Source organism: Pollicipes pollicipes, unplaced genomic scaffold, assembly GCF_011947565.3.
Source record: "Pollicipes pollicipes isolate AB1234 unplaced genomic scaffold, Ppol_2.1 Scaffold_2555;HRSCAF=2994_pilon_pilon_pilon, whole genome shotgun sequence".
Lineage (NCBI taxonomy): Eukaryota > Metazoa > Arthropoda > Thecostraca > Pollicipedomorpha > Pollicipedidae > Pollicipes > Pollicipes pollicipes.
In genome coordinates, this window is record NW_023596136.1 from 24,849,711 (window position 1) to 24,910,658 (window position 60,948).

The following is a 60,948-nucleotide window of genomic DNA, read 5'->3' on the forward strand; positions in this document are numbered from 1 at the left end:
GTCCCCGATGAAAAGGCACCTGAAAAAATCCCCACACTTTGCCCATTTTATTTCGAGGGCCGCAGCTTTTTCACTTGCCTCATCACGTCAATGAACGCGTTCGTTGAGAAGCCCAGTGAAATGAAAACTGGGGAATTCCCTCACCTTTCGGGGCCAAGGAGCTCGTAGGCAGAACACTAGGGAGCCCCATTGCCTTTCCCGGTCAGCAGTTGAAGGGGATTTCCGCTTTAGCCCAGCACCCTGGATATTCGCAGGATATTTTTCTGGAGACAGCCTGGCCGGTGCCTTTGGTCGATCAGCAAGGCTGCAGAGGGATGCATCATGTATCCCCCCCCCCCGCCCTGACGCGGGAGGCCCTCAGGACGGAGCTGTTGAACCCGGATCGACGCAGTGGGCCTCAATGACCCTAAGGGGTCGCTTACTGGCACAGGGGGGGGGGGGGGTTCCAATAATTGGGGTCCCTTGGGATCTACGATAAAGTGCCCGATTTGAGGGCCCGAAGGATCCGTAACGCTGACCTGCGGTCGTATTCAGGGACCCGGCCCGCAGGGCCTGACAGTCCAATTCCACGCAGAGGGCCCTGCGCGCTGATCAGGGGCACTGAGTCGATAAGGACCTATGTGTCGGTCAGACACCACCAGTAACGCAGATTCATTTCCATGGCAGTATGGGCCTGAGGGCCTAGTTCCCAAGCAGCGACAAACTCGGAGCCAGCTTTTTGCATTGGTCGGGGCCCCACAGCGCCTAACCGGCAAAGGGCCCCAAGTCGGCAAGTGTGGGGCGTACATCATGGAGGGAATATGTAAATGGTTTAAATCGTCACACCCCACTGAGCGCAGTGTGGCAGCGAGTTAGTCGCATTTCCGGTAGGAGCGCCTCCACTGCAGTTCCGGTGTTGAAAGTGGCGGGAATCACGATATTGAACACACAGGAAGTTTCCAACAAAAGAGGTCTCGCAATTGCAGAAAGGTGCCGACATGGAACAGACGACCCACGCTTTATTCGTTACAAGGAACAAAGTGAGAAGACGGCAATCAATTTTAGAATTCCTGACTCAGAGATTTATGAGTACAACCAACCATTCACTGTCATGGAGCTCTGCACTGCTCTTAAGAGAGCTAAGAGTGTGTCGCCTGGATTGGATAAAGTCCACAATGATATGCTGAACCACCTAAAGAAGGTGTCCCTCCATGCCTTACTCCACTTTTCAACTACATCTGATTGCAAAATGACTTCCCGGGGTCGTGGCGGGAGGCCATTATAGTCCCGATACAGAAGCCCGGAAAGGATGGTTCCGACCCACTGCACTACCGCCCAATTTCGCTGACTTCATCCCCATGCAAAGTGCTGGATAGGATGGCGAATGATCGTCTCATGTGGTACCTTGAAACTCACAGCTGTCTTTCCAAAGCGCAATGCGGGTTTCGGAAAAACCGATGCACTGTTGATCACTGAACGATCTTAGACACATCTATACGACATTCTTTTAAACAAAGACGTCACACGATAGCAGTCTTCTTTGACATTGAGCGGGCTTATGATACCACCTGGCGCTATGGCATTCTAAGCAAAGTACACAAGTGTGGACTCCGAGGTCACATGGCACTCTTCATTAAAAACTTTTTACGTCGTCGATTTTTCCGCGTCCGAGTGGGTGGCATACTATCCGATCGCTATGAACAAGATAACGGTGTTCCTCAAGGGAGCGTCCTTAGCGTAACCCTGTTTGCGCTGATGATCGATGATATCGCCGACCGTCTGCCACCCACCATTAGTCGGTCACTGTTTGTGGACGACTTTGCCGTCTGGTGTGCAGCATCCACAACGGCGCCTGCTGATAGGCAGCTTCAGTTATGCCTGATTCGACTAACTGAGTGGAGCCTAAAGAATGGCTTCAAATTTTCGACCACCAAGACTAAGTGTATGCACTTCTGCTCACGGATTAGGTGCTGTAGAGACCCGGAGTTGCGACTCTATAATGCCGCTATCCCAGTTTGTAACGACATTTGTTTCCTGGGCCTCACGTTTGACCGTCGGCTCACGTTTAAGCAGCACTTTAAGATGGTTAAGACTAATTGTCTCAAGCGCATGAACCTCATGAAAGTAATGTGTCGCATGACCTTTGGAGCCGATAGAAGCACCCTGTTGAACTTGTATAGGGCCTTAAATCGATCAGTCATCGATTATGCTAGCCCTGTCTACGATAGTGCCCCTACATCTTCAAAGCAGGTTTTGGACACAATCCATCATGCATCTGTTCGGATAGCCACTGGGGCGTTTCGTACGACCCGAACGAGAAACTTGCTGGTGGAAGCGAATGAACCGCCCTTGCCTCTTAGAAGACAACGACTTACTTTGAATTACGCTATAAAGGTTTCACAATTTCCGGATCACCCAGCCTTTAATTTCATCTTCTCCCAGACGTTAATCCGCTCTTTCTTGAGGCGGCGGCCCACGTCAGCGCGGCCGATGTGCCTGCGCGTCCGGGACTGGCTGGACGAGGCGGATATTACGCTGGATGACATTGCTCCGCACACTCTTCAGGACCGAGCTCCGTGGAGACATCTGAGCTTAAGTATGATTTGGAATTTGTCAGCATCTTAAAAATGGCTCTTCACCACGAGAGTTTCTCACGTATTCGTTGGAACAGATCTCACAATACGCGAACCCATTACAAATATTTACCGATGGGTCCAAGGGCTCAACAGGAACGGGTTGCGCATTTGTTTGCGGTGACCATACCGTAGATCTATGCCTCCCGCAGTACCTGTCAGTTTTTTCCTCAGAACTGTTCGCTATTTTAGCAGCGCTTCAGTACGTTGCTTGTCGTCCTGAAAGGGATGTAATCATTTTGACCGACTCGCGTAGTGCACTTTTATCATTAGACCCGACGGCGATGTCACGTGACCACTCATTTTTGACGCGCTCAATTTAGGAGGAACTGGAATGGCTGGACAACACTTCCTGCCGTATCACATTTATGTGGATCCCCAGCTACATAGGAATAATGGGAAATGAAAAAGCCGACGCCGCAGCGAAAGCTGCGGCGTGTGAGAGAAACCCAATACCAATTTATGTACCCGCTCGAGATCTGAAGTCAGTCATTCCCAAATACGTCCGCAATACGTGGCGGCACATGTTCGACCAACATCTTCACGCTTTCAGGGAAATCAAGCCCCATCTGGGTGATTGGGAATCCTCCCATCGCCGAATCCGCTTCCAGGAAGCCGCCCTTTGTAGGCTTCGGTTGGGTCATACATATGCAACACACTCGTTTTACTTGACGCTTAGGGATGTGCCACGGTGTGATAGATGCGGGGACCGGTTGTCTGTAGAGCATGTCCTCGTCTCGTGCCGGCGCCTTGAGACGGAGAGGCGACGATTTTTCCCTCCAGCGCCCCTTCATCGGTTACTCGGTCGAGACCCATGTGGTGAACTTGGGGATATACTCGCACTTTTATCACACATTGACTTTTACATTATTTTCACTCACCCTTCAGTGTAAGTGCGCCAGTGATGCTACCTGTTATTAGGTTGACAACATACTTATCACGTCGTCGCAGAGGTAGATAACCGTCATCGAGTGGGCGCAAAATGGCCCCGATGCCGACGGCCCTTTAAAACCAAATCACCACCACCACCAGGAGGGCATAAGGGCCCGAAGGACTGGCTATAGGTCACATTAAGAATCGTGGCCCGTAGGGTCATGACCTTAAATATGAGTCAGAGGTCCTCCTGTACCGTTTGAGGACCTCCTCAGACGGCGCGGGTATCTAACTCCGCTAGAGATAAGAACACCGAACAGTTGGCTCCCTGTCGGTCCGAAGCCTGGGGGCTCATTTTCCAAGCAGGAAAAAGGCCGGAGGCTACAATTTGCATTGTTTTGGGTCCCTGAAACGGTGGGTGGGTACCCTTTGTCGATCAGGGGTCCACAGTGCATAGCAGTGAGTCATGTCTCGGCTAGTGGCCCCAAGTCGGTCACGGAATTTGTTTGCGGAGGTCCAAAGAGGGGCCGGAAGGTTTTTCGCGACTAAAGATCAGGGGCTCGATTGGACACGGACCCGGCCCCCCACTCGTAGTGCCATGACCTGAAATGACGGTCAGAGGCCTTCTGTTAGGGCCGTATTATTAGGGTTCTCTATCCCTTCTCTATAGGGCCTCGTCACGGAGCCATGCAGTCGGCTCCATGCCTCTCTGAGTCCTTAAGACCCATTTTTCGAGTCGGGCAGGAGTGGTGTTTGAGGGGACCCGAAAAGGGGCCGAAGGGCCTCTTGAGACCAAAAATCAGGGGCCCGATTGGAAGGCTAAGCGGCCCAAGGAGCTTGCTGTAGGTCACATTAATGACCCCCGCCTGTAGGGCAGTGATTTCAAACGTCAATTAGAGGACCTCTTGCACCGATTGGGAACTCTTGAGGCGTTCCTCTATTTCAGCCAGAGATCACCAACACCGGACAGCCGGCTCACTGTCAGTTTGAGCTCTGAGGGGCCATTTCCCAAGCAGGAACAAGGCCAGACCCGCGATTTACATTGGCTGGGGCCTCTGTAACAATGCAGGGCTCCTGTATCGCTCAGGGGCCCACGGCGCCGAACAAGACGTGCTGTGTCAACAAGGGGCTTCGAGTCGGTCAGCTGAAGACGTGCTCAACAGGGAGGGGGACGGGACCCCGAATGACAGAGGCCTCTTGCGTTGGTCGGGGCCCTCTGACAATGAAAGGAAACATGACAGCTTAGGATGACTGTTCACATTGAGACAATGGAGTGGTGCTGTGTCAGTAAAGGCCCAATACCGAACGGTGGGCCCCCCAGCTCAACTCCAGCACGGGCACCTTAAGGCGGGCTGGAGTCTACTGGTTGTGCCCACTGGTTGACCATCTGCGGCGATCAAGAATGCTCTTGCGTCAATGAGGGTTCCTGCTCCGATCCGGGGCCAACTGCGCGGATCAGAAGGCCGCCCGGGTCGGGGGGGGGGGGGGGACCAATGTGATATGATGTTTCCCTCTAAGGGCCTCCGGATGGTCCAGGAGACCCCACGCCGTGCCGCCAGAATGCCAGTCGGAAGACAGCCCGCAGCGATACGGAATGGTCCTTCAGCCCTTGACTGGGAACAATGATGTTAGTAAGTAATTATACATATATGTATACATATATATATATATATATATATATATATATATATGTGTGTGTGTGTGTGTGTCATTTATGATATATAATAAATAAAGTAAATAGAAATTCTACCCTTGCTCCTCCAGTTCTGTCACCAGATTCCATCACCACTTTGTGGTGCTGTAAAGGCTAAACCATTCAGTTCACCAAACTAAAATCGCACAGATGAAAGGTACGCCCGGCTGCCATCTAAATGTACGGTTTGATGTTCTGAAGCGTTGAGAGGTACTTCTGTAAAATTTATCATCATTTTTGTTCACTCGTTGGTCACGGCTCACTGTTAGCCGTGGGGCCGGCGCTGCGCTACCTACAGAGAATGCAATGTCTAGTGTCGAGGTTTCCGTAGCTAAGATTTGCAAGTGCACATGTTGAAAACTACGTTACATAATCTGCATCACTTATCAATTTTGACTGAATGTTGAACATTTCCAGACAAATATGGCTTGGCCATGCTTATGCAAATTGTTAATCTGTTTTGATCTACGTTCGCGAGGCTCTTAATATTCCCGTACAGCCCAGATAAAGATTCTAACAAGGCTTCTGTGTTTTATTGGTTCAGAAGGAAACCACTGGAACATTGCAGAACAAAGGGCGCTGATTATTTATTTCATGCAGTAGTTTAACGCATGATTTCGTCAGCTGATTATGTATAAGATTCGGACAAGATTGAACTTGCGGTAGCGTCTGGCTTCTATTCCAGCTATGCAAGGTAAAAAATGAAAAGATAAAACAAACCTTAATTACAAATTAACCATATTCGGTAACTTTATTTTGGGGAGCATTTTTGCCACCAGCGGGCCTTTTGCCAACCCTGTGCCCCTCCCTTGCCAAAGCTCTGCCTGCGCGCCTGTTCTGAAATATAGGGACTCTCAATTTCGGGAGCCTCCGTTAAGTCTTTGCCTCCCCCCCCCCCCAAATGCGGGCGCGCCACCCCTGGCGCGACACAATCCATGTCGCACGATGCGACTTCCAACTTGCCCTGGGACACCACTCTAGATCCCTAACGTGATTGTGATGAAATTCATAGATACGAATTGAGGTTCACAGTTAACTCTAGTTCCAACTTTGATAAAAAAAAACTCGTGGTTTGAGGGTATACTCACTGGGTCGATCTCACAGAGAATCGTCAACAACCAACAACCAACCGATGTTGATCGGTTGGCGAATGGCCAACAAGCGTCGGCTGCTGCTCAGTTCGGCGATGTGAGATGTAAAGAACGGCGCCGTGGAGCCGTCCTTCCGTGATTCAGGTGCAGTTTGTTCGTCGGCGATTGCGATGCGCCAATTAAATATGAATCCTACGCGGATCTGTCTGTGGATGCTATCCCGTGCTGCCCTCTTTAGCACTGATTTACACTTCGCACACCGCGTGGCATCACGTACGACCTTTCGAGAGGCAACAAAGTGACTGTCATACTCATCCGCCTTGCTGAAATCATAGCTGTCCTTTTCAGTTAATTCGTTGATCAATCCTTAAAATGCTTTGAACGCGAGCTGCCGAATGAATTTAAATGTCTCACAAGCTTATATGAGTTTTTCGAGCGGGAGTTCGTGTGTCACAGCATGCGTGATGTGTCATGTTTGTAATAATTTGCGTGTTCATTTGAACCTCACAATCTTTCGGCTTTCGATTTTTTTATCATAGTTATCTAACATATACATACTTAATGTCATTCTCGTATAGAATTTGCAATCTTTTTAATAACTTCAAACCTGCACAATATGGATGTAAGCATGCAAGGCGTGGCAACATGCCGTGAAGCACAGAGCAGACGTCGTCAACCTAGAAACCCGCTGGCCTGTGGCACGCGGCAGGGGCCGCCATATGGGACAAATTTCCGCCGTAAGTTGTTCAGTGCGTTAGCGAGGAACTTTATTCACAGATAAGACAGTAGCATTAGCCTTATCACTCGGAAAAACCTGGAGAATGGAGATATAGTTTGGTTGATATTTCGGCAACATGCCTTTATCGAAACAATAGCAGAAGTCCCAACTCCCCCTTATGTCCCAAGGGCCCAAAGTGCCTCCGGCATCTACGATTAAGGGCCTGGTTTGAGGGCCCGAATGGCCCGAATGGCCGACCAGCGGTCGCATTCAGGGGCTCTAATCCGCAGGAAATGCCAGTGCCAATCAAATATCAGTCGGAGGGCTCTTTGCACTGACCGGGGTCCCCGAGGGTAATAAGGGCTTCTATGTCGGTCAGGCGCCGCTGCATAGTCGACTCCGTATCGCTCTGGGTCTGAGGGTCTGGTTCCCAAGCAGGGACACAGTCGGGAGCAGAGATTTGCATGGGTCGGTGTCCCTGTGTTTTTCAGGGGCACGTGGCGCGTAACAGTGCTTCCTGTGTTGGCAAGGAGCCCCGAGTAAGCTAGGGTTAGTGTTTAATGAGGCCCAAATAAGGGCCTGCAGATTCCCTCGGGACTGACGATCAAGAACCCGATTTGAAGGCCTCAGTGCCCGAAGAGCTTACTATACGCCATATCTAATACCCTGACCCGTGGACTGGGCCCGTAAATGTCATTCAGAGGGCCTCCTGCAACGACCGAGAGCCCCTCGGGCAATGTGGGCCTCTATTTTGTTCAGAGGCCCTGAACACCGAACAGTCGGCCCCATATCCGTCTAAGCCCTGGAGACCATATCTCAAGCAGAGACAAGGTCAGGGACCGCGATTCGCATTGATCGGGACCCCAGAAACACTGAAGGCCTCTGTATTGGTCAGGAGCCCACAATGCCTATCACGGGATCCTGTGTCGGCGAGGGGGTGAAGTGAGTCGGACGGGGGCGTATTGCGTTGGCCAGGACCTTTTGACAGTGAAAGGAGATATGAGAACCTTATGATGAACTAAGAGTCCACAATGCGACATTGGGTGGGGCCTGTGTCAGTCAGAGGCTGCCGTACCGATCGAGGCCCTCCACCCCGCTCCAACAAAGGGCTCGTTATGTGTCACCCTCACGACGATAACGGATCTTTTTGCATCAACGAGCGCCTCGGCGTGGATTCGGGGCCAACCGCCCGCGTTAACGTCAGAGGGACTCACGCGTCAGGGAGGTGATCAATGTACAATGTATCCCTCTAAGGGCCTCTGGATCGGCCAGGGGACCCCATGCCGTGACGACAGAATTGCATACGGATGACATCCTCGCGCTGGGGCGGAATGGCCCTCCAGCCTCCGACCAGGAACGATAAAGTGCCACTTCGTGTTCTCTCTAGCTTGCCTAGAAATAAGGCAAGAAGTCTCGATAGCGTGCACTAGATTGCACTAGTGTGCAACAATTATACGCCTATAATTATATATACTGTGTGGCAAGCGTGGTTAAGTTAAAATGTGTTTCGTGATGTACGGATAGTTCCTTGATGCATTTGTTTTGAAATCATTTTACTAAACTGTACTGAACTAAAAACTGTATTAACTGAACTGAACTGAACAAAACAAAAACATGCACAGAAATATTGGACTTGCACGACGTTGACTGCTAGACCAAGCTCTTCAAAACAGCGTGTAAGGGATGACTCTTCATTTTTCTCTTCAAAGTGCGTTGACCCTGTGCCCCTGCGACGCAGGGGGACCCAAACCTGGTTTTGGCCCGTGCTCCTTAGATTGCTCACAACCTGCAAATGCACGCCTTTGTTGATGAAATGACCGTGTGAACTGGTGGCCACGTTGCAATGCTGCAGAAAAACCCGCCTGATCGAACGTTTCCCAAGCAGTTACACTGAAAACATCTAAGTACAGCTGTAAGAGAACTGGCTGCTTGTTGCTGAGACTGAATCGCTGCGAGGTCGGGGGATGGGCTGACGCAATCCGTCGAAAAATCTGGCTGGTTGTGCCATGTGGGCCGCTGAAGCCAAACGTCCGATTATTCGCCCGCTTGGCCATTAGTCTCGTTCCCAGCAACAAAGCACTGTCAACATTTTTTCTTTTTGACGTCAAAAACGTATGGCTGTAAAAAATTGTGTCGCTTTGTAAAAAGAACGAAGGTTTTATTTTCCGATGTATTTTCTATATGCATAAAACGCATAGCGCTCAAGTCATCATAAGCTGAGAGTATGCACATGCCGCGCCACGCACTTCCCGCACCTGTGATGGTTGAGTGTGAACCGCACCCAATTGAAATCGCAGTCCATCCCGTATGAACGAAGCTCAGTAATCGATAGCACGGCAGCCGGTTGTCGGCAGGCTCGTCGCCGGTTTCCGAACATTCTGGGGTGTCACGACGTTGCCCGAAGTGAAGAAGTGCCTCTTACTTCTTGCCCTGGTGGTTGGGGTTGTTGGGGTTCATCTGGTTGGAGCGGTTGTTAGCGGCCGCCTTGCCGAAGGAGTCGGCGTTTCCTGTGTGCCGGTTGGTGCCACCCTGGTATGTGGGGTGGTTGGGGTTCAGCTGGTTGGCGCGGTTGTCAGCGGCTTTCTTCCCCATATCCTTTCCTCTTGGCATGGTCTGGGGAAATAATACAACAGCAATGGGTGCGGGTACGATATCGGGAAATATTGTCAGATTATAACATCCGCGGCGACTTTTTAGCAAATACCCTGGATCAAACGACATCGAAATGACACAAGGGATGTTTTTAAACAACGGTTCAGGGCAGGAAAAGGCGCAACGTGATTTTACATCAGCGGAGATGCATGATATGATCACTTTGAACAATGCATCGTCCCCACACAGCTAGAGACATAAACAGCACGGTATCCAAGGCGAGCAAATGGATGACGCCAATACCTGCGATTCTAGGAGGTGATCGTCGCTCACTCTTTCCGGGACAGCTATGCCGCCAGCGCAGCTATGATATATCAAGGCAGCGCCACGGTCGGTTATATATACCGCGATCGCACCGTGCCACGCCCCCTCGGAACACTCTGACGTCACTGCCCACCATGTGTCCTGCTGGCTGATGGTTCTCAGCATCATGATTCAGAAGGCGCCAAAGACGGTGGAGGCCAAACGCTGGGGTGCTGGGGCGGTGGGGCAAATGCGGTCGACCTCCCAGGAGAGAAATGCGTGTCAAAGGCTATTATCAACTGATAAGTTGCTGGTGTGCCCTCCAGATTTCTTCCAGAGCGTTAAGTTTAAGTGGGCAAGTGCCCCTGGTAATCGAAGGGGCACGAGGGCCAAGCCGCCCGCAGTTGTTAGCACTGTCAAAATGAAAATCTGTGGCTGCTGATGCTATCATATTTTAATCAAGTCATTGCAGGACTTTCATGGTGATGTTTGCGCAGTCGATCAGCATTCACGAAAACTGCAAAACGCTCTTTTAGATTATTTTCGCAGCTACCCAATGACGACAGCTTATCAACGCACTTGGAAAGTCATCACGTATTCTTTTAATGTTGATTCTCGGAAGGAGACATACGCACGCCTTTTAAGATGTGATTTAGGGTAGAATAGCTGAATAGCCCCACACACCGTTCCACAAAAGTGAGTTTTTGAACCCAGCCTGCACCTCTACTGCACATTATTGGAGGCATTTCATCCTCTACTAACTGAGCTCCAGGGCGGCTCAGTCTGGAAACGCTTCGGCAGAACGCTTCATTGATGGCCGTCAGGTGTTGTACAGTCCTCAAAATCGGAATTGCGCGCAAAAAATATGTCCGTGAAGTTAGCGATTTATTCAGCGATTTTTTTCAGCGACGATTTCCGATTTCTCTGAAATAGGGTCTCAAGGTCAACTGTGGCATGGGAAGACCAAAAACGACACTTATTTTGCAATATGACGTGATCTTCAAAATCAAAAGCTGGGTCAAAGGACGGGGAACTCGATATCACCCAAAAATTACCGGCCGATTTGAAAACTGTGAGCATCAAAATATTCAGAAACGCAAGACCTAGCGTCCGTCAAAAAGTTCTGACCTCTCAAGCTCATACCTCAAGGTCAAACGCGAGCTCAATGGAAGGAGAACTCGGTATCACCCAAAAATTGCACGCCAATTTTTAACTTGCAAACATTACAGTACTTCGCACAGAAAGAACTGGCGTCCGTCAAAAAGCCCTGACCTCTCAAGGTCACCATTCAAGGTCAAACGCGGGCTCAAAGGACAGGGAATTCCACGTGACTCATAAATTACCTGTGGATTTTTAACTTGCAGACATCAAAATATTCACCACAGGGAGAACTAGAGTCCATCAAAAAGTTAAGACCTCTCAAGGTCACACTTCAAGGTCAAAGGCGTGCTCACAGGACAGGGAACTTCATATTACCCAAAAACTATCGGCCGATTTTCAGCTTACAAACATCAGAACATCCACAACAGAAATAGCTGGCGTCCGTCAAAACGCCCTGACCTCTCAAGGTCACCCTTCAAGGTCAAACGTGGGCTCAAAAGACGGAAACTCTACATCACCCAAAGATTTCCGGCCGATTTCAAACATAAAAACATGTCGATATTCACCACAGAAAGAACTAGCGTCTGTCAAAAAGTCCAGAGCTCGCAAGGTCACAGTTCAAAGCCAAACGAGGACTCAACGGACGGGTAACTCCATGCAACCCAAAAGTTACCGGCCGATTTCTTTTTTCCAAAGATAAGCATATTCACCACAGAAAGACCTAGCGTCCGTCACAAAGTCCTGAATTTTCAAGGTCACCCTTAAAGGTCAAATGCGGGCCTAAAGGGCGGGGAACTCCACATCGCACAAAAATTACCGGCCGATTTCTAACTTACAAACATCAGAATATTCCCCACAGAAAAAGCTAGCATCTGTCAAAAAGTCCTGATTTCTCAAATTCACCTTTCAAGGTTAAACGCGGGCTCAAAGGACGGGAACTCCATATCACCCAAAAATTAACGGCCGATTTCAAAGTTGCAAGCATCAAAATGTTCACCACAAAAAGAGCCAGCGTCCGTCACAAAGTTCAGACCTCTCAAGGTCAACCTTCAAATTCAAACGCGGGCTCACAGGACAGGAACTCCACATCACCCAAAAATTACCGGCCAATTACAGGAGAGGTCAGGGCTTTGTGGCGGACGCTAGCTCTTTCAGTGGTGAACATTCTGATCTTTGTAAGTTAAAAATCGGCCCGCAATTTTGAGTGGTATGGAACACCCCGTCACGTGAGCCCGTGTTTCACCATGAAGGATGACCTTGAGAGGTCTGGACTTTTTGACGGAGGCTAGTTCTTTTTGTGGTGGTTATCCTGAGGTTTGCAAGTTTGAAATCGGCCGGTAATTTTTGGGTGATATGGAGTTCCCCGTCTTTTGACCCGCGTTTTACCTTGAAAAGTGATCTTGAGAGGTCAGGACCTTTTGACGGGCGCTAGCTCTTTTTGTGGTGAATATTCTGGTGCTTGCAAGCTAAAAATCGGCCGGGAATTTTGGGGGATATGGGGTACCCCGTTCTGTCAGCCCGCGTTTGACCTTGAAGGGTGATCTTGATAGGTCTGATTTTTTGAAGGACGCTGGTTATTTCTGTGATGAATATTCTGATGTTTGTAAGTTAAAAATCGGCCGGGGATTTTTCGGTGATATCGAGTTCCCCGTCTTTTGAGCCCGGGTTTGACTCTGAAGAGTGACCTTGAGAGGTCAGGACTTTTTGATGGACGCTTGCTCTTTCTGTTAGAAACATTCTGATGTTTGGAAGCTAAAAACCGGCTGGTAATTTTTGGGTGATGTGGAGTTCCCCGTTCTTTCAGTCACGTTTGACCTTGAAGGGTGACCCCTCCAGGTCACCTACCAAATCATGCTACCAAAGATTTGGCGTGATCGCATGACATACCAGGGAGAGAGAGAGAGAGAGAGAGAGAGAGAGAGAGAGAGAGAGAGAGAGAGAGAGAGAGAGAGAGAGAGAGAGAGAGAGAGAGAGAGAGGAGAGGAGAGAGAGAGAGAGAGAGAGAGAGAGAAGAGGGAGAGAGAGAGAGAGAGAGAGAGAGAGAGAGAGAGAGAGATACATATATATATATATATATATATATATATATATATATATCTATATATATATCTATATATATATATATATATATATATATATATATATATACATATATCCAAAGAGCGGAGAGACATCCTCAGCAAATTTAGGGCGGGTGCAGCACTGCCCCTCCCGCATCGGGGCGAAGGTAAAGGACGCATCAGATGTTCAAAATGGCCTAACTTTACGTTGGTGGGCTCCACATATTGTACTATATGTTCATGCGGAGGAGTTCGTTAGTATACCGGAGGACCATCGACTTGAGACGTTGAAAGGAAAGAGTCTCTTTTAGCCAAAGAGTTGCAAGGCAAAGGTGAGAGAGTGGTTGGAAGGGCGGCGTCGCCCACTCCAAAGTCGTCGTCGACGTCGTCGCAAACGCTGACGCGGCTCGCGTCGAGCCGCGCCATCGGAGCCTGAACGTGGACTGCCCGGCAGGGACCGTGCGTCCCCGCTCGCTTGCCCCCATAAATCCACGTGGCCCACATATGGGCTCCAGATGGTGGGGACCAATCGGCAGAGGGGCCGCTCACACCATCGCGGAGACGCCGCCGCCGTGCCGGCAGCGACGGTCCGTTTGCTCGCTAATGCTATCTATAACGCTATAACGCATTACATCATAAGCACACCATCGCCACAGATGACAGTGATCGAAGACGCCAGATATTTAAGGTCACCATCATTGAAGATCATGGGATGGCCTCAAGCACCTTAACATCATCCCCTGGAAGTATGTGGCGGCATACTCAGACTTTTATTAGGTTCAGGCTGTGCCCATGCAGAAGTTTACCGGCCCAGTGCCTTACTGGGGGAATTCGGGACTAGTTCTTGTACTGTGTCGTTAACGTGTAGTTTCGCGTCCTCAAAACAGCGCTGTGCGCTCAGGCATACGCGCAACTGATCAGTGAGCTTCTTTGTGAGGAAGCGTGATCAACGGCCTTCCGTTCGGCCCTGCGCGTCACTTGCGCGACGCAAGACGATAACACCGGGCATGCATAACTCTTCGCCGCCTCTCACGCTTCAGGCTACTCCATGACAGCCACCCGGTGAACAAAGTCCTCCAGCATTGCCGCCAGTCTGTACACGGCAAGCTTTAGTCGCCAATACTCCAGCAATTGGTTGTAACTGCGTTTTCAGAGATTTTGCATTTCCAAGATTAGGCACCGGTTTGTGGGCGGATGCGGAGCGCAGCCGTCGAAGGGATTACGTGTTAACTTTTCAATAGCTGTAGCAGAAATGTGAACTGTGCTTGCAGAGAATGCCAGTGCAAGTATCATAGGTGCCAGAATAGAGTGATTTAACTCATTAACTCATTTCGCCACAAGTGACACTTTAGATGTTTTAGACCTGGCCTGCGACAGAAATCGCTATTGCTTTAGCCCTGGTCTTGACTGACAAGAGCCCAAGAGGCCACCATGGCGTTCATTCCTCCAAATTTGGTCGTGTTCCATTTAATGAATAACGACATCGTGAGGGCCCCTTGATAAGGTCCCAAATAAGAGTCCCTTGAGACGCGGCCTTTGTACTTGATCACTATGACGGCCATTGGCCTGGCACAATCTGCGCTGCCGTAATTTACTGACAGGAGCCTGCGTAATGACCCCCGAACGATTTTCATATGGCAGGAAATTGTTACACATCCACCGCAGCCCGCTACGAATGGTGTGCATGGAGCAATCAACTGATATATTTCAGGCATGCGAAATGTGCAACGGTCGCCGCTGAAATAAGCTAGCATGGTGCTTGTTTTATGCGCATTGTTCATGCAATGCTTATCGCAGTGCTTACGCATTCTCATTTTAATTCACTGGTCAAATATTCATTATGAGAGGACTTAAGTTATTACGGCCTTCATTAAGCGGTGTTAAGCCTTCTGTGGTGATCTGCGAGTTCGCCTCCATGTTTGACTCACGGTCAAGTGGTGTGTGCTTTTTGAGGTGTCTACTCCTGCTGTCGATTCCTGCTTTTTTAGGTGTTTACTCCTGCTGTCTACTCCTGCTTTTTGAGGTGTCTGCTCCTGCTATTTGTCAGCTTACAAAGCCTATGATGCGTCCCAACTCATGACAGCGATGTTCATTTGAGACGCTAGCAGCACTACTTTCGTATGGCTACCAGTAAGGTGTACCTTCTTATTTCGCCTAGGGACGCATGGCAAGTGAGCCGCTTATTATAATGCAGAGGCGATAAGATCCTCGATATCACCGACGTGATAGACTGGAAGCCTCGGTGCACCATCAAATTACGCATGACGGCTCGGAAAATTAAGTGGTAGGCATAGACAACTAGTCAGCCATGCTTTAGGAACCTGGTGTGTCCACGCTTAACACTTCAATTGTCACTCGCAATTGAGGTCTTTAAAGCTTTTTCTTCCATCGAGGCGTCCTCACTTGATTCCGTCATGGATTGTCTTTTTTAGGGGGGCGTAACGTTTCTTGTTGATTTTATATGCAGTGAACGGATTTTGTCATGTATTGCTGCTCGTGAGCGGATTTTGTCTCGTAATGTTGCGCGCAAGCGGATTTTGTCTTGTAATGTTGCGCGAGAAACGCATGTCCAATGTCAATGTAACAAATAGCTGAGTGCTACGGCATCAATTTGAAAAGTTCATGCTGTGTTTTAGTCAAACCATTAGCACCGCATGTGCATGGCTTCTGATGGTGTGAGCCTGGTAAAATTGCTAGCGTTGGTGGGATTGGGTCGCTCATTTAAATACAAATTCATTTTACATTCCGCATTAGCTTCGCATATTTTTGGCTTTCTTTAGAGCTTTGGAGGCTAACACTCTCATCGATTATGACAATCTTTTGCAAAAACGCGCCTATTTTGGGTGAGCATTAGACGCTTTTAACTGAGCCGCACGCCTATGTAGTTCTGATGGTGAGACATCCCCGCCTCAGGCCCTTATTGGTGACAAATTATAGGGATACTAATGAATGCGACACTGGCCGTTCTCCAACGTGACTGCGGCTCTGCTAAGCCGTAGGGACAACGTCGGTGAATCCCGTTAACGATTAGCCTGCTCGAGTGTCCGCTGTTTATTTGATAAGCAGCAACTCGTGCAAAATGGTGGGTCAGCCGACGCTCAACCCGTCTTGCAAAGGCCTCCGGGCTAGGAATATCCCCACCCACCCACTTTTTACCCGTAGGGTGTTAACCATGCTCGGTCGCTACCATTGTCATTGAGTCACGCCAACGAGTCTCGTACTTGTTTGGCATGTTGCCAAGTTTTAAGCCGTTAATTATCATGTTTTTAGTATCGCGGTGGCAATTGGAGCAGAGATTACGAGGAGGGTTTTTGCCCCAGACCAATTTGATAGGTCTACGGCAAGTCCATTAAAGGAAGAAATCACCACCCCCACAGGTAGGCCGGACCAGCGGCCCTCGCCCGCGCGTGCCATGGCAGACGTGTGGGGTAAGCCAGTGGGTCGTTCGGGATTCGACCGCAACGGCCCGGCCGTCGGCCGTTCGCAGCCCAAGGGCACGATGGACGGCTGCAGCTGCCTGCAAACCGCTGGGAATTCGATGGCGCAGAAGACGCTGGCCCTTATGAGGAGAGAGTAGGGGAGTGTGTGTGGGGAGGGAAGTGAGGGAGTGGAGAGTGTGTGTGGGGGGGGGGGGGGGAGGATTGCACGGACGCCCAGGCACCCGCACGCCCGGCCAAGGGCGACTCGAGGGTGCGTGTTGCTGGGGCCTGAATTTTCGACGAAGTCGAGACAGACTTGTGCGGGTAGGCGGCGAAGATTTTCAGTGGAGGTAGCTGGGGAATATGACCGATCCGTTCGCGTGCCACTGTTATGTCTGTAGCTACCTGCTTACATCTTTGTTGGAGGGAGGATGAGCAGCGCCTGGGGATAGAACACACCTGGTGTTGCTTTGACGGCGCAGATCTCTGCCGCGATTCCACTCAGGAGATTGCGACGAGTTTGTGCAGCGTCATGAATCACCACAACATAAACCCTTGACCGGTGCCTGAGTGGCAGAGCCGCGTCAAATGGGATCGCGTCACGCTGCTGATACCGGACGGTCAGTCTGCCTGCTTTCATACGGTGACCTGATCCCAGGTCATCGGCAGTCGTAGTAGCGCGGTGGGTTCTGGATGAAGACTCGGACCGAGTAGCAAAAATAGCCAGCAATGGTAATTTCAGGGAGGTGATTTGTTTCCCACGTGAGGGCAGGCAGACTCCTGCTACGCATTTGGCCGCCTTTGACAATGATCAACCGACGGACGTGACACAAATTTTTCGTGCGCAGCAAATCGCGATTTTTGTTCCCGGCCATGAAGCACATTTTTTAGCGAAAATCGTGCGCTTGGTGTTTCGGGTATGGTGGAGAGAGACGATGACAGACTTTCCACAAAATTCACTTGGTCTCAAGAGACCCACAATCAGAGAGTGAGTTTTCTTTCGATTACCAGATAGCCGTTTGCTAGAGTTTCATGCTACATATCGGATGCACTGCAAATAGCCTGAATTTCCTTGTTTGGCCAGAAAACCCCGAACATTCCGAAATGGAACAGTCTCGTCTGCTGGTTTCACTACCTGATACAGGCAGAGTCAAGGAGTCAAGGAGCTCAGTGTCCCGCTTTAGCGAGGTATCATGCCAGGACCAGTGGTGCTCCAAATCGGATCACCGTTCACCTCGCCCGGCCAAGTATGGTTCGCGGTTGTTTTGTCTTGCGTCGCGGCACGCGACCCTCATCCACAAACAAATGATGAGTGCGAGTGTCTCGTTCCTTTCCCCGAGTGCTTGCCCAGCTACCACCCGGAAGCCGAAAACATTCCAAGCGAGCAGAGGCGCATGCAGGTAATAGGACAGAGGGTACGTCTCCCCCTCACCCTTCGTCCCGAGGGAAGACCACGGTCCCATGGTGCCTTTCGCCGTTCTGTTCAGTTGGTCGGTCCTGATGGCAACGGGCCCTTTAGAGGACAAGGAGCACTTCGGGTACTTTAAAGGGGGGAGGGGGGGGGGTACTTTAAAGGGCTTCGGTACCTTAGGACCTACAATCAGAACCAGGGTGGAGCGTCTGAGATGCCTAAACAGGAGACCACAGCCCTGCGATCCTGAACCTCAAATGTTATTCAAAGGGCCTTTTGGGCCGATCGGGGGCCGTGGGACAATGGGGTCCCACGTTCAAGTGTTCCAGGCAGTTTGTTATGTGGTGGGTGGTCAATTTCAAAGTCAAAAATAAGGAGCGTTGGGACAACCAGATCTCAACAAGTACGATAATATCCCATCAGCTTAATCGACCATTGAGGTCGCCGTTGTACTGCGCTGCTGTGCCGCCCTTATCAGGTCAGGCGGAGGCGCCGGTATCCGGCGGGAAATCCCAGCCGTTCCCCGGCGTCTCCCGCCCCGGCCGCCAGCACAAACAGATGCCCTGCAGACGATCCGATGTCGTGACCTATGAGCTCCGATCCCGCCAGCGGACACTAGCCGAGGGGCGTCGCTGACGCCGCTGGCAGGGCAGGCGCCGAGACGTCTAGACGGGTAGGCCTGAGGTGATCGGGTGCAGTATTGCAGGCACTGCGGATCAAACGCGTGGAAAACTGCAACACTGCTTCATATGCGCACGGCGGGGTTCTTGAGCTGTTAAATTGTCAACATTAGGATCAGGGATATCATAAAACGGACCCGCTTCATCGCATGAGTCCGTCAGAGGTAAGGAGCGGAAAGAGTACGAACAGGGGCTCAGAAGGAAGGCAACAAACCAGAATGATATCCGGTGGACATAAAGCAAACGTATGGTAGCTCCTAAAAGCTCCATCTATGTCATATGACAGGCTGCAGCTGCAACGGTTGCGAAATATACTTGAACATCCATGGACATTTAGCACATGGCTTAACATATAACATTTACCGTTGAAGTACTCAAGGGAGAGACAACCGATTTTCCCTTATTGGTAGCTTTAGAATGAGTCACAAATGGGACATACTGCTTCCCTTGTGTAGTTCACATATTGAGAAAGGTATAATGTTGTTTCCGTTTCATTCATAAATGCGCATACCCACCCCCGTATTTGCGTTGCTTTTTGTACTGTTTTTTTTTCAAAAAGAGATCGGGAGCAGGCATCAGATAAGATTGAATTAGCCGGCTTACAACTACTGGTGAGCTTTTAGGTGGAAATAATTGCTCTAGACGACAAAATTACTCTTTTTAGTCAACATGCCCTTCAGTGCATCCTCGCTCCATTGCGTCATGGAACGTTTGCATGACGCTGAGGCCCTGCCAAATTAGCCTTGAAAAATTATCATCCTAGTACGGGAGTCGATTTGTATTTTTTGTGAGGATCCCTCCCCCTCCCATTAATGTTGAGTTAGGCCCCACCAAATGCTGGTTCCCCCCCCCCCTCCCACATCTCAATATTTTGGCTGTAGTATAACATGATTCCGTGCTGAACATAGTTTATTGCTGGCACTCTTAACCCATCATCCCATTATTGTAATGCATCTTCAACAGATGCATTTGGTCTCGGCCCCTTATTCAAATAGCACGAAAGGATCTTTACCGTACCATGCGACCACACCACTGTCGGTTGTCCTGCAAGCAAACTGCCACTATCAAGCCAACGGCTAAATGGCCTCCGTCGGTGAGACACATAAGAACACTTATGCTGGAAGGCGAACCTTCCACGACGTGTTTCGCCACATCACGAATGTGGCCGGCATAACTCCAGCGCTCCATCGAGTCGGGCTTCCGCCACGTCGATTGGTGTCTTTGCGCGGTAATATACGCTCTTTTTACGAGGATTTTACACATTGAAGCCAACGGGTTCGTTAAGAAGCAATGGCTGTAAACTGATCCCTCACGAACTATTTTGTCAAAAGATATCATCTGTGACATAAAAGGCGGCTGTGCTTAGTTAAATTCGGATAAAGACATGGCACCATAAGGTGGAACTGTGGTATTGTTATGGCAGCCTTTCACTTTTCGGGACAGTATTATGAGAGAGTTTGAGCTTTGTCTGGAATCGTGTGGCCAACGTCTTTTGGAAGAGATATGTAGCTGCGTTCTTCTGTAACTTAAGGGGATTAAACTATTTGGGATTTACTCGGGTTTTCAAGTTGCAAAGGCTTCGGGTTTCAGGTGCATCGCTGTGTGCAGCAGATAATACTATTTAATAACCGGCAGTCTTACGCATTTAAATAAAACTTTTTGTCGCAACACCATTTTGGAGTTCATGATGCAAGATCATGATGCAAGATCCTAAAACCACTTCCATTGCTCCCATAAAGCAAAAGAACTCCTTAAAGAGAATTTTGAAATTTTCGCAACAGGCTGCAGAATGTAGCAACATTGGTTTACGGCCAAACAAAGCAAGGTGGCGGCCTAGAACCGCTTCCACTTTTCAACAGGTGAAGATGCTCTGAAACTGACTGACGGAGATCTGCCAAATTGCAAAAAGTTGCACATACTGAACGCACCCCGTTGCAACGCTATACGTGCAACGCTATTGGACTTGCGCGCCTGGACCTGAGCCTCTGTCACTTAAAAACCACCAAACAACATCCAGCGGTGCTCGAACCTATAGATGGTTGAGCCCCGATTTAAAAAAGTGTACTGAACTTGACTACGACACTTGAAGTTGAGTGACGCTGCGGCGATTATACCAGCATGCCTGCTGAGCTTTCAGAATTGGGGAGCACCGGTACATTGGGGCTCCTGCCTGCTCGGACTCGGTATTCCAAGTGAAATCTTGGGGACCTACCAAAAACTGACAAGTGAATAATAGCATTTGACATGCAGTTCTCTCCTGGCAGCTTTCACGCGCTCCCCGCCCTCATTACGCCTCCAACGTCTTAGGCACCAGCGGAATCATGCAGCCATGAACTACCAGCCAATCAGGACGCCGTTGATAATGACGTCAGGCCGTTCTGAGGGAGGCGTGGCGTGATGCTGTCCAGCGATATATAACCGACCGTGGCGTCCTATTGGCGACATTCTCCAGCGACATAGCCGCGCAAGTGATCAGTGTGACAGGTTTCCGCCAACAATCACAGATATTGGTATCGGTCATCGTCATCGGTTCGCATGAGGCGTCATTCTGTTTGTCTGTCAGCGTATGGAGACGGTTGAGGCTTTATTGCACGTAACGAGGTGCAGTATTCTTAAGCGTCTATACCGAGCAGAACTAGCCCGCGTGATGTTGCGTTGAGCTATTTTGAGACTGCTCAAAATGCTGCGCAATTTTCCTGGTGTGAAACCCTGTAACTGTGAAATGTATCTCCAAACCCGAAAGGCTAAATTTGCGACCACTTCTATCCACACCTTTTTCTCCGTGCCGTATGGACCAAGCATGGCTAGACGAAGTGTGCAACGAACATGCACTAGAATGTGTCTAGATTCATCCCAGCGTCTGTGTTAATGTCAATCACGTTACGGTTTTTCTCCATCGTGTACGAAGCGCGCAGTCCTTTGGAGGCTTGTGTTGCGACCGTTCGAGTTTGTTCTTTTGGTGTTATGGCTGCGTGAGATGATGTCCACGTGATCCAACCAGAATTGCTGACGCCGCGTGATTTCCCCCAGACCATGCCGAACGGAAAGCAGATGGGGCAGCAGGCCACCGACAACCGCGCCAACCAGCTGAACCCCAACCACCCCACACACCAGGGCGGCAGCAACCGGCACACAGGAAACGCCGACTCCTTCGGCAAGGCGGCCGCTGACAACCGCGCCAACCAGATGAACCCCAACAACCCGAGTTACCAGGGCAAGAAGTAAGAGACGTCACTTCAAGGGTCGTCGAAGCCAGCGCGAGGTCTCCGAACACCGTCTTTTGGCTGATATTAGCTCTGATGTAGACGGGTCAGATTGCGACTAGGCGATGTGTTTCGGGCCTAGTCATCACTGCTGAAAAGGGTGGAAATCATGCTTTGTGCACTGGCAGGTACATCCTTATACTCTCAGCTTGGTGAGGCTCCCCCACCTATGTCATTGCTTGATACCTGTACCATGTTTATCGAGGCCGTCTAAGTAATAAGCAGTGGATTATTGATGTTGCAGGCTGAAATATACCCGAAAAAAAACCACTCACTTTTTCATAAAGGTATCCAAAATATGGAACCCATGCGTTTTCAGCTGACACCTCAGAGAAGTACAAACAGGTACAATATGTGACTTGGGTTGAGGTCACTGGCCGAGCAACATTATCACCAGGCATTTCGCAGGTTGTGTAGGGCCATCTGGCCGGGCCAACCACGCCTCTGACGCGATTAGATCTTCTGAACCACTGATTGTACCGGCATCCCGTTCTCAGAACCAAGTAGTGCATCTTTGAGAGGTGTGGTGTAAAGTGGTCCATGTACCTACATGCAAAATGCTTGAGCAAGCGGGATATTTCTACAACCTTGTAATATCAGAACAGTGTTACTTCGCCGAATTCTGTAACATGAAAAACTTAAATTTTGAATTCGCGAGGAAGCTGAGGGACTGTGGTCGAAACCGTCAAAGTTAAGGTCGAAACCAGGTCCAGACTGAGGACCCGGTGACACAGCAACATGAAACCAACGATATGACAAACCGTCAAAGTTAAGGTCGAAACCAGGTCCAGACCTGGAGGAGCCGGTGACACAGCAACATGAAACCAACGATATGACAAACCGTCAAAGTTAAGGTCGAAACCAGGTCCAGACCTGGAGGACCCGGTGACACAGCAACATGAAACCAACGATATGACAAACCGTCAAAGTTAAGGTCGAAACCAGGTCCAGACCTGGAGGAGCCGGTGACACAGCAACATGAAACCAACGATATGACAAACCGTCAAAGTTAAGGTCGAAACCAGGTCCAGACCTGGGGGACCCGGTGACACAGCAACATGAAACCAACGATATGACAAACCGTCCAAGTTAAGGTCGAAACCAGGTCCAGACCTGGAGGAGCCGGTGACACAGCAACATGAAACCAACGATATGACAAACCGTCCAAGTTAAGGTCGAAACCAGGTCCAGACCTGGGGGACCCGGTGACACAGCAACATGAAACCAACGATATGACAAACCGTCAAAGTTAAGGTCGAAACCAGGTCCAGACCTGGAGGACCCGGTGACACAGCAACATGAAACCAACGACATGACGGACGGTAGAAAGGACTTTTCTAAGTCATATCTTCTTAGCAATATCCAGTGGTTCACGACGAAGTGATGCGTTTCTGAGTGTTGCACTACTAAGTGATACCTAATTCTCACTTGGCCTCTCTTTTTCTTCGCCTCAGTAGGCACATCGAATCCATCCATGCCAAAATAAAGTTTCTTGACGGCTCTTCTGATAAAAACAAGCAACCATCTCGTTTTCTCCGAATGTGCCCAACGAAAAAGGCTTTTGGCAATTTTTGTTAACACCTACTTGGCATCTTCCGCAAGCCGTCATGAATTTTCAATAATGAAATATCGCCGAAATATGTTATTCTTTCTTTCATATCTTAACAAACTGCGTTGGTAAATCTGATCAGTTGGGTGGCGTGTTAAATGTGGCAGCTAAAATGCTCTACAAATGTTGTTTTCTATCCTCCTTCCCAATAAGACACTTTAATACTTTGTGTTAAGCAATTATACAAATATGAACCATTTGGTTAGCCTCCAATCAAGACCACGCTGGCTCAAAGGATGTGACACCTTTAAACGAATGGAGATTTCGGAAGCCGATGCCGTCGTCAAAGTTCAGATTCAGCCTTTGCTCAGCCTGCGAGTTTGCGTGCCTGCCCAGTGACTCGGACGCGCTGCGCAGCCAGGCCGCCCCGCCCCACTGCCACCGAAGCGGCGCAGGCCGGTGCGCAGCTTCGTGGCAAAGCGGACCGAACCTCCACCGAAGTTGACAATGAGAGGCTGCAGGTCCCTCAGTGCTGCCTGCTGATGAATACATGCAAGCAGCTTGAAATTGTTTTTTTTTTTGCGATCGCGAGCTATAAACGCAAGGTGGGCGCAGGGCGCAGGGTGCGACTGCGTGGTGCACGCATTGCTTTGGACTTCAGCGCGCGCTACTACGGGCTGGCAATGCTTGGGCTACGATCGCCAAACTTGGCAGGTATCCATTTCGCCGGCGGAGCAAATGAAATGAGACTTTTTGGATTATAGTAGCGGGGGTTGTGTTCTCAGACCACTTCTTGTCCCCAATATTGATTCGGCTTCGTTGTAGAGGCGTGCTAATTTTACCTTTTAGTTCCCGTGAGATTTCCAACTCGGTATTGTAGCCTCTGACACAAAATCCACTACTGTGTGTTCGTGTGCTGCTTTTTCCTTCTCGACAGCTTGCCGCGTAAATCGTTTCGCAATGATATCGAAATGAAGTGCGTTGTTGAACTTTTATCATTCATGAGCTTCGTTGTGGGTCTCGCACATCCAAAAGAACTTCACAGTCGCGCTCGGCTGGGGTGAGTGGTGCAACTACACTGCGTCTGGCCAAAAGTGCGTGCCATCTCTTACATTGAAACCTGTACCATATCTATTGAACCCTAGTTGAACAATATACAGCACGCTACATATAGTGATGAAAGTTCCTGCGTACATGACATGCATACAGCTACCCTGCGCATACCAGTGCGGTTTCCCAAGAGATATGCTACTTTATGCTGAAAATTGTCTTCATTACGCGAGTTGTTCAGCGCATTAGCGAAGAGCATTAGTTGCATAGATAAAACAGTAGTATTAGCCTCCTTTGTTTATCCTTGCCTCGAAAATGGCATGTTGCCGAAATATCAACTTAACTATATCTCCATTCTCCATGTTGTTCAGAGGAATAAGGCTAATACTACTGTCTTATCTATGAACATTGTCTTAAGCTGCAAAGTTGCAATTCGAGCAGCTAACTCTGGGTTCACTCTTTTCTCTTCACACCACTTTTCAGTGTAGGTTGACTCTTGATATTGTGATTTCCGGCCTTGCGGCTATTACCCAGGGATTTATGTGACGGCTTGTACTAGTTGCGCACACCAACCCTTCCCTCCCGAGGCCCTACATGTGCAACAATGTCTGAAGTCACATAACATCGACCCAGCGTCGATTGCCGAAATCAAGTTTCGACGATCGACGTCAAACAGAATGGCAATGATGTCAAACGACAGCTCCTCTCGCCAAGACTGATGTCAAACGACAGCTCCTCTCGCCAAGACTGATGTCAAACGACAGCTCCTCTCGCCAAGACTGATGTCAAACGACAGCTCCTCTCGCCAAGACTGATGTCAAACGACAGCTTCTGTCGCCAAGACAGAGCGAAGCAATGTCTTACAGCAGAGTTATAGTTTCCTGTTCAGTTGGAGAACCCCAACTCCGTAACGTTGAGAGGAGTGTGGGTCAAATCCAGGAAGAAATCTGTGTTTTGTGCATTTGGAGCTAGGTTTTCCTCGCCCAGACCCCAAGCCTGTTTTGCAAAACGACACCGATATGATGGAGGTTAAGGAACTGTGGCGCGCGATGGATTCGTCGCCGGATTACTCCGCCATCACGTCTGGGACTGAGGACCCATTTCCCAGCAGGGACAAGGCCGGGGCCCACGACTTGCATTGGTCGAATCCCTTGAGTCAATGAGGGGCTCCCTGCGTCACTCATGGGATCACAGTACCGAAAAAGGGTCCTGTACTGGCAAGGAGCCCAGAGTTGGCCTGGACAGTATTCAAGGAGGCCTGCAGACGGGCTCGATTGGTTCCTCGGGGCCGGCGATCCCTCCCTCTATGTGATTCCGTATCAACCAGGGAACCCGCCCCCGTGTCACAAGTAAACCAGCCCACAGGCACCCCACACCTGGGCATCATGACCTTTCGCCGCTGACCGGGAAAAATGATGTGCGTGGACGCTGCATCGAAGAAAACGGCGGGTGCTATGCACCTTGCAATGACTCGTTAAGCCCTTTCTACAAAACAATAAGAGCCAAGGGCGTTGCCGGAGCCAGCTCATGTGGCGAGGCTATTACAGCCAGCCTGCGTTGCGTATGGTGTTGACATGACGGGTGTTTATTGTGTCACGCGTTCGAACTGAAGCGGGTGATTGCCTTTAAGGCCGAAGGCCTTAAAGGCAATCTCCCACATAAGACGATTTTGAGACATGCATTAGATCTGATGACATAAACTCACTTATAGCTGCTGGTATTTCTTCGTGGAAAATACTGTTCTAGAGAACACAGCTTCTTACAGCTTCCCTGTTTAGTAAATGCGTTCCCCAATGCGTCATTTTCCACGGTGTCATCGTACTTCGCACAACATTGATTGGGAACCAATTGACGGTCGTTATATCTGGAACTGTGCTTCCAAGCACCATACGAAACGACTCGATAATTATATTCTTACTGGCATTGATCGCCGCACGGCTGATGGCATGGCAGGATTTGAATGCTATTATTATGGCGTCATGGATGCCTGGGTGGCCTTGAAAGTGTCCCCGAAATGGTCTGCACATCTTCGTGGGCGTGTGGCTCGGAAACTAGAGGGGTCTAGGTCTTAGGAAGGACCGGGCTGTGCAACTGTGAACTGCACCGAATGATCTTCAACATGGCTATTTGAGTTTAAAGTTATGTGCAGATATAAAACATTTGCTTTAAAGGGAATATTTCACATTTGAAGACATTGAAGCAAGCATCAGGTATCATGAATTAAGCTCACTTAAAACTTTTGGTGCACTTTTAAGTGGAAATGACTTGTAGACGTCAAACGTGCGCGTGACATGTGGCAACAGGATACAACAAAGTGCATGAAAGACAGTCTTTCTGCACCACTTTAGGTCGAATGAAGCGGATGTACTGACCAAGTTTCTGTCGTGGAAGCGGTGGAGCAAGAGTCGTAGGAAGCTTTTTTCAATTGCTCGCAGGATTCTTTGGAAAATCTTTGTTAACATCAAGTTAGTATGGGGAATGCCAACTTTTGCCAAAGTTAGCTATTTGTCCAAATTATTGAGCCGATGATGGAGTTCACGTAGCACTTGAGACAATCCAAGAATGGAATCTGACACGCGTTCAGTATACGTGGCAGTGGTTAAGACGTCCATTGCCTGATCCGGGTGATAAAGTATGGCATCGCGAGTCTACGTAATTTTTCGTAAAGCATGCGTTATTTCGTTCAGCTGTTTGCGGTTAGTTTTGACAATTATTTGTGTTGAGCTTGGAACAGCAAGGGTTCCGTTGAAGCGGTGGGCTAGAATTGTGTCTTCTTTGCCTAAGACGGGGACTTGAGCTTAGGTGATGATTTATCTCCTGTTCAGTAGCAGTACCAAAGAGGTAAGATGTGGCGTTCCCTATGCCATTAGTCGGGCCTCGACGGTGGCGTCGGGTAAATGGTTTCCGCAGGATCCGAGAAAAAGCGTCATAAAGGTGAAGAGTTTCGTCGTGTAGTCCTTGAATGACATCTGCAAAGCGTGCTATAGTGAGATTTACTTATTGTGTGGCGTTGCCAGATAGCTGTTGATGAAGGTAGCCGCAAAGCCTTTAAGATTTTGTGTGTCTTTTTCAACTGAGTGCAGCTGTCTTTTATTCAACGATGTGTTTACTGAAAGCGTAATTGTCCACGAGTTGTAGCTTGGGTTGATATTGTCCATAGGTAAGCATACATGTCCGGGATCGCCAGAGGTAAGGGTTAAGGAGTAGGAGAATGTGGTGCCCAGCACCAGGATAATCGCCGGCTACCAGAACATCCTGCAAAGTTCAGAGCTTTCTTAGAATATTGCGATAAACATCATCGGAGACGTAGCGGTTAGTGCAGCACTTTGCAGTCTACGCCAGCAAAGAATTTGTGCCGGAGCACTGGTCTCAACATGACCAATGCTTGGATCGTCTTTCGACTGAACGGCATAAATTCGCGGCCTTTCGTCCTCATGCGGATCATCATCCGGTAAAGGAATGCTTATACCTCGTCGTTTGTGGCCAGGTAGACGGGTCCAGAAGCCATCCTCATGTCGTCGCGCGGGGCTTTGCGATCGCCATGCGTAGCCATGTGAGGGCACAGGATTATTGCCTACTCTGTCCGATAACAGTGTAGCCGTCTGATCAGCAGCCTGTTCGTCAGAGAGTGGCTCTCCGCCAGCAATCATTGCCTGGTCCATATCGGTTGAATCGTCATCACCGTCGTCATTCTTTTGTGGTACGCTTGCAACACCGTGTGTGCGGTTGTCAAAAGACCGCCATTGTGAAAAGCAAATTTTGTGAGTGTGGGAAACTAAACATGAAGCGGTTCTGCCCCAGGGTTCATGCGAATTTCAATGGAATGTTTCACAGTGTCGTAATTTCTATTCCAGACGCCACTGATATCCTTAATTCGGAGATTTTCCGAATGAGCTAGCTTGGTTTTATGGGTTGCCATGTTTTTTATTACGTCGCTCCCTTCTCCGATTTTGGCTACAATGCGAAAGTAAGGCTTCCAATGCAAGGCGAATCTCGATGAATCTCCTATTTTGATCGTGGGATCGTAGTAGTAAACCGGATCGCCAATTTGGAATGAGGATGCTCGAGCTCTTTTTTCAACTAGCCTTTCGTCGTCATCCCGTGTTTGTTGAATGTCTTCTGTGACATGCTGAAGTGCGTGATGGATATTTTCAAACATTTGGGGAACATACTCATCGTCAGAGTGTTTGTAACGGGGTTGCATCAAGGTATCTACAGGAAAAATTGGATCTCGGCCATACATGAGAAATTATGGTGAGTATTTAGTTGTTTCGTTTTTACTAACTCTGTAAGCGCCTAAACGTGGTTGAAGTATCTGTTCCCACTTCGTGTGATCCTCACTAATGTTTTTGGCAATCATCTCGTCCAAGACCTTACGGAATCTTTCCGTCTTTCCGTTGGTCTGAGCGTGGTAGCTACTCGCGCGTATCTTAGCTATTCCTAACTCTTTGTTGACAGTATATATAACTGCATTGCAAAATTCGGTTCCTTGATGGCGCAGAATTGATCGAGGGCATCCATGACTGGGTATGATTTCATCTAAGAGTATTTGGGCTATTGTATCCGAATTTTTGTTAGGAATGGGATAAACTTCCGGCCATCCAGAGAATAAGTCGACCGCCGTACAAATATAAACGTTTCCTTTTAACGATATCGGGTGGGGTCCTGTCAAATCAATGCCGAGGTCAGTCATGGGAGCTCTTGGCGCTGGCATTTCTTGCAACGGACGTCTTTCCCTTTCAAACTTTTCCATATAAAACTTTCACAGGCTTGGACATTTGTGTCAATTTATTTTAACGTGTCCGGCCAAAAAATGATTTCATGACCCTGTCAGTGGTCTTTTCGATGCCTAAGTGTCCTCCAAAGTATCCATCATGCGCCCCTCGAAGGACTGTGCACTGGAATTTTTCACGAACCACTAGTTGAGCACTGGTCAAAGGAACGTGTTTTAGTGTCTGACGCTAAATGGTACTGTAAATAATCATCTATGTAATGTGCTTTTGCTTTTCATCGTCTCCCTCCAGTAGTTGTTGCGTCATTTTTTCTAATAAGGGGTCTTCCTTTCGTGCTTTCCTGAACTCGGCGTCTGTCCAGGACATAGCGACCCGTTCGGTATACAAGACATCCTTTGTGTCCTTGCTTGGTATCTGAGAATTGTCGATTGTATTAACTTATAAAGTATCAGCTCGTTGATCCTGCCAATCTAGTCGTTTACCACCTGATAAATTTTCCACTTGGTCCGACTTCGGAACTCTGGAGAGAAGATTTGCGGTGATATTTTTAGCACCACTGATGTACTCGATATCGCAGCCGTATTCACTAATCATGATAGCCTATCTTACTACCAGCCAACTGCGAAGCAAACAAGTCATTACAGCACACAGCACCACAGCACACAGCACACAGCACCACAGGACAGCGTTACATCTGGCCGTGGGTTGAAAGGTTCCACTCCCTACGGACAGTAAGGAGTTGGCTGTTGGTTGATCTCTCCGCGGCTCACAGATGAGGTGGGACGCATTTTTGCGTGTCGCTGGCCGCTAGTGAGAGTGGCAGTAGCACCCATAGGGTACCGTTGATGGGTCCGCGATCCGCAGAACATGAGATTCGCCTTTTAACTGCCCTCTCGCGACATCCAGAAGCGGGAAGTCGGAAAAGGGGGTTGGGCTGCCGGAAAAGTTGGCTGATTTTTTTCCGTTGGTGGATTGGCATACAGCCACAGAAAGGGGTTCACGAAGATAGCCACGAGTAACTGACCCTTAGCGGCGGCAGCGAATTCGATCACTGAGGGCACCGTTGTTAGAATCACTCCAGCGACTCCAGGAGAGGTTCGCACGTGTGAGTCGATGAGGGATTCCGGTTATTAAGTGTTATGAGCCGACGTGTGATTCCGGCGTGCCGACGAGGGATTTCTGGCATTATTCAGAGAAGATAAAGAGTGGGGGCTCGTGGTGATGCCGCGATGAGCCTTGCACCAGGTGGCTGCTATTCACTGGAGGTGAATTCTGAGGTATACGTGGTGTATGGCTATACGGTTTCGCTCATAACTGAGGGGGTCTGATCGTCACATCTAATCAGCAGGCTGTGTGTGACGACCACCCTACAGGCCGCCTTTGATATGGCCGGTGACAAGCAGGCATGACACGGTGTGAATGTATGAGTCCTAGATGCGGAATCTTTATAACGTGACGTTTACTACCCATGTTAGGACGAAAGCATCTGTTTGTAGAAGTCCACGCAATGCTGGTTAGCCAATGTTTTCGCCAACATTTGCATTCGCTCCCAGTCAGTCGGTTTATGACAGGGTAATACAGGATTACAATTGCCCCGATGGTTATCACCTGAGAATCAATATGGGGAGCCAATTAGCAAATGCCTCCATTAACAAAGGCATGCATAATTAATCTAGGCAGATATGATCATTGCTGGTAGACACATTCCTCACGAGCTTTTACGTTGTGAGGTTGATTGTACTGAGAACAGTCAGTATCTCTAGACTATTGCGAGCCTGCGGTGGCTGCCCTTCGGGCTAGAATGGCAGGCCGGCGATGCCAGGTGGACTGAGTGGCTGCGCGCTTCGCAAAGCCCCAATGGCAGGATCAATACGGGAGGCAAAAAGAGAGCCACATGCTGCCAATCATTATCACGCGCACAGCTGACCTGCACAACTAGATTGATATGTTTCATAAACGAGGTCATGCCGACGAAGTTGCCCTATCACCTCGCTGATTAGTATCTGTGCATGCATTCAACATATTATGCATTATACAACGTCACGTGCAAGTACGTAACTTCAAAACCACATAGGAACTTCATCTAAATTATGGAGTCAGTCACGGCGCGTGTTGCTTTGGGCAAGCTGCCTTTGGAGATCTCGTGATTGCCGTTTTGTGCCGGTAGGGAATCCGTCGGGATGATATTGCTGAGCAATGAGTTGCTCTTGCTCCTAGTTGCGCGGACGACCAGCAGGAGAAATGCCACTAAGATTTAGAGTTAAAGCAAAAGAGCTGAAAGAAGCACAACCAAACGAAGCAAGCGATATTGGGTGAAAAAGAACGAGAAGCCGCACGTGACATAATGGTGGGCAGTGTGGGAGATGCCGCCTCAGAGTAAAAGAAGAAAAGTAAGAATCTTGTCGAGATTCCTAAAAAATGAAACACCGCGCGTAAATCGCATACACATTTAACGGGTCAGTCTGCGAGGACTTGTAGTGACTGAGCTTTCGGTCGTCCGATAACGTAATTTACGGAAGCTCCCTGAGAAAGCCGGGATATATAAAACGGCAACTTCTGTCCCAAATTACGGGGTTACGCTATCCGCCCTCGACAGAACTAGGCACGCAACTTGCTTAAGAAAAGTGTTAACTGCCGTGCTACATACAACAGCGGATAAAGCCGGCTATGCTGAAGGAGGAGCAAATGAAAACCCAGTAGACCAATTCATGCCTAAGTCAGGTAGCTTCCTCTAACGTCTATTTTCTGCTGTGGTGTGGTGTAAATGAAGACGATTCGAAATTATGTACTGTAGCAGGTGTTCCGTCTTCATAATGCACCAATATTAGTGATGCTGATCAATAAACATGCAGCAAAACAGTCATGCGATCAGCTCGCAGTCAGTTATGTGGGAAGAGCCGGTCAGGGATAGTGACCGCCTATGGTGGACGCGGACAGGGCTCAGACAAGAAATATCTGATAGATAAGCCCTTATTTCGTGGATTTTTTTTAAAAGAAAGGTTTTATCGCTTGGTCCACATCGTTTTTGACGAAACCTTACCTTTCGTAAAGCAGGTGGTGAAATCCAGGCTCATGCAAATTTGACACACTTTATGGATGATTGATTCCAGCTCAAAATTCTAACCAACCTGCGCCTACCGTAATTTGGCTGCGAGCTGTGGAGGTAGATGCCTCTCCAATGACCCCAAATCCTGCCCCCTCGTAGAACTTCATCTCCCCGGGACAACGACGCTGAAACGGACGAAGGGACAATTTGTAACGGAAATTAATTGAGCTCATCGCAAATGCGAGATCGTACGACTTATCAGGTAAGTTAATGCACCAGAATGAACAGATGTATGTATATATCTAGTATGGCAGCCAGAACATTTATAATCTCCAAAATGAGCTGTGTGAAATAGTGTACTATGTCCTTCATCCTTGACCCCTCCTATCCCCACACCACCTCTACTTCTAGGTGGCTGGGGGGGTGTTCTCCCTGGACACCGGGCTCTCCTCCCAAGTAAAGCTCATTAAGTATGCGTTGGGACTGTCGCTCCCCATATTTTGAAACGTTGTTTCTTTCTACGCCCATGGATTTTTAGCGTGGAAGGCTAGGTTCACGGGCGTGAAACGATCCTAGTTTGCTCTGTTGACGTCATCCTTCCAAAATCCTTAACGACGCTAGTACCTGCCACTTTCAAATAGCGTCGCGCCAACTATTGGCGCGATTGATACATTGGACAGCGCCTTCGGGCGACGTCTGTGGGTGGATGGTGTGTAATTTGCCATGGTTGTGGTTGGCTGGTTCGGAGTCACCGCGTTCCGGCACCCCGTCCCCAAGACTGTAGGAATCGGGTTAGTCTGGGGTCTAGGTAGGAACCTGAAATTTTATTTAAAGCCTATTGTGCGCGGCGTCTTTATTTCTGTTGTGCACAAACACTCGGTGTCTGCCCAGGCACTTATGTTTGAAGTTGATACTCAATTTTGTTGTTAGTGTTGTGTTTTCATGCTCTGCTGATCTCTGGCCCAACTTAATACTAGCTGTGAAGTAACATGATTGACTTCAAAATGACATGTCAACCCAACACAATTGAGGAATTCTTGCTGAAAAATTGGCAAAACTGGCCCTAATACTGCCCCAACAAGATTTTGTTGATACCTGCCACTTTTTTGCAGACTAGTCACAGGGCACAGCCTGGTGTATGTACACATTGGAACCTAATGTTAAAAAGGAGCATTATACATCATTTGTCATGTTTAAGGCAGAACATGTTGTAAATAATCATACAACAGGTAGATTCATGCTCCTAGCTTCAAATTTTAATAACTGATAGCAAGCTCCCGAGATCCGCACACACTCACCAACCTCAATCCCCCTGCACCATTGCTACGTTATCAGTGTGTGGTCACAACATAGCTGCACATCAAGAACCATAAAAAATGTACTGGGCCAAGGTAACAATAACAATGCAATGACATAGTTTCCTATCATGTGTAGGTAAGTTAATGAAACAGGCAGGCCAGAATAGACCAGAACCTAGCTTAAACCAGCCTAAGCTAACCTAATCTTACCTAACCTAACCTAACCTAACCTGACCTAATCTAAAATAACCTAACCTAATCTCCCCACCCTATCCCCTTCAACCCAGTGTTCCATTGGCTTCCATGTTCCAAGCCATATATCTGAACCATATTAAGAAGTTTCATTTAGCCACCATGTTCCCATTTTGCCTTCCACTGCCCACCCAAAGATGTCATATTTGCCCCCCCCCCCCATGTCAACCAATCTACAAACAGTATGGAAAACTGCCTGGATACACAAGAAACATATTTCATTGGATTCTTGTTACCTTGGCCCCATACATTTTCATGGTTCTTGAAGAGCAGTAATGTTGTGGCCAGGCGTAGCAATGGTGCCAGGGTTGCGGTTGCTGTGTGGTTGCTGTGTGTTTGCAGTGCTCAGATGTTCGCTGCCATAGTTATTGAAGTTCCAAGGAAAGAGTTTAGATGACCTGTTTTACAAATATTTATGATAAGTTTTGCTTTAAAAATGATGATTGATGTACAGTGCTCTTTTTTAACATTAGGTACCAATGTATGCCATGACCCACAGCCTGAATAGCTGCACATAGTGTTATGACCATGAGTGCTGGCCTCCGAACCCGCAAAAAATAAGCTGCTTATATGATTGGGCCCTGAACTGGATGCCTTCTTGTGCTGACCTCAACCCAGGCCAAAGTTATCTCAGCTTTCAAATGATATATGTTTGAAAACATGTTTGGTCCGTATTTTTGCCCAAAATTACCATAGCAACGCCATAATTTCATGAAACACTCATTTGCATGCTGAAATTGGTAGTGACTGCCAAAATCAGGGTTCTTGGATATACAATCTTGATTTACTAAAAGTGCTGGCAGATATGTTACACCCATGTTCTGGGGATCACCTGCCTTCTTTGCAGCCTTGACCAGTATCTCCTGCTTCTCCCATCCTCTTGCCTCCTTCCTGCCTCCTTGCCTCTCCTATCTGCCCTCCCCCCTCCCTGCTGTGTCTCCTATCCTCTCCTGGTAATTGGCCCTTACCCCTGCCTGGTCCTTCTAGATAGTGGTAACAGCTAAGAGAAAAATTTTGTCATAGAAAATAGGGAATGAAATGTGTTTCAGAAAAGTCTTGGTAGCCAGACTTTAGTGTGTCAGAGCAGCATAAGCTTCTCCATGAATGGTGTGACCCTGCTTTGGGACATGCTTATAATGCTGGGATAAATTAGTGATAACAATGACTGTTGTACATTCTACAAGCATCTGTTCCATGATTTATGAAATATGTTGAAATGCATGTGTATATATACATGTGTGTGTGGCCATAAAAACAACTAACCCACTTTTTGGCAAAATGTGTTTGTGCATTGCCAGGGTATCTCCAGTCAGTGAATAATTTCTACAAGCAAGTACAAATGAAGTGCTGCCATGTCTGGTATCTTATTTTAGTGCTTGGGGGTACACAATCATAGATCAAGTGTGTTTGCCACATTTATATGGGGTTTTGAACTGAAATCCCCATATGGAAGATTATTTGGTGCTGTTTCAGCCCTGACTTCCTGAAGACCTAAACCCCTCTAGTTCTTGAGTAGCATAGACTTTCAGCAAAGTTATTGTGGTCTCCTGGCAGCATGGCAAAATTCATCTAGTGAGTTGTGCAGGAGGTAAACATAAATCAGTGATGCCAGGATTCTGGCTCTGGCAGTCACCGCACACATAATCTGTTAGCTTCTATTTGACTTTGCTCTTTGACCCAGGACCTTGACATGTAACATGCCTGGTCGATTTGCCAAGCTGAGGCGCCCACATGCTGGGTTGGCTGCTGCCCAGTTTTTTGCTGGTTGGTCTATCTTGAGCATGAGAAGGTGCAACAGGTGGTGAGCACCTAAGCTGGGGGTGCAAAGGCATGGCTCATTTTAAACATCCCTGCCACCCAAGTGGCTGAACATTGAACACTGATGGTCATATCCTATGTAGCACATATCTGTCCCTGTGTCATATGTGTCGTGCTGCCCCCCTGCCACAATTAAACCCATTGCTGCATCAAGCCCCATTTATGTTTTTTGTTGAGTGCAGGGCACATGCAGAATTTGAAAATGGGTGAACAGCTGAAAATTTGTACTGAAAGCCCATTTAAACAGGTCACTGGTGCACACAGTTTTTTGGCCTGGTGTATAACACCATTGTATTTTTTCAGTGCACTTATTTTGTTATGCTCACCTCTATATTTAAGTGCCAGCTGTTCCTCACATGCATAATGCATGTGAAAATTGCTAAGGGGGTGGAGTAAGGGGGGGGGGGGCTTGCCCCAGATGAACACTAACCTTACCTTATTTCAGGCCTCCATGATGACTGACCATTTGGCGGACCTACTGTCTGGGGCAGCACTGGACACCTCTACCACCACTCTGAGCTTTGCAAACAGGGGCCTTAAACTTGACACAGAGGAAGATGGTGAGTTTACTCCCATGTTTGGTCTTCCTAGCAGCATTATGCATGTTGTTCATCCTCAATACTGTGGTGAAGGAACACTCCTGTATGCAACAGTGTGGGCCATGCACCAGCACTGTTTATCATTATGCCTAAAGATGACAAATAGTAGAGCTCAATAATTAAAGCCCATTAATGCCTGAAAGGATGTGTTAAGTGCTGCTGGTTTGTGGTGAAGAATCTTCAATAAATCATCTTTGTGTAGATCCTGTCTGTGTGCTCTTAAAATGTCAATTCACCCAGTTTCATTTGTAAGTTCTGTTATTGTCCGTGATTAGGCCTGTGTTACCCCTGAGCTTCGTCGGCAGCCAAGGAGATCACGACGGCCATAGGCAGCCAGAAGACACTGAAGTCACTAGTCCTGGAAGGAAACACTCTGGGGATAGGTGCAGCCAAGGCCATCGGAAAGGCTCTGGAAAGCCACCCAGAGCTTCAGGAGATCCACGGAAAAGACCTCTTCACAGGCAGGCTGAAAACAGAAATTCCCCAGACCCTGGTGAGCACTCCCGAACCGTCTGCCATCCTCGATGCAGGGAGGTATAACTGTTCACTACCTTGTCAATGACCAGTCTTCAGAACGTAACGGTTGTACAGTGTGGGAACCCAGTCGAGCCCTGCGGCTGCTGCGGTCAGCTGTGGTGCGGTGTGTGTGTGCGTGCGTGCGTGCGTGCGTGTGTGTCGGTCGCTGGTCGGCCCGGCCGGAGCTGGAGCTGCGCGGTCGGTCGCGGGTCGGCCCAGCTGGAGCTGCGCGGTCGGTCGCGGGTCGGCCCGGCGGGAGCTGCGCGGTCGGTCGCGGGTCGGCCCGGCCGGAGCTGGAGCTGCGCGGTCGGTCGCGCGTCAGTCCGGCCGGAGCCGCGCGGTCGGTCGCGTGTCGGCCCGGCCGGAGCTGGAGCTGCGCGGTCGGTCGCGGGTCGGTACAGTGCTCGTGCCGGAGCTTGAGCTGCACGGTCGGTCGCGGGTCGGCCCGGCCGGAGCTGGAGCTGCGCGGTCGGTCGCGGGTCGGTCCAGTGCTCGTGCCGGAGCTGGAGCTGCGCGGTCGGTCGCGGGTCGGTCCAGTGCTCGTGCCGGAGCTGGAGCTGCGCGGTCGGTCGCGGGACGGTCCAGTGCTCGTGCCGCCTCTGTCAAGATCCATCCAGCTGGACTTCTTGTCATGATCCAGGACCGCTTCTGACGCCTCGGTCCACTCATCTCTTAAGTTTCATGGGCATGGGGCTGATCCTCTGCCACCTCGTGAAGCTTCTCATGGACTGAATTTTTGGCATCCAATTCATTGCAATATGTCATTGTTAGCCCTCATGTGACAACTGCAACGCATCTTTCACAAATTGCAAGCATGATGTGAGATAGTACGGCATAGACCGTTTGCCATAATAATCAGTTTTAATTTATAAGGTATCAAATAACTTGGCGTGAGTCCTCAACCCATACCAGTGCATTTACGTTTGTCAGTAGGCCACTGTGCCCCTTGAAAAAGCACAGTTCAGCCGATTTTGAATCCTGTCATTAAGACTGTTGAAAGTCAACGAATGCCAGTCTGCCTCCGGGCCTAGAGTTTCGTCTTTCTCCGCATCATTGGGCGTGAGAGGTCCCGACGCCAAATCACCGCAGGTGTTGAATGCACTGTTGAGACCCAACTATCATAATTTCTCAACGTGAATGAATGGGTAGTGGTGGATATTTGCACTGACTGGCATGTCTGCCATCCTCTGTGCAGCGGGCGGGCATGCGTGGGCAGCGGGCTGGTTCAGTGCCACTTGTGACGCCGCTCCTCAGACATTCGTGGGCAGCGGACCGATTCAGTGCCACTTGTGACGCCGCTCCTCAGACATTCGTGGGCAGCGGGCTGATTCAGTGCCACTTGTGACGCCGCTCCTCAGACATTCGTGGGCAGCGGACCGATTCAGTGCCACTTGTGAGGCCGCTCCTCAGACATTCGTGGGCAGCGGACCGATTCAGTGCCACTTGTGAGGCCGCTCCTCAGACATTCGTGGGCAGCGGACCGATTCAGTGCCACTTGTGACGCCGCTCCTCAGACATTCGTGGGCAGCGGGCTGATTTAGTGCCACTTGTGACGCCGCTTCTCAGACATTCGTGGGCAGCGGACCGATTCAGTGCCACTTGTGACGCCGCTCCTCAGACATTCGTGTGCAGCGGACCGATTCAGTGCCACTTGTGACGCCGCTCCTCAGACATTCGTGGGCAGCGGGCTGATTTTGGCGGGCGCTCGGCTAGCCGTGCTCGACCTGAGCGACAACGCGATCGGCCCGGTCGGCATGGACGGACTGCACGTGCTGCTGACCAGCCCCGTCTGCTACAGCCTGCAGGAACTGCTCTTCAACAACAACGGCTGGGGGCCCACCGGCGGCCAGGTGGGCGGCGGCCGCGCAGGCCCGCGCGGTTCTTCTGCCCGGTCTGTGGCTGCTGCTGTCCCCCACACCAGCTGGGCGGTGTCGCTCGCTGAAAGTCGGTGTGAGCCGAGTGCGTTGCACTTCGCCCTACGACAGGAACCTTGTATCATTACGTACGTCACTATACATTCTTATTGTGAAGCGTCACTGTCCGCTTGACATCGCCCCGGACGTGCAACTGCAAACATTTTGCCTGCAACAGCTCGGTCGTTGCGTTGGTCCGGTGCCGAGCGGCAGAGCGTGGCGCGCGGGCGTGTTGGCGGCCGTGACTGAGCCTCCCCTCGCCCTGCCGGCAGCGGCTGGCCGACTGCCTGATCGAGTGCCACGAGCGCAGCGTGCGCGACGGCGCGCCGATGCGGCTGCGCGTGTTCGTGTCGGGCCGCAGCCGGCTGGAGAACCCCGGCGCCAGCCGGCTGGCCGAGTTCTTCCGGGTGAGTGGTGCCGCGCCCGCCGCGTCCGCCGCGCCCGCCGCGTCCGTCGCGTCCGTCGCGCCCGCCGCCTCCGGCGCGACGCTGCTGACAGGTGCGCGTGCGGTGGTGGGCGCCGCGGGACGGGTGTCGGGTGGTCGGGCAGGAAGCCTAGCGCGAGAGGTGGCCTGACTGTGGGGTCGGACGGGCCGTAAGTAGCAGTCTTCTGCCGCAGAGCAGGCATGGTACGCGCCGATGCGTCTCGTAGCGCCTGAATGGGGGAAGCCCACTCGGGAGGCCCCTTGGGCGCCTCTTGGGTAATCCCTTTGGGCGCTCACGAAGCTGTCTGCTAAATAACCGTTGAGGCGTAACTTCGCTGCATCGTAGTTAAACTATCCGACGCACGGTGGACGGTGATCGGGCAGTTGGTGGTACTCCTCCACAGGGTTCGCTCCTCGCCAGCGCGGGTACCCTGCCTGCCGTGCTGGGCGTGTCAGGCTGCCCGCGCGTGGGGGTTTGCCGGCACGCGGGCTTGTGCTGGCGCTGGAGCCCGACTGTTGCTGTTGCAGCGGGTGAAGACGATGGAGAAGGTGGTGATGCCGCAGAACGGCATCTACCACCAGGGCGTGCGGGCTCTAGCGGAGGCGCTCAGCGAGAACCCGGCCCTGCAGCATCTTGATCTCGACGACAATCTGCTCACTCCCAAAGGTTAGCCAACTACGGCAACTTCTTGTCCAAATGTCAGCCAACGTCGAGACACCTTTTCGGTCCCAAAGGTCGTCCATTCTCGACGGCCTGCTCACGCGTGAAAGGCGGTGTTCTGCAGCAGCTTGCTCGGGCCCTAAGACCAGCTACCTTTGACAAACTGTTCACGACGAAGGGTTGCAAACGTGGGGTAGCCAATGACAACCATCTCACGCCCTGAGACCCGCTACTAACTACGACCACGTCCGTCCAAAAGTCAGCCAACTGCAACGCCCGAGCGCCAGCCCCCGGTGACGACCCCTTTGGGACCAAGGGTCAGCTAACTGTGCAACCTTGTGTCACCCAGATATCAACAAACCACGATGTCATTGGGGCTTTACGACGCGCTCAGCTGCTGAGGCCATATGGCGTAGCCTGCCTCTCACCCTGGCAGGAAGCTGACGCTGCCAGGGTGAGAGGCGAGGGTTCGATTTCCCCGGGCTCTCACGGCGAGAAATCGAACTCCGTACCTCTGGTTTCCCAGGCGCGCAGTGATTAACGTAGGTGCGTAACCGCAACATTTTCGGCACCCGGCGCGCAGGCTCAAACCTGTTGATTTCATTTGTTTCACTCGTCGATTCTGGAAAAGAATGAACGTTCTCAGGCAGACATTGGATGGCCTGGTGTGTGTTTTTAACTCATTTCGACTAACTCCATTAAGCACAAAAGAGATCCCGTACTTCTTTTCGGGAAGGGGCCCCTTGAGTAGAACACTACGAGGCACATTATTATTCCCAGTCCAGCGCTGAAGGGTCATCTGCTCCACTGCGGTGTGACCCCCGGCCGTCATTCTGGTGACACGGGGCGGGGCCCCTGGCCGATCCAGAGGCACTTAGAGGGATACATCACGTCACGTTGGTCCGCTCCCTGACGCGGGAGGGTTACAAACTGCACAGTTGACCCCGGATCGACGCCGAAACCCTCATTGACGCAGCAACATCCTTTATCGTGGTGAAATGATTGGTTCATAGAGCTGACGGTTCGTTGTTGTTGATCTCTGGCTGAAATAGGAACAGTCTGTTCCAGCGGTCCCCATCGGTGCAAGAGGTCCTCTGACATTCGAGATCACGGCCCGACAGGCTGGGGTCCTTAAGATGACCTGCAGCCAGTACTTCGGACACTTATGCACTCCAACCGAGCCTTTGTTCGTCCGAGCTTTTGTTCCGGTGGGCCGCCCGGGCCCCGCGTCGGGCCTCATGGAACGCTTCCCTTGGTTGGCTTGGGGCCCTTGCGGGCACAGGACACTCTCTTAGGCGCTGTAGGCCCCTGACAGATACAGGGGCCCTAGCCAGTGTAAATCACTGGCACCGGCTTCATAGCTGAAAGTGGACCCTCCGGCCCGTACCGACACGGAGCAGACTGTGCGATAATGGTTGTGCCTGACTGACATATAGGCCCATATGGACTCAGGGTGGTTCCCGATCGGCGCAAAGGGCCCCCTGACTGCCATTTGAGGGCCCGTCCTCGCAGGCGGGGGCCCCTGAATAAGACTCCAACCAGCCCTTCGTGCTCTTAGACCCTCCAACCGGGCGCTCGATTATCGGACCCGATGGACCCTCTCGGCTCTTCGGGCCTCTTCGAACACTGCCCCTGGTCGACTTGGCCTCCCTGCCATCACAGGGCCCCCGTAAGGCGCTGTCGAGCGCTGACAGACGCTGTGGCCCCGATCAGTGTGGATCGCTCGTTTTGGTTTTGTTTCTGCCTGGGAAATGGGCCCCCCAGGCCCACACCGCCACGGAGCCGACTATGTGTTACCGGTGGTGTCTGACCAGCATAAAGGCCCTTATCGACTCAGGGGCCCTTGACCAGCACGCAGGGCCCTCTGCGTGGCATTGGGGTGCCCGGCTCTGCGGGCCGGAGCCCCTGAATGCGACCTCTGGTCGGTCTTTCGGGCCCCTAATGGTAGGGTCCGAGGGGCCCAGAGGGCCCATCGTATTCTAGGAGGCACGTTCTGCAGTACTGGGCAAGTTATGACACTATCACAACGCACAAATTTCACTTAGGATTGTCTGTTGGCGTACGAAGATCAGTCAACAAGTTTCTTGCTCCCGAGGGATTCTTGCCGTTGGGGGCTTCAATGACGCTGTGATCGAAGACGGCCTTGGTGCATGCTCATTGACAAATCGGAATATTTACCATATACGAGAACCAGTGCAATGGATTAAGTCCGTTTTTCTGCTGATGGAAACAAAATGTTCTCCATGAGGCCTAAAATCGTACCACACGTTTGTCGTACTTGTAAGGTGTAAATAACTCCTGAAGTTGACTGGCCCTTAAAGCCCAACGACTATTGCTACGGAGTGGCACTGCGACGCCAGTGGATAACTCCCATGTAATGGTGTTGGGATGGCCCGTGCGACGGTGCCTTCTGTGGTATTCCGAGTGTCGTGACGCAGCGTCGGCCGTCTGCCTGGAGCCAGTTGCGTGAGTGTGGAGCCAGTTCCAACATGTACTGGCGGCAGGGGCCCGCGCGCTGGCCGCGTACCTGCCGCTGATGAGCGAGCTGCGCGTGCTCAACCTCAACGACTGTCCTGCTGAAGTCGGCCGGAGCGCGGGCGCTGGCGGACGCGCTGCGGGGCAACAACCCCAAGCTGACGGTGAGGCGGCGGCCTCGGCTGGCGGCGCCGGAGCGGGGCCGCGGCGGCACCGGGTGTGGCCGCGCGGGCTGGGCGAGAGGAGGGGGTGGTGCGGAGAGGGGAGAAATGGGTGGAGTTAGTGCAGGCACGGGGGAAAGAAGCAGAATAAGTGGGAGTTCGAGGGAAATGAAGCAGTGAAGAGGGTCGACGTGATGCTGTTCGTTGACGCAAGCGCATAGGTCGGCCGTGTTGTTTCTACGCTCGGTTAGCCTTGCCTCTCGTCTCGACAAGGTGGAAACGCTGGCCAATCGGGTGCCGTCTCCCGTGTTCATAGACGATGGCTACATAGATGGCTAAGAGTTCGCCGTGCTCAACCAGGTGTTATAGCCATTTAACCCACAAATATGATGCCAGTGTGGAGACTGGCGTGGAGAGGTGGAGACTCAGTCATCGTCCACTGCACCGTTTCGTCCATCCCCTCACGCGGTCCACGGGGCCGCCAGTCCACGCCACCCCACCCGCGCCCGTCGCCTCACACACAGCGCCCATCCGTCCCGGCAGGAGCTGCACATGGCCTTCAACGAGGTGGCGACGCCGGCGGCGCTGTCCGTGGTGGAGGCGCTCGCCGACCACGGCCAGCTGGAGCTGCTCCAGCTCGACGGCAACCACCTGGGCGAGCGGGGCATCACGGCCGTGCGCCAGGCAGCCGCCGACCGCGGCCTGGCCGACAGCCTGGCCGGCTTCAGGTGGGCGGCGTCGGCGCCGACGGGGGCACGGCTGGGTGGGTGGGGGAGTCAGCCCGCGGGCAGGCTTGAATGCGGGTGGGCCTGAAGCTTGCCCGTTTGTGTTCGTGATGCTGCTTTCCTCTAGAAGCGTAGCCCTTAATATGCAGGCTAGTACTTTGATATCTTGTTCGAATTGATCTTAAAGACCGGCTAGTGTCCAATTAGCTTGACTCCCACTATTGATTTGAGCTAACGTACCGCGACTTCTCGACTTCGTCAGGCCACTATCGTCACAAGGTGATGTCATTTTTTAAAGCCGCGATAAGGAAGAACTAGGCGGATCAGGCCGGGATTTTAATTTAATATTTGCTTCCCTGCTTCACTTAAGCAGCGCAAACATACCCTTATTCACAAGGCCCGACTTTGCTGAGATATTGTCATTAAAACATATGTTATCTCGATAATCCCGCTTTTCGAGGCATGATTGTCTGCGTCGAAGTTCTCATGCGGGGATCCGTGTGTCGCAACCCAGCCCAGTTGTGTTCTGGCACGGCTGCAAGTCATCTACACTCGCCGACGATCAAACATGCACTCAGGTCCAGTGAGTCGCCAGAGAATTCCCAACGCGGCGTCGCCTCTCGTTTCAGTGAGGACGAAAGCGAACCGGACTCGGATGAGAAGGACGACGAAGACGAGGAGGACGAGGAGGGGGAGGAGGAGGAGGATGAGGAGGAACATAGCGATGGCGAGCACGTGTCGCCTCTGAAGCGGCCCGACCCGGCTCCGGCCAAGGTCTGTATCGGCTGCAGCGTGGTAGCGCAGCTATGCTTTGGCACACGGGTGCCTTCGCGTCTGCTGCGTGCGGACAGCCGGACACTTGAGAGTAGATTCACTGTGTGCGTGTGTTCGCATTGTGTGCGTGTTCGTGTGAGGTTCTCGTTTAAGCGCCTCATCTGACTTAAATCAGGCTCTTATCGCTGTATCTGGTTTTTAAGCACACATTGGTATTGGCGCTGGAACAGATGGATAATTCGACACATGCACAAGATTTGCTTGCTATTCATTGCTATGCGTGTTTTCCTTCCGACCCCTGCGCTGTTAACCAGTCGCTTTCTTTTTTGTGCTTGTGTGCGGAGTGGGTGGTCACGAACATGGTTAGTATTTAAATGCTTGACATGTAAGCCCATCGCGGTCGACCCGGCGAAAAAATCACGGTGTCAGTATGATCTAGGGGTATGTCAACGCCACTACCAGGGAGCGCGCAGTCTTATAAAAGTATCCACGCGCAGTGTCATGCATGATGCCGTAGCACTGCTCGTGGCTCCGTCAGCCAGAAGGGGTCGGCCGTGGGGTCACAGCTGCGAGTGCCGCTCCGTGCTGGCCGCCGGTCTGCCGTGAAGGAGAGCTGAGCGCCCTCCATCGGAGTGCTGGTAGCCAATTGACCGTTCTCCATTGGGCCGCTGGGATCTGGCCGACCGGCGGCCGCTGGAGCCAGCACCTCGCTGTAAAGACGGATGAACTAATGAGAACTTGGGACCCTCGCCGCGAAATAGGATTAAGAGCCCACCCTCATCCCCCAGCCCCAAGGCTTTCACGGGATTTTTTCCGGACGAACCTAAGGACGGTGGTGTAAATTTTGGATAGCAGAGTTAACATCAGTTTTATCCGTATCAAAATCGTAAGGTAACCTTGACGTCTCATGATCTATGATCAAAACTGTTGTTTGTCTGAGACCGATTTATTTGTTTTTATATCACTCGGAAGTGCATGATTGGCACTATGGCTGCTCTTGCAATGCCCGGATATCCAAGGTCAAAGTATGACCTTTGTGACCAGATTCGATCGTTTAAAAGAAACGTTCCACGTTTGGAGATATTGGAGCGAGCGTTGGATAGGATGAATAAGCTTACTTATAACTATTAGTATACTTTTAAGTGGAAAAGGCGGCTCTAGACAGCACATTTTCCCTGCTAAGTAAATATCCTCCTCAACACGTCATTGTTAAATTACGTCATCATACCTTGTGCAATATTGATTGACGGCCGTTATGCCTGGAAATCGCGCTCACGACCGCCAGATATAAACGACTTGACAATTATATTTTGATTGGTCCTGATCGCCACATGGCCAATGGAATGGCAGGATTCGAATGGCATTATGGTGTCATGGTTGTATGGGTGATCTTGACATAGTCTCCCCGAAAAAGTCTGTATATCTTCGCTGGTGTGTAGCTCAGAAACTTGAAGACTTCAGGGCTCAAGAAGGGCAGGGCCGTGAACTGCATCAGTGATCTTCAAGGTGGCTTTTCAGATCAAAACCCCATAAAAATGTGGAACACTCCCTTTAAAGGTCATTTAGACCCTTTGAGGGTCATGTCACGTAAATCTTAACGGCACGTATCTTACAGCTTGAAAAGGCATGGCTGACGCTACTTCCGCGTCGACGTGGCTTGTTTGATTCTTGATTCAGCTGGATGGCCGAATGCCACAGCGGCCTTCATTACTTTGACAAGACATTATATCGCAGGTTACATGTGTTGGTAGCCACTGGTGCCCATCGGAAAGCAGCTTTCCAAAAGCTGGTGATCGCCGTTTTTCGCACTGTTGTAGCATGCTTAAATCATGCTTAAATCTTGAGGTAACACGAGGGGTTTATAAAGTTACAACTGAACCACTCTGACCTGATCTTACCTGCCAAACTCTCGTTCGCCAATGTTCAGTGCTAGTTAAATGATAGTGTGGCGGGGGCTTTTCAACTTCGTTTTGCCGCGCCTCCAGTATGGTTAGTTTTAGAGATCTCGAAGGGCCCTGAGCCCCCTTCCACGTACTGCAAAGGTGAAAAACTCACACAGGGTGAGGTTAAACCAATTTTTGAGCTTGCTTTAGGTATGTAACACGTTTTCAGTTGCATGGCATGTGGCTCACATGCCATGCAACTGCCATCACATGCCATGTAAACATGGCAAATGGCTCTCCAAACTAGAGAGCACGCGCCAAGTTTTCCCCCAGTTTGAAGGCCGTTGCACCCAGCCTTCCAGTGGCATGCGGTTTGCCCACTCGTGCTCGGCTGAGCGGTCACCACTGGACACAGGCGGCACGGCCTGAGCGTCTCCCGCTGGAGCGTGCTGACCGTGGCCCGTGTCCCCAGTGCACCGTCGCCGAGTTCCTGCGCCAGCCGACGGCGGCGCGCCTGCTGGCTCTGGGCGGCGATCGGCGAGCGCAGCTGGTTCGCGAGGCGAACGGGACGGAGGTGAGCACGCCCGGACCGGCGGAGGCGGGCCCTCGGCGCCGCTGGACGCGCTAAGCTCCCACGCCCGTCCCGCGCCGTCTGGCAGGTGGTCGCACAGCTCCCCGACCCAGGCCTGTGGTTTGTGTTCATCGCAATGTATTGGTCCTGCGTGGGGCTTGTGCATTGGATGCAGTACGTGCCATGGCTGTCCGTAACGTGTTGCTCTTTTATGCAATGATTCCTCAATGTCACCCTTAAGACAAGATCAAGCTACCCAACACCGAAAGGTCCGCACGGGAGCGGTAGGCTCTTTCCGTTGTGTACAATCAGATCCCTTGCTTCGCTGCGCACAAGTACCGAGGCCGTACAGCCCCCGTCAACAGAAACCCACGTTTTCGTGTTGACCTGTCTGCCCTCGTCTCGTCGGTCGTTCGGCAGACGGCGGTCTCTGATCCGTTCTGTTTCCGCGCACGGCAGCGTGCGCAGCCCCAGGCGCGCTGATGCCGGCTCGTCCCCTCACGCCGGCGTGTCGCGCGGCAGCCCCCCCCCCCCCTCCGGGAAGCGTGCTGGTACGGTCGCCACCCGCCGCGCCGCAGGTGCCGGCGGACGCGGCGGCGACCGTGCGCCGCCACCTGGAGGTGCTGTCGGCCGTTTGTCGCGTGGACGCGGCGGCCGGCCCGGCGGCGGACGTGCTGCCTGGCCTGGTGGACGGCCTGTTGGAGTCGGCGCTGCGGGCCGCCGGCGGCAACCTGGGACTGTTCGCCAACACGCTGCTCGTCTACCTGGGTCTCATCAAGGCACGTGGGGCTAGGGTTTCGCGCCGTTGCGTCGCTGGGACGGTCGAGATGCAGAGTGGCAGGGTGGGACGCCACGGTCCGGGCTTGACAAGTTGCTACTGTACCTTCCAGTCGTGACACGAGGATGGGCACCCATCAGTTTGGCGTGGACAGCAGCGTTGCCTCGACTTGCAGGAGTTCAGCTTTGAACGCGCCTTGTTGCCTAAAGTTAGGGAAAGAACTGTCACCTAGTGTTCGGTGCCCCGGCTGAGACCGCGGTGTGAGCGGCGCAGCTCGTGTCGGCCGTTCTCCAACCCCGGTGACCGCGTGCGGGCTCGGCTTCATTTGTGACGTTGCGAGGCTCAGAATGCGTCAGAGAGACGTGCAGGACGTGCACGTATATCGATGTGCAGTTGTAACTAGAAGCATTGATGTCGTTAACTCGTACGTTTGCACACGCGCTTGCCTTACGCGTGCGTCTGTGACGTCATTATGCGTGTGTGTCGCTGACATCACCATGCGTCGATGACGCCACTGTCTCTGTGACACTTGCGTGACGTGACTGGGTCTGCCACAGTGCGAGGACAAGAAGTTCTCGGTCAGCTGGGACGTCAAGGGCATGATCGTAGCCCTGACCCGGGCTGTGCAGCAGGCCTACTTCCCGGCCTCTGTGCGGAATACGCTGCAGACTTTCCTCAGCAGGTGTGGACTCCGCACGCGCGTCCTCGCGGACGCGTATTTACCGGCTAGTGTGCGATTCATCGCCCGGCGGGATTTTGCGCCGTGGCGGACAGATCCTATTGACCCGAGGCGGCGGGTCCGAGGCGCAGTGCCGGCTGTTTTGGTCGTACCCGCCACCGCCCGGGCGACAGAAAACCGCACCAGGGGCCATTGTTCGTCGAAACGTAGCCGCAGGATTGGCATTGCCTCGCTGTATACTCTCCGGCACGCACGCCTCGTGGTGCGGAGCTGTCCTCAGTTGTGGGGTGGTCTGGGCGGGGTTGGTGCGCTGTTTGGCTCTCGGCTGCTCTCCCACGCTTCCGTCACTTCTGGTGACCCCATGCAGGGCAGACGTTCCGAGCTCGTCAATGCAGCTTAGCTCCCGTGGCGTCTGCTGCTGTCTGCAGCAGTTATTCCTAGGTCCGTTGAAGCACTTAAGATTTCAGTTTAACTTTTCTTAAACTGAAAGTGCTTTTGTTTTCGTTGCAGGCCCAACAAGACCATCGACGTACACCCGAAGCAGAAGCACCTGCTAATGCAGGCGCTGTACCAGTAGCGCGCGTTTAGACATTGGCATCTATGTTCGATTCCTCATCGTGTACACTCCAGTCATGAATAAATTCGCACACAAACGAATCAGCCTTCAGCCAGCGCGCCGGACCGCAGACGACACCGCGCCGGGGGAAGGTGCCTTCCCTCGCGCGCACCGCCTCCGCTCCACAACGCCGCCCGAAACAGTCGCCTCAGGACGCGGCGACGGCGGCGGAGACCGTCGCGCCGTGCTGCCGGTGGAACTCTTGCAGTGTGGTGCGCTCCAGCGGCACGGCGTGTAGCACCTCGGAGCTGCAGTCGACCACCTCGACGGCCGCGTACTGGCCGGCGGCCAGCGCCAGCGTGCCGTGCTCCCGCGGCACGATCACCTTGACGTTGGCGTCGTTGCGGCCGATGAGGAAGCGTGGCGAGCGGCGGCTGGCCCGCTCCAGCAGCACCAGCTGCCTCTGGCCCAGCTGGGCGCGGTTGACGTCGAGCACGAGCTCGCGGTAGAGGCGCGTCAGCCGCGCCACGCGCCGCTGCTTCTCGTCGGCCGGCACGTCGTCGGTGAGCCGGTGATGCGCGCGCGTCTTTTCTCGTCGGCTGTACGCGAACAGGTAGCAGTAGTGGTAGCGCACCTCTCGCAGCAGCGACAGCGTGTCCTCGAAGTCCGCCTCGCTTTCGCCGCAGAAGCCGGCGATGAAGTCTGACGTGAAGGCGACGCCGGGCACGGCGCGGCGCGCGTGCCGCACCAGCGCCAGGTACGCCTCGCGCGTGTAGCCGCGCCGCATGGCGGCCAGCACGCGCGAGCTGCCTGACTGCGCCGGCAGGTGGAGGCAGCTGCAGACGTTGGGACGCTCGGCCACCACGCGCAGCACCTCGTCCGGGAAGTCCTTGGGGTGCGGCGAGGTGAAACGCACGCGCACCTCCGGGTCCACGTCCGCCACGGCCGACAGCAGCTCGGCGAAGCGGGTGCCGCCGGCGCGCGGCCGGTACACGGTGGAGAAGCCGCTCGCCAGCCGGGTCTCCTCGCTGCAGCCGCCGCCGCCGCTGAGGTCGCGGTAGCTGTTGACGTTCTGGCCGAGCAGTGTGACCTCACGCACGCCTTGCGCCGCCAGCCGCCGCACCTCGGCCACGACCGAGGTCAGCGGACGCGAGCGCTCGCGGCCGCGCGTGAACGGCACGATGCAGTACGTGCACATGTTGTCGCAGCCTCGCATCACCGTCACGAAGGCGGTCGGCGCGTGCGGGTCGAGCCGCACCGGCCGCACGTCGGCGTACGTCTCGTCCAGCGAGAGCAGCACGTGCACGGCGGCGCCGTGCTCGGTCGGCTGCGCCAGCAGGCGCGGCAGGTGGCGGTAGCTGTCCGGCCCGGCCACCAAGTCCACGCCCGCCTCCGCCTCCAGCAGCCGGTGCTTGAGACGCTCGGCCATGCAGCCGAGCACGCCCACCTGCCGGCCGGCGCGTGCGGTCAGCGCGGGGGAACGCGGACGGGCTCGGCGCCGAGGCGGCCGCGTGGGGGCGCGGCGCGCCGTCGGGTTCGCGGCGGTGCCCCCAGACGAGCTGGAGCGTGTGTAGAGGAAGCGTGAGGGGAGCGGCACAAAGTGGGGCAAGGGACTTCGATCACAGGCAATATGACAGGTAAGCCAATCACGATGGAATCACAAATTAGCTGTGACAAGGAGGCAGGACGAGAACGGGCTCTTTGTGCGAAACCTAGCATTTCCAACGTCGTTAAGGTTCCAGGCGGGTACAGTGTTATCCGGGCAAATCGTCATTTGAGGGTATGAAGAAGTCGGCCGAGAGAGAAAGCGAACCGATCCTACAAGAGCACGCGTAAACCCCTGCACGAAATGGCAGGGGCCGCTGCAGCCACAGCACTGGCCGTGCCCATTACTCGGCGAGTTTCACATCAGGGCCGTGGGCGGGGTGGTCGCTCGGGAGGTGGCGACCTGAGCAGCCAGCACGTCCACCAGAGCACCGCTCCGCCCTGTCTGCTGAGGTCGCATCAGCAGCCTGCGATCGAGCCCACCTTGAACTGCGCGCCGGCGTAGTTCCGACTGGCCTTCAGACGACGGAAGTTGTCCAGCTTGTTCCAGATCTTCTGCTCGGCGCCCTCGCGGATCGAGCACGTAACGAGCAGCACGACGTCGGCGTCGTGCAGGCCGCCGGCACGCGCGTAGCCGGCCTCCTGCAGCACGGCCCAGGCCACCTCCGTGTCGTTGACGTTCATTTGGCAGCCGTGGACCTCGAAGTGGACGCGGCGGCCGGCGCCGTGCTCGAGCGCTGGGCTCAGGTACGGCTGGTCGGGCTCGGCCGGCGTGGCGGCGGCGGCCGGCGCGCTGGGCAGGAAGTGCGCCAGTCCAGGGCCCGGCGCCAGGCGGCGGCCCGGCCGGCTGCCATCGGCGCCGCCCCCCGCGGAAGACGCGGACGGCCGGGACGGCGGCGCCAGCCTCAGACGGACTCTCTGCAGCAGGAGATGCCGCAGCTCGGCGGCCACGCGCATGATGTTGCTGGGTTTGAAATACTGCTCAGATGCGTGCACTGCTGGGCCAACCTGAAATTGTTTTTGAGTGTTAAAGAAGATTGTGGATGTATACTGAGAGCTGTATTGGAAATTTAGAGCTACAGTGAAGGTGCACTTCAGGAAAAATGGAGGTTTTGTTTTATTTGAATGGCTGCCAAGTGAACTGTGCTCCCATCATGACCATGATTGTCATAATGATACACATCCCCAGCAGCATAGTATGCTTGGTACATGATATGGCACAGAATGTTACAAATAACCTCAATTGGTGCATGTCTAAACCCTACATATCCATTGCAGGACTTAGGGTAATTTGCCATATACACCATATACATATACAATACAAATGTAGTGCAACTTGTCCCACAGAAAGGTGTAGTTTTATATGTACTGTGCATCATGATACAGGAGGACCACATGCATACATCTATCTTTTCAACAGACTAATGCTTATCATGAGCAAAATGTAGCAAAACTTTGCTTATCATGGAATGTTAATCACCCTCACCATGGCTGAGGCATAAGGGCTGCCAGTCATCAAGTTCATTTTGCACCCAAACCTACTCTGGTCAAGGAATGACATGCTTTGTCACTTGCATATATTACAACCATCAAGACCTGAGAGCCCATTTTGGGCCCCTTTCAACCACAGTGAGCTACCCCATCCCACACACTCATTTGTTTCCCCATAAGCTTCCCTCGTGCTTCAGAAACCAATGTTATTGAGGCATCTTGATGCACCCTGGGATTTTTGGTTCATGTTACGTATGTAACATTCTCTTACTCATGACGTAACCAATTAATGATCATCTTTAGACAGCTGGCATTGTGACAGTGGGAAAAGGGGCCAGCTTGTCTTGCATGAAATGCTTCAACCTCAAAACTGGTGCTGCACACAAGTGGCAATGTTGAGAACTAATGTGGCTGCAGAAGTTTGAAAGTTTTGCACTGATCATAGAATGATGAATCAATATTTTCCATTTCCAAAGTGGAAAATTTGGTGAATGGACTAGCTCATAATATTACATCATTCAACATAATGACCTCCTTTTTCTTCCTCTTTTATACAAATTTTCCACAACTTTGTCAGCTCAGTTAGATGAAAATGCTAGTGAAAAAGCATCCAGCAAGTCCAAAGAAGGAAGAGAAGTGGCATGCTGCACATTGAAGCAAACTTGTGATAAACAATGTGATGATTTTCATAATACAGCATAAAGTAATTGACGCTGATGTCCATTTAAATAACAATGCAACCCATTCTGAAGTTGGTTTGAGGCATGAATAAAGTTGTATTAGCATGAAAAGTTGGTGCCTGTCTTGGCTCATAGTCTAGTATGTGTGTAGTTAGTAATGGGCATAAAATACCAAATGCATAATGCCAATGGGTGGCTACATGCATAAAATAATAACAGAAATGAAACATGATATAATGAGAATACGGTGTTTCTCGTCTTCAACAGGCCGTTCGATTAGCGCATCGCCTGCAGGAATGCTTTCAACTGACGTTGTGTCGAACACACATTTGATGGTACAACGTTTTCGGCTGCACAGCCTTCGAACTATTGTCAAAAAACAATACGAGATTAACATGAAACGGTAAATGCCTGACTCATACAATGCGTTCTCGCCACAGTTTATGCTGCATGCTCGTTTTTTTACGATCCGGGGCTTTTGACACTTTCACGCCACAATCGTCGCAGATCAAACAAGCCACTTTACGTCTTGTACGCAGACTGGAGCGTGGGTTTAGCTGGTTTAAGGATTAAGCCAAGCTCGCGGAATGCCGGCTGAAGCGTGGTTGGTTATGTTACACTGCTGAAGGTGAGGTGGGAAAGGGATATGTACTACATTAAGTCATTAGATATTTCTGATTTTGGGGGCTTAAAGTGCTTGCGCTCAACGTAATTTCGACCCTTGACGAAGCACCAAGGAGCATGTTAGGCATCATTAGGTGCAAAAACTGTCCCGCCCGTAATGCTGATATGCCTGTTCGTATGATTATGTGTTGCCTGAATGCTTCCTGTGAGTGGCTTTCTAGCATCCACAAACTGTGGTGCTGTAATGGTATGCTAGCTGGCAGAGGCACCGAGTGATATGTGAACCATTTTACCATGTCAGGTGAGCCCACAGTTGTGGTTTGTGAGCCCATTGATATGTGTTCTCTTTTTCTTTATTTTCCTCTTGATAGCTACTTTCTTAATAGACTTCCATGACCTCAAACATAGATACATTCCAAGTACAGGGCAAGTGCTGATGCTTTCATCCTGTACTCATCAGAACATGGTCTTGCTTGCTAGGGTAATAGTCAGGCCTGAAATGCCAGCATTTGGGTAATATTTGACATATACCAACACACACTGACTTATACCTGTGCACTGATGTCCTTTGGTTTAACCTTGGTCACAGGTCCACTGCCTGTGGTTGTTGGAGTTATTTAAGGTGAAGAATTCCAAATAGCTTAAGTTCATTTATCATGCCTGCATCTGGTATTCATGGTATTGTGCTATGAATACAGATGATAAAAATGTGTACCATGTGTTCTGTGCACACTTTATCAATGGGAAATTGCTGTTGAATTGGAGTAAACATGTGTTGCTTATTTGTATATAATATTGTCACTTCTGGTGTTTGACTTTTATTGACATGCTTACCCCACAAGCTAGAAAAACATTAAAGAGAAGGCTGTTAAAGATGATATACCTCATTATGGTATGCCTACTAGCATTAAATGTCACTTAGAGAGCATTTTTTGCAATTTAGGGGATCAAAAACAAACAGGACAATTGTTCTGCCAATAATTGGTCCAAATGGGTAATTAGCCTTACAATATGTAGGTAATGCATTTGTCAGCACACAGTGCTCATGCATTTTTGGTTGAATATGTGTTTATGGTGAGAAATGACTGGCTTTGCTAAATTGTTCAGAATGTCTGTTTTGTATGTAATGATACCAGGCAGGTCCACACAAGCTTCTTAGGTATGTTTCTTGGGTATGAGTGTCATCATTAATGTGTTGTTTCTTTTGTCTGTGACTCAGCACTCAGAATAGCCTTGGCAGGGTCTTGGCAAGATGGAAGGTTGCTACCTGTACTCTTCCTTTGCTCAAAATTTACCTTGACATAGGACAGGCAGGTCAGATGTCTAGGTTTAGGGTCAACAGGTCAACAAGGGGTTAGTGCTGATGAATTGTGTGCAGAGGCTGTCCAAGATGTGCTGCCCGTCATCTGTATCTGTATGAATACAAAGTATGAACACCATGTTTCAGCCAGTGGGCTGTCCTTCCCTCCTAGTAGGCTCAGTTAGTAGAAGTCTGGGCTCACAATTAAAAGACATTGGTTGGAATCCTAGCAATTGCAAGGAGTGAATGTAGGCTCCTGATGATCTATAATGCCTGATGATGGTCATGAGTTAACTAGCCAAAACATATGCATGCCAACACACTGAAGAGGACAATAATCTGAGGAAGCATTCCAACCTTGAAGGAAATTTCAAGGCTGAGAACTTTGTAAAAGATGTTTGCTTTGCACTGGTTTGCCAGAATTGATTTCATAATGCATACCCCAGCTCAATTTTTGGATGTTTTTGCGGGAACCATATGCCATATTTGTTTAGCTGTTTGCATATTGTTGCTTGGCTGATAGCAGCAGATGCTCACACCCTTCAGACAACTAGCCAGTGGCTAATACTTCCTTGTTATTCCCAGGCACAGGCTGCAGCTGTCCAGACCAGCCTGCCAAGCAGAGCAGAAGTCCGGCCAGTAAGGGGCGCTGAGTCGGCTGCTGCACCCCTGCCCGGGCGGGCGCGTGGCGCCGCGACTGCCGCACCTCCTCCCCAGTCGGCGCCATGTCGGACGGCAGTGAGGACGGCGAGATCTCAGAGCCGCGCGAGTTCCTGGTCGACGACGACTCGCTCGAAATCAAGCCGCCGCAAAACCAGGCCGGCAGCAAGCACAAGGCGCGCTCCAAACACTCGGAGCACAAGCGGCGTGACAAGCACAAGCACCGGCGCCACGAGAGCCGCCGGCAGCGGCGCGAGCACCGCGAGCGCCGCGACGCCCACCGCCAGCCGCCGGACGCCCACCGGCCTCCAGTAGACGCGCACCGTCCTCCAGTGGACGCGCACCGGCCGCCGTCGGACGCGTACGAGCCGCACGAGCAGGCGCGGCCGTCGCGGTCGCGCGAACGCCGAGATCGGGACGGCCGGCGCGAGCGGCGACCCGAGCGCGAGCCGTTGCCGGTCGACTCGCGCGACGGCCGCGCCGCCTACCGCGAGCCGGCCGACGATCTGCCGCCGCGTGAGCGCGAGCGTGACTCGCGCCACCGCCAGGAGCGACGCGATCCACCCACCGAGGTGGACCTGCGCCGCGAGCGATTCCTGCAGGCGGTGCGCGTGTCCGAGCACCAGAAGGAGATGTCGCGGCGCGAGCTGGAGGCGCGCCGCCAGCGCCGCGAGGTGGAGAAACTGCGCCAGCGCGAGCTGCGTGAGATCGAGCTGAAGCGCGAGCGCGAGTACAGCGACGACCGTGAGGGCGGCGACGGCCGGCGCAAGAAGTCGCGCCGCGTGGTGGAGTTGCTTTCCGAGTCGCCCGAGCGCGCGCCGGAGCGTGAGCGGGAGCGGGAGAGGGAGTCAGCACGGCCGCCGCGCGAGGACCGCGATGTGCGAGAAGAGCGGGATCCGCGGGAGGAGCGTGAGCCACGAGAAGCGCGCGAGGGGCGGGAGGGGCGCGAAGCTCGTGAGGGTCGTGAGGGTCGTGAGGGACGTGAGGGAAGGGAGGGCCGAGAAGGTCGCGACGGACGGGAGGGTCGCGACGTTCGGGAGACGCGGGAAGAGCGTGACCGTGAGCGCGTCAAGAAGGCCGAGTCGGAGCGTTCCTCGGGCGAGGAGGAAGAAGAGGAAGAGGACGACGACGACGACGACGAGGAGGAGGAAGAGGGCGAGGAGAGCGAGGAGTCGTCCTCTTCCGAATCGGCTGGCGACGAGGAGCAGGACGGCGAAGAGGAGGAGGAGGACGAGGAGGCGGACGTGGCAGAGGCGGCGCCGTCTCGCTCGCCCACGCCACCTGTGACGGGCCGTCGGTGGCGCCAGACTAGCCGCTCGTCCCCGGAGGCGACGTCGCCGCTGCGGGCCGGCTCGCCCGCCCGCAGCACACCGCCGCCGTCGCCGCCGGCGCTGATGGCGGCCGACTCGCCGCCGCCGTCGCCGGTCGAGATGAAAGAGGTGCTACCGCCGTACCTGCCGGCCGTGCAGGGCTGCCGCAACGTTGAGGAGTTCAACTGCCTGAATCGCATTGAGGAGGGCACGTATGGTGTGGTGTATCGCGCCGTCGACAAGCGCACAAAGGAGATCGTGGCGCTGAAGCGGCTCAAGATGGAGAACGAGAAGGAGGGCTTTCCAATCACTTCGCTGCGGGAGATCAACACGCTGCTGAAGGCGCAGCACGAGAACATCGTGACCGTGCGCGAGATCGTGGTCGGCAGCAACATGGACAAGATTTACATTGTCATGGACTACGTGGAGCACGACCTCAAGAGCCTGATGCAGACGATGAAGCTGAAGAAGCAGTCGTTTACGACGGGCGAGGTCAAGTGCCTGCTGATCCAAATGCTGCGCGCCGTGCGGCACCTGCACGACAACTGGATACTGCACCGCGACCTCAAGACGTCCAACCTGCTGCTCTCGCACAAGGGCATCCTGAAGGTGGGCGACTTCGGCTTGGCGCGCGAGTACGGCTCGCCGCTGAAGCAGTACACGCCGATTGTGGTGACGCTGTGGTACCGGGCGCCGGAGCTGTTGCTGGGCGTCAAGGAGTACTCCTGCCCCATCGACATGTGGTCGGTTGGCTGCATCTTCGGCGAGCTCGTGCGCATGGAGCCCATGTTCCCCGGAAAATCTGAGGCCGACCAGATCAACCGCATCTTCAAGGAGCTGGGCACGCCCAACGAGAAGATCTGGCCGGGCTACAGTGAGCTGCCGGCCATCAAAAAGATGACCTTCACCGAGTACCCGTACAACCAGCTGGCCAACAAGCTGGCCGGCGCCGTCACGGAGAAGGGCGTGGCGCTGATGAACAAGCTGCTCACGTACGACCCCAAGCGCCGTCTGGCGGCTGACGAGGCGCTGGCGCACAGCTACTTCGACGAGCAGCCTCGCCCCATCGACCCGGGCATGTTCCCCACCTGGCCGGCCAAGTCCGAGCTAGGCCACAGGAAGACCGGCCACAGCCCGAAGCCGCCGTCCGGCCGCAAGAACCTGGGCGATGAAGACGTCGGCTTTCAGCTGGGCGCGGCCGCCGGCGCCGGCGGCTTCAGCCTTAAGTTCTGAGGCGGCCGGCGGCTTCAGCCTTAAGTTCTGAGACGGCCGGCGGCTTCAGCCTTAAGTTCTGAGACGGCCGGCAGCGTCAGAGGCGGCTGTGGGGCCGGGCGCGCGTGATGCGGTGCGGGTGTTCGGACTTGTGACGCGAGTGGTGAGAGACTCGAGTGCTGCGGAATGGAGAGAGGCATGGCATGTGTCGGCGTATGGCGTGAGTGGTGAGACTGAGCGCTGTGCCGTGTGGAACGGGGCGAGTGTTCCGGCCTCCGATTCGTGGCGAGAGTGATAGGCTCGGATGTCGCCATGCGTGAGGTTCAGTTGGCTGTCCGTCTTGTGGCCTGGGTGTGGCGTACCTCCGAGTGTTAAGTGTAGCCGTCACGTCAACCGGGAGCGCTCTAGTGTGTTTGTACAACGGGAGGAAGCTCTATGAGTGCAAATCATCCATCGTTGCGCATTGTTGCCGTGCTGTCGGCAGTGTCACATGTGGGAGTCTTCATCCGTCGGAAATGTTAACACAGACTTCCGTGAACCAATGGGATTTGGCGTCGAAAGTCGTGGGTTAAGTGTCACGGGTTGGCGCTGAGGGTCGCGGCACGCGCGCAAGGCAGCGTAGCCCAACAGTCAGCACGTATGGCGACGGAGTGCCCTGCCGTTCTCAGTCGCTCCAAAGCAGGACAGCCTTACTTTGGTCGCCACGACGGACCCGGACCCGGACTCATGGCCTCTTGGGAGTCTGGCTATGACCATTGACTCTAGTGAAATGGTTCATTTTAGATTATTTGGACTCGAGTTCACCACTTTGAAAAGGATGACCTATGATTAACGGTGCGGACGCAAAACACCGGCACTCGGGCTCGGGTACTGACCCAACGGTCCTCGACACCAGCGGTTCGGACCAAACGTATAGTTCTCACATAAGGTCCCAACTGCGATTATTCTAGTATTCAAGAATAAGTACTAAGTACAAGCAGTGGTGCTAAGCGCAAGTGGTAGTACTATGTACAAGGATTAGTGTACGCTAGTGGTAGTAAGTAGTCATCAGAAGTACTCGAATAGCAGAGCAAAGGCAAACCGAGTAACGCTTAGTATACACCTGCTGAACAAGTGACGTGCAAGAGGGAGATGCGTAGTGGATCTACTAAAATTTGCTTCGTTATTTGGGCAAGGTTTGCTTCGGACGGTTTGGGCTAGGTTTGTCAAAGCTGGGTAGTCTCGGCCGCTCCCCGAAGCTTTAGCGTTGGTCGTTCAAACTTTGTAGAGGATATAAACAAATGTCTTCGACACGATGACAATTTGATTCCGACTTGGTGGGGTGCCAGGTAGAGGTTGAGTTAGACTGAGCTGGTCGCGAGTAAACTTAATCTCCGGTAGCAGTACTTGCCGCAGGGACTTGGACTCGCGTCTACGTCCAAAGACTCCGGGTCGGATGCGGCTGAGTCGTGAAAACAGCCTGGCCTGGGCTCGGGGCCCACGTAATGGCGAGGATGGACTTTTCTCGGGGTTGTCCCCCAGCCTCAGGATTTATACTCAGGTCCTTGCGTTCACACTAACGGCCGTTGACGGTGTGGAGTCCGGAGGACAGCGGCCGTGCGCTGCAGGGCCTCTCCCACCCGTGTGGTGGGGCACGGGTTCGAGTACGGCCCCGGCAGCCTCTGAGCGCCGACAGGGCCACCGCATTCGCTGGTGGTCCATGAGACGGTACGCGAAGGTGTGCGACGCATTGCAGTCAGTCAGTTTCTTTGCGACTTCGTAGTTTTTTCGTCGAGCGGTAATTCTCCGGATGTAGAGCCTCGTAACGCTAGGGCCGGTTCCCCACAATGACGACCCTGTCCAAACGCTGAGACGACGGCGCGGTTCAAACGAACCGAAAGCGACGGGTCAATGAGCGTGTATTTCACGAGTCACAAACAGTCCGATCAGTGTGCAAGAATGTTACAACTGGCAAATCAGCACCTCCAGCAGACCCCTCCCCCGCAAAAAAAAAAACATCATCATGCCGCTGCCGGGCGCCGCGATTACCGGGTCATGCCGGGTACTGCTCAGCGTTATCCGCTCCCGATCGTTACGAAAACAGACACGTGTCACGTGATGGACTCCAGCAGCCATTCGGCGAGGAAACACGTGCCATGATGAAATCGAGGGCGTCAAAGTGCCTTTCCGCTGGAGTGACGTTTACCACACGTATGTACATCACGAGTACGTGAACCTACGCCCTCACACGCGGATGGCAGACAGTTCTGTGACCACGCACTGGCCTTCCCGCTATCCCGCCGTCAGAAAAAGCTGACGGCGGATCTTGCGCGCCACAGCCTTTGTCTCCCTCACCCCCCCCCCCCTTCATGTATACAGTCTTTTTTACCAGCAACATTTGGCAAACGTGTGTGCTTGGTGGACGGAGGGCAGCCGGTATCTTTGGAGTTGGGAGGTCGTGTCCTGAAAGCCCTCGATACTGTATTGCTGGGCGAATCCTGGAGGGCGCCTTGCTGATGTGCGATGCATGTTTGTGTGTGCGCGTACGATGTGCGAAACGCGCGATGCATTCCCACGTGCGCACTGCCGCGTGGGCGCAATTCACGAGCATAGCAGTCTTTCACCGTGATATTTCACTAAAGATCACACGCACGGAATCTGAGAAAATACCCCTACAACACAGTGAGTTAGTTAAGTACCGAATATTCTATCAGACCGCCCTTCACCGTCTGCCGGCTCCTGAAAGAACTACGATACCACCATAGCACGTCCCATCTAACACGCGCTCGCAGTATACACAGGTACGCACCGTGTCCCCGCAGGGACACCGCGTCCTCCACGGGGTGAGGAGGGCGCGCGGGCCGCGCTCACAGCGAGCCGTCCGTGAGCCGGATGTCCCGGATGTGGAACACCGAGTCGTCGATCTCGCCGTGCACCACCTTGCCGTCGACGAACGTGACGCACTGGATGCCGGCCGCCGGAGGGCGGGCGACGGCAGCGGCGGTGGCGGCGGGGGGGACGGGGGGCGGGTCGGCCCGGCGGCCGGCCTCCTCGCCAGAGGGCGGACTGAGCCGGCGGCCCAGCAGCGGCCGCGGCTGCGGCCGCGCGCTCTCTGACGGACGCCTCTGCGGGCTCGGCGGCGGCGGCTGTGCAGCGGCCTGCCCCATCTCGGGCGACGCGGGCCGCCGGGCACTGTCCGCCGCCGCCGCCGGCGGCGGCGGCGGCGGCGGCGACTCGGCGCCGGCGCCGGTGCAGTGCGCGTCCCAGCCGCCGGTCGGGGGAGACCCCTGGAGGCGCGGTGCTGCGCTCGCGACCGATGGAGGGCCGTACCCCGCCGGTGACGGGGGCTGCGGAGGGAGTGCGGTAGGGAGGAGAGGGCATGTTCTGCGGCGGAGTGCTGAAGACGCCCGGCGACGGGCCCTGGGTGCAGGCGGTGTACACCGAGGCGGGTAGGTTCCGCGGCGGCGAGCCATAGTGCGCTGGGAGAGGGCCCGGGGGCGGCGCGCCGTACGCCGTGGGAGCGGCGTTCTGCGGGACTGCACCGTGCGGTCCCGGCGGCGGACCTGGCGGCAGCGTGCTGTACGACAGCGACGGCGGGGTCTGATGCGGCGTGCCGTACGACACAAGGGGAGGACCCTGCGGCGGTGGACTGTACGGCGTCAGGGGCGGGGTGGCGCGCGGCGCCGTGGCGTACACGGGAGCTCTTCCCGCCCCCGGCACGCCGTACGGCAGCGGCGACGAGCCGTGCGGCGGCAGGTCGTAGCACGTCGCTCGCCCCGTGCTGTACACCAGCGGCGGTCCCTGAGGCGGCGCTGCGAACGCCACGGCAGCCGCGGCGTCGTACGAGCCCCGTGTCGTCACACCGTACCC

General features: G+C 52.6%; 3 protein-coding genes across 3 annotated transcripts; 2 read left to right on the forward strand and 1 right to left on the reverse strand.

Annotated features, from left to right (window-relative positions):
* The first annotated feature begins 32,904 nt into the window (after positions 1–32,904).
* LOC119099472 (ran GTPase-activating protein 1-like) lies at positions 32,905–48,378 on the forward strand. Its single transcript, XM_037222633.1, is given in 14 exon segments — positions 32,905–32,985; positions 36,008–36,122; positions 36,467–36,654; positions 38,348–38,527; positions 38,863–38,997; positions 39,543–39,681; positions 42,180–42,247; positions 42,249–42,314; positions 42,855–43,039; positions 43,666–43,810; positions 46,166–46,267; positions 46,843–47,043; positions 47,600–47,724; positions 48,232–48,378. Coding segments are annotated over 13 exon segments (1,710 nt in total). The 5' UTR covers positions 32,905–32,985; positions 36,008–36,013; the 3' UTR covers positions 48,299–48,378.
* Positions 48,379–48,457: 79 nt separating this feature from the next.
* On the reverse strand, positions 48,458–50,626 carry LOC119099482 (mitochondrial tRNA methylthiotransferase CDK5RAP1; the record flags this gene model as incomplete). Its single annotated transcript, XM_037222643.1, has 2 exons — positions 48,458–49,724; positions 50,306–50,626. Coding segments are annotated over 2 exons (1,560 nt in total), but the record flags the coding sequence as incomplete, so codon positions are not given.
* A 1,887-nt stretch (positions 50,627–52,513) lies between these two features.
* Pitslre (cyclin dependent kinase 11B pitslre) lies at positions 52,514–57,641 on the forward strand. The gene is made up of 2 exons (XM_037222653.1): positions 52,514–52,621; positions 54,503–57,641. Exon 2 carries the CDS (start codon positions 54,643–54,645, stop codon positions 57,118–57,120), a length of 2,478 nt encoding a protein of 825 aa, XP_037078548.1. The 5' UTR covers positions 52,514–52,621; positions 54,503–54,642; the 3' UTR covers positions 57,121–57,641.
* Positions 57,642–60,948: the final 3,307 nt, after the last annotated feature.

Excerpts from the sequence above, each read along its gene's own strand:
- Pitslre (XM_037222653.1), top strand. The coding sequence starts at position 54,643 with ATGTCGGACGGCAGTGAGGACGGCGAGATCTCAGAGCCGCGCGAGTTC.